The sequence below is a fragment of the Equus quagga genome, chromosome 1 (assembly GCF_021613505.1).
Source record: "Equus quagga isolate Etosha38 chromosome 1, UCLA_HA_Equagga_1.0, whole genome shotgun sequence".
Taxonomy (NCBI): domain Eukaryota; kingdom Metazoa; phylum Chordata; class Mammalia; order Perissodactyla; family Equidae; genus Equus; species Equus quagga.
The window spans coordinates 150,621,754-150,693,842 of NC_060267.1; the positions used below are offsets into that span (position 1 = coordinate 150,621,754).

General features: G+C 38.9%; 2 protein-coding genes and 1 long non-coding RNA gene across 3 annotated transcripts in view; 2 read left to right on the plus strand and 1 right to left on the minus strand.

The window, feature by feature from the left end:
* The first annotated feature begins 301 nt into the window (after window positions 1–301).
* On the plus strand, window positions 302–35,430 carry DYNC1LI1 (dynein cytoplasmic 1 light intermediate chain 1). The gene is made up of 13 exons (XM_046675612.1): window positions 302–705; window positions 909–982; window positions 16,934–17,050; window positions 17,788–18,018; window positions 20,911–21,080; window positions 23,383–23,476; window positions 26,574–26,709; window positions 27,301–27,412; window positions 30,231–30,290; window positions 30,396–30,440; window positions 31,104–31,224; window positions 32,186–32,341; window positions 34,493–35,430. The coding sequence occupies exons 1-13, from the start codon at window positions 317–319 to the stop codon at window positions 34,603–34,605; spliced, it is 1,818 nt and encodes a 605-aa protein (XP_046531568.1). The 5' UTR covers window positions 302–316; the 3' UTR covers window positions 34,606–35,430.
* Window positions 35,431–51,435: 16,005 nt separating this feature from the next.
* LOC124244693 (uncharacterized) lies at window positions 51,436–53,308 on the minus strand. Its single transcript, XR_006890095.1, has 2 exons — window positions 53,115–53,308; window positions 51,436–51,968 (listed from the first exon to the last, which is right to left on the minus strand). It is a non-coding gene; the product is annotated as an uncharacterized LOC124244693 (long non-coding RNA).
* CMTM6 (CKLF like MARVEL transmembrane domain containing 6) overlaps window positions 52,654–72,089 on the plus strand; it is a 21,549-nt gene continuing 2,113 nt past the window's right edge. The window contains exons 1-4 of the mRNA XM_046671394.1: window positions 52,654–52,866; window positions 63,461–63,637; window positions 68,468–68,566; window positions 71,163–72,089. The exon at window positions 71,163–72,089 is cut by the window's right edge and continues 2,113 nt beyond it. Of these exons, the coding sequence (XP_046527350.1) occupies window positions 52,729–52,866; window positions 63,461–63,637; window positions 68,468–68,566; window positions 71,163–71,312 (564 nt within the window). The 5' untranslated portion in view covers window positions 52,654–52,728 and the 3' untranslated portion in view covers window positions 71,313–72,089. The remainder of the gene's footprint in view (window positions 52,867–63,460; window positions 63,638–68,467; window positions 68,567–71,162) is intronic.

Sequence of the window (72,089 nt, forward strand, 5' to 3'; positions counted from 1 at the left end):
AGACCGGGGTTGCACAACACCCTCTTGCAGCGCGGCGGCCCATTTCCATCTTGGAGCCGATAAGGCGTCGGTGTAGGCGAGGGAGTGGCGCTCAGCCTGAATGCTAGTGGGACGGCAATGACAGCGCAGGAATTCCACGGTGGCTGCGGGTTTTGTGGACCCAACTGAAGAGTGGGAGGGAGCACTATTCACCGGACACACCCCAACCTGCCCTGCTGCAGCCCAGGGCTGCGGGTGGGGCGGCGGGAAGCGCTTCAACAGGTTCAGCTCAAGAAGCCTGGAGCCGCAGAAGAGCGGCCTGCGCGGCCGCCCACGCATGCGCACGCGCATCCTTCCCCCCCCCCCGACAACGCGCTCCCGCCAGCCTGTAGCGCACGCGCAGTCCGTCCTCGCTCGCTCTGTCAGTCCCTGCAGGGCCCGGGGCGTCACCCCCGCAGAGCCCGCCCCGCTCCCGTGCGCCGAACGCTCCATATCCGGGTTCCCGCCGCCCCGCTGCCGCCGCCGCCGCCGCCGCCTCTCTCATTCAGCCTTGCCGGGAGTGGTGTGGTTCCCCACCAAGATGGCGGCCGTGGGGCGAGTCGGCTCTTTCGGTTCCTCTCCGGCGGGATTAGCCTCGACTTACACGGGCGGCCCCTTGGCCAACGAGCTCACATCGGGCAACGGCGGCGCCGCAGCCGGCGACGACGAGGACGGGCAGAACCTTTGGTAACGACCCCACCCCTCCCTGGGTCCCCGCGGGCACTCCCGGCCTTGCGGACCCCTCGGGATCCCGTACCCGCAGGAGCTCGGCGCCGGGCCCAGGCCACTGCGCTCTCGGCAGCCCCCTCCCGGGCGCGTCGAGGCCGGCTCCGTCCCTCCCGCGCTGCGGCCCCGGCCCCCGGCTCAGCGTGCGCCTTGCTCCCCGTTAGGTCCTGCATCCTCAGCGAGGTCTCCACCCGCTCGCGCTCCAAGCTCCCCGCCGGGAAGAACGTACTGCTGCTGGGTAAGTGTCCCCCGCCTCGCTCCGCCCCGCCCCGGCCGGCCCACACCCCGGCCCGGGTCCTGGCCCGCCCGCCCGCTTTGTGCCGAAAGCGGGTCCTGCCCCGCCCCGCTGCCCGGCTCGTCGCTGACAGCTGGGGAAGAAGGGGAACGGGGACCCCTGCCCCGGGACCTGCAGGGACCTGCCCTCCGCAGAGCCCTTTCTCCTCCCCTGGATGTGGGGGTGGCCCCGACAGCCTTCCCAGAGAAGGACCGAGTGCAGGAGCCCATCTGAGGGATTCCTGTGGTTTGGGGTTTACGTAGAAAAGGACACTTTTTCTTTCACGACAAAAATTGATATCAGAAGGCTCTTCTCAAGAGCTCCAGTGCAAATGGCATGCTATTAATATTTAATAGCTGATTCTGTATAGTTGACAGAGAAGCTAGAAATGAGACCTGGTAGTCGTGATAAATGTTCTTGTTTGATTCAGCTTTTTCGGTTACAGTGGGCTCGTGTTGCAGCTGCCTTTTTAACTGTCACTTATAATTCTGAAATTTGTGAAGGGCAGTGGAACACCTTTCTAGTTCAATCCCTTCAGCCAAATGGATGTAATAAGGGGAAATGGTCTAACGTCTCAGTTCTCCTGATTGTTCTGTATCCCCTTCTGCTCTCTGGAAGTTATGTATTTTGTTTCTTTAGTGATTCTGAGGGCGGGCGTAAAGCGCGGGGAGGGAGAGCAATTCACAGGTTCACATTTTTGCAGGCTTAGCTCCTGAGTCATTTAGAGGAGAGATTTCTTCCATATTCTTTAAATGTGAGAGATTGAAGTTTGACTTAGAAGATGGTGGTTAAATTTTAAAACTTCAGTGTTGGTGTCTCAAGACTATTTTTGTTATGTACATCTAAAAACATAAGGAAACAAAGTCAAGTGCTACTTGACAGGGTCTACTTTTAATAGGAGTGTTTCGATAGAAACAAATTACTTTTTTTGCATTAACTGCTCCCAATCTAGAATATATGATTCTTGAGTTTCTTTAAAGTTACATGGAGCTAGTTGAAAAATTAGTTTTTGCCTTTGTTTTTAATGTGATTAAAAGCATCTGCTGCAGCTTGACCTGGGTTCAGTCATGACCCTGTAACATACTAGCCGTGTGATCATAAGTGAGTTCCTTGACATTTGTAAGCCTCAGTTTCTTCATCTTTAAAATGGATATTATAGAAATAATAATGTCTGCCTCCTAGGGTGTGGGGAGGACTGAATGAGATGATGTTTGTAAAGTGATAATAGCACAGTAACTTTTTGTGATAGATTTCTTTTAACTGGATTAGAAAATAGTTTTTTATCAGAACTTTTTAAAAATTGAATTACTGGGGCCGGCCCGGTGACCGAGTGGTTAAGTTCGCGCGCTCCGCTTCGGCCGCCCAGGGTTTCACGGGTTCGGATCCCTGGTGCGGACATGGCACTGCTCATCAGGCCATGCTGAGGCGGCATCCCACCTGCCACAACTAAAAGGACCCACACTAAAAATATAGAGCTATGTACTGGGGGGCTTTGGGGAGAAAAAGGAAAAAATAAAATCTTTAAAAAAAAATTGAATTACTGCCTACGTAAGTGATATTTATAGGGCAGAGATAAGCAAAAAATTTTTCAGAAAATGTTTTAAGTTTACTAATTTAAACAAATTACTATTACTCACTAAACTAAAATAAACTTAAGACAGTGTGACCTCCTTGAAGTGGATTATATTTTAATTAATCTAAGTTAAATAACATTCTTTTCAAATACTGTCATTGTAAAGATAAGATTCCATAACTTTGTTCTCATTTATAAGTTCCTCCCAGTTATTCATGTGCATTAGATATTGCTTAGATGATTCTGTTTGTAGTGAAACAAAAGTGACAGTTTTCTTCATTTCTTGATGTTCCTGATCTGCACTGAGGTCGCACCACACTTTTTTTGTCCCGTCCCCCCCCCCTTTTTAACCTTCTTTTGACACTGGGTCAGTGCTTGCGACTGAATATACTTAGAGGCCCCAGGCTCTTCCAACCTTTCATACTTAGAATAGATTAAATTTCTTTTTTTATGAGCTTAATGGTTCATAAATCTTCATCTGGTATCAAGCTATATGAGCTTGAAATTTAAAATTTTTCTTTGAGTACTATTAGGATTTTTATCAAAGTTCTTTTCAGCTGTGGAAGACTAATAGCAGATTTTTATACTGGTTACATAAATAGGATTAATTTTCTGAAATACTTCTAAAGATTGCTTAAAGACATTTTATCACACATTATGGCGGCATTCAATCTATGCTGGTGGAGGGAAGAAACAGAAATAGGGATTGTAGTTTTCTTTGTTATGAGTTTGAAGGTGCTAGGCAGGAAGATGCTTGGCTCTAACGTGTCTTTCATGAATTATGGTCATCTCTGGAGTCCTGTATTTAAAAAACCAAGTCTGAGAATATAACAAACTTTTGCATTTCTGGAGACAACCTAGAATAGGAATGATGATTAAGGCTTATGTACCCTGGACAGAAATTGCCGTTTAACCTTTGCTTGCTGCATGGCCTGCTCTGCCACTGTTTATGGGAGAAAAGGGTAGGGACTAGCAATGTATGCATGTGTATGAGCCATTCTCAAAGCATTGTCTTCGAAATCTTAGTGCCCCCTCCTCAAGTCTGGGAGGTAGATGTTAGCACCAATTTATAGATAGGTAATAAATTTTTGAGACATGTTAAGTGAGTTTTCCAAGGTTACACAGCTATAAGGGCCCCATGTTTTGTGATTCTGACATGACTCTCCAACTTGTTAGAAGTCCCTGCAAGGGAGAGTGCGCCATATACTCTTCTTACTGCATAACTTTTTAAGAAGGCTATCTTTGAGTCAAAGTACTAGGAATTGCTTTAAAGTAAAACCCGAATATTTGTTGGATTCTAGGATGTAACGTATTGAGGGACACCACTGTGGTCACAGCACTTATGTTTGAGCAGTCATTTAATCTACCTAGGCCTGACCCCTGGTGAAACCCAGAAACACTGTGACATTAGTGTTTAACCATTCTCTTTCTTGAAAGATCTTGAGAATGAGCTTCAGTAAAGTTTATGTTTAATATTAAAGGCAAAACTTCTTGTGCATGTATTTTAAATATTATTTAACTTACAAATTGTCCTTTTAAGAACTGTTTTTTCCTCTTTACCCTGTATGTTTAAACAATTTTTACTACAGTAATTGTAATTATAGTTTAATAGCTGCTTTTAAGAGTACTTTCTCCGTATCTTGGTTACTTTCCCATGTTTTGATAAGAAAACTCCCTAAGGAAAATGACAGTAGTGATACCTAACATTATAGAGCACCTACATGTACCAGCCATGTAAGGATTGTTTACATACTCTGGTTATCCTCTTAAAGATCAAGGAACAGAGTTGTTAAGTAAATGGCCGTAGGGTTACACAGCCAGAAAGAGACAATGTCAGGATTCTAAATTGTACAGCTTGGCTCCAGAGCCAGTATTCTTAACCTGTACACTGGACTGTCTCCCTAAAGGAAAAAGAGAGCTTTCTTTGTAGGAAAAGTAGATGTTTAGCAGTTACTAATTAATTTTATATGATTCCCCTGATGTATCTGTTTCATTGAAAAAATCTTGTTGATTTAGATTAATTGAATTCATTGTCTATTAATATATATGTGTACTCCTGACCCCCAGCACAGTGTCTGCCTTATAGATCAGACATAAGTATAATTTTAGGAGTTGAGGCCCACATGAATTAATGAAAACTAGTTGGCTCTTCGGCAAATCACGTAAGCCTCATCTTTCTCTTCTGTAAATTGAGGTGCGGATTTAGTGATCTGTGAAGCCTTGTCTGATCTGACATTGTCATTTGTTTTTATTCTAAAAGTTGTGAGTTATTAAATTTTTTTTTATTAAGATTATGATAGATTACAATCTTGTGAGATTTCAGTTGTACATTATTGTTAGTCATGTTGTGGGTATACCGCTTCACCCTTTGTGCCCTCCCCCCACCCCCCCTTTTCCCTGGTAACCACCGATCAGTTCTCCTTGTCTATATGTTAAGTTCCACTTATGAGTGGACTTATTAAATATTTTTAAAGAAATGTTTTGAAGACGCTGCGATTGGGTTTAAATTAATAAACTTTGCGCTGTAGATGTGGGCTCTTTGCTTCCACCCAGGGAAGAAATCTAGAGTCTCTAGTTTTCCCTGAAGGCGCTAGTCCAGGGTATTGTGCAGCCAAGAAAGTCCCACACAATGCTGAGCATCCTCAGGAGGTATGTTTGAACCAGTCTTCTTTCTTATTCAGGAACAAAACTAGCTTCTGTTATGCTTGAATTATTGCAAGTAGGAAACCTCAAGATACACAGTGGAGCTAGAGATCTGGTCAGAAAAGTAACTTGTCAAGGAAGTGAATAGTTTTCTCTGGGAGAATTGACTCTAAAAATAATGAGATTGTTCAGTCTGAAACTTCTTGTGAGAAGCTGGGATTAAAGATCATCAAGGTACCATGACTTGTGGGAAACAGATTTTTATCAGTTGAAGTATGTTAATATTTTTTGGCGTAATTGGTTATGGGAGTGTAATGCAAGGAATAGAGTGTTACTGCATATATAATACTGGATTGGTGATTTTCAAAGGATTAACATAAAATTATTTATTGCATGTTATGTGTTACTCCTACTAAAAATACACCAAATATAAAATGTTTTGAGAGTCCAGTGGCATATTGGTATTTTATTCATCAAGGTCAGCAATTTATTATATAAAGGGCCAGATAGTAAATAATTTAGCTTTGTGAGCTATGTGTTCTCTGTTATAACTACTCAGCCCTGCCCTTGCAGCTCCAAAACAGCCATAGCCAGTACATAAATGAATGGGTATGGCAGTGTTGAATAAAGTTTATTTACAAAAACAGATTTGGCCTGTGGGCTGAAGTTTGTGGATCCCCTACTTTAGGTTATTATGGACATCAATTTTATCAGTAAGCATGGATGCAAGTTAATAGAAGTTTCTGGTTAATCGAATGTGATGTTTGGCACATAATAGGTGCTCAGTAAATAAATGTCTGAATGATGACCAGCTTTTACTCAAAGTATCATTGTTATTCCAGGTCAAAATATAGCCTGAACGTAGGTTTAAAGTGTTAAGAGGAGCTCATGTATTTACTCCAATGTTTGCCTGTCAAAAACAGAAAAAAGAGTTGGTAGACCTGCAGATGTAGGCCAGTAGAGTGTTAATTCGGCTGGTATGAAGTCCATGTGAGAGAGAATGTCAGCAAAAGCACTTTGAAAATGCAAAACAAAGAGAAGCCTTGAATTAGGAAGAAGAAAGGACCAAAGTCCAGCATTAGACTGTTATTAATAAGTGAATGGCCACGGACTAACCTTTTTGGGCCTTATTTTCCTTACTTGTAAAGTCAAGGCAGTGGCTGTTAGAAAGACTTCACAGATTACCTCCTCTCTATTCATTCGTTCATCAGACATTTATTACAATCATGTGATGCATAAAATACTTTGCTGAGTCATCTGAAGAAAACAGGGCTGACTAAGACTCAGTCCCTCCCCTCCAGGAGCTTATAGGTTCTGGTAGGAAAAGACTCGAAGTAGTACAAATCAAATATGAAATAATTGATAAGTAAGTCACCTAAGATTTTGTGGAAAAGGTGGTACTGAGCAAAATTTTGCTGATTAGGTTGAGGAGAAGAACTCTGCAGGCTGCAGACTGAGGGAATGTGTTGCAGTGGTTAAAACCCAGTGAAAAGGGATGGGGCAGCTCAGGTATGGTGGAAGGAGTCCTGACCTGCAGGCACCAGGTCTGGGAATCAGCCTGTACTACCATTTGAAGCTGTGGGATTGTGGGCAGATTACAACCTTCTGACCTGTAAATGGAGATTCTTTCATACTCCATGGGGTTAAAAGAAGTAAAAGAAATTATGTCAAAAACACCTTCATTTCAGAGCCGGCTTGGTGCTTAGTGGTTAAGGTCACATGCTATGCCTCAGTGGCCTGGGGTTTGCAGGCCCGGATTCTGGGCACAGACCTGTACACTGTCTGTCAAGTCATGCTGTGGCAGGCGTCCCACATATAAAGTAGAGGAAAACGGGCACGGAGGTTAGCTCAGGGCCAATCTTCCTCAACAAAAAAGAGGAGGATTGGGGGCAGATGTTAGCTCAGGGCTAAACTTCCTCAAAAGAAAATACACCTTCATTTCAAAATTGGACATCACTATTTTAAGTTATAAAAGTACTACATGTTTTCTTGCCAGAGAGAGAGAGAAAATCTACAAATATAAGAAAATGAAAATAACGTATGATCTTACCATGTAGAGATAATGAGTGTTCATTTTTTCTATGTGTATATTTGTGTTTTTAGAAAAATAGACTCATCATACCTTATGGAGTATTTTGTAGTCTGATTTTTTTTTTTTTTTAGTGTATCAGGGGGTTTTTTAAATCAGAATAGATAAGGATTTCTCCCTTGTAGTGACTGAATAATATGTATGGCTATACCATGATTATAATTGGTAGACAGATCATTATTGTTATACCTCATTTTCTGGTTGCCCAGTATTATCTTTGGGATAAATCCCTACAAGTTGACTTGCTGAGTCAAAAGTATATGTTTTTTCAATCTTTCTGTCTATTGCCAAACAGTCTTCTAAGAAAGTTGTATCATTTACATTCACACCATCAGTATTAGAGTACTTATTTGTCTAGCACCATTGCTGACACTAAGGATTATTCATTATAATGTTTGCGTATCTTGGTAGGTGGGTTAAAAATTGGCACCTTAATTTAAAGGCAATTTAATTGTATAAGATATACCATATTTGTTGATTAAGATCTATTGTTTTAGTGTCACTTTGACTTTCTGGAACATAGGAACTGTTAATAACCATTGGGCTTAGCATTTATTGGCCTTGGTAAATGTTTATTGAATTACACTGAGTGGTTTTTGGTTTGTGTCTAGTCAGTCTGTGAGAGTGAGGGAGATGTTAAAGGATAAATTCTCTTTTTTACTGTAATATGGATTGCTGAATGGTGAGATCCAGAGGTAGGGCTTTGGCCAGCCCATGGAATGGGAGCGATCGTGTATTTTGCCTATTAACTTGCATGTTCTGCTAGGTGCTTTATTATGTAGCATGTTTACTGCGTTACAGAAGAGGGTTTTGAGTCCCAGGTTACACAACTGAGTTAGAATTCAAAATTGGGTTTGTCTAACTTTCTACTCTACAGGCACTGCTGACATATTGGAGGGATGTGGTCTTGAACAGGCATAAATGTTTACTTAAAAGCACCAGGGGCAGCTGATTAGCAGCTTCTCCTTGCTCTTGCCAGCTGAGGCAAGGAGGAGGTGCTCCCTGTGAAACAGGGAGCAATCCAAAGGTCCTCCCCCGACTTGGATCATCCAGATAACCTGTGGAAGAACATGCTGAAGGTCTGAGCCCAAAAGTAGTTCCTCTGAAGACCCTTCATGACTCTTGTCACAAGAGCTTTCAGATAGAATAGGATGATTTACTTTACATCATGCAAGGCCAAATCAAAAATGTCAGCTTTGCAATATTGATATCTCACTTGGGTAAAGAAGGACAATGGCAGGCTAGAATTCTCCTGACCTGATTATCTTGATGCCATGGACCTAGTGTATCCAGCAGAGGTGTGGAAATGTGAAACAAAGCTCTGCATAGAAAGCAGATGTCAGGTGCACAAACCTGTGCTTTAGCCTTCCACAGTAATAGGAGAGGAAACTCGGAGAAAAGGGAGGCAGCGTACTGCTTAATTTTACCTATTGTCATCGCTGTTTACCTCGAGCTGGATGGAGAAGACTAGGCGATGTCTATAGTGTTTAGGAGTGCTGCTGGATTCAAATCCTGACCCTTCTCTAGCAAAGTGCTTAATCTTTCAGATTACACTGTTTACCTTTTAGGATTATTTGAGGATAATGTGAGATATTGTTTGTAAAACACTTCAAACACTTCAATTGGAAATGTTCAAGATAGCTGTTATTAATGTATTAGTGTCCTTAGGTGTTTTTCTTTGCTCATTTTCATTATTCATGTTTTTATGTTATCTTTTAAAAATACAGTTGATATAAAGGAATTTTCTAGTGTATCACTGAAGAAGTAATGAATGATAATAGTCAGAGAACTTTAAATTCATCACCATAGAGATCGTCTGGTTTTACCCCCTGTATTTAGAAGATAGAGAGCAAGCGGAAATACTTGGCTTGTCCAGGCTCACACTACTAATGGTGACAGTGTTGCAGTTAGAAATCACATCTTCTGAATCTTTGCATTTTTCCTCTCAATTAAATTATCAATATAGAGTTTATGGACATTACATCCTGTTGTTGGTTTAGAGATCTGTTGGGGAGATAAACAGTATCATGGACACACCTTTGTCCCTATACAGTCATATGTAGCTTAACGATGGGGATATGTTCTGAGAAATGTGTCGTTAGGTGATTTCGTCATTGTGTGAACATCATAGGGTGTACTCACGCTAAACCTAGACAGTGTAACCTGCTTCACACCTAGGCAGTATGGTGCTAATCTTATGGGACCACCATCGTTGATGCAGTCCGTCATTGACAGAAGCATTGTTATATGGCACATGACTGTATGTTTTCATGACTGTGAGTTTAAGGAGATTTTCTTTTGCGGTCAATTTGGTTTTCAAATCTGAACTGAGAAGAAGTGAGAATTGATGGCTGTTATTGCTTTATAGTAAAACCAAATTTCTTTTAAGTGCTTGGATCTTATATTTGGCTCACAGAGAGTGACTTATTTGGACAGAGTTCAGACAGATAATTTGGAATGCAGGCTTATTTGCTGTGGATAATTTCACTGTACTCTGATCAATAAATCTTTTCTGCTTTGGTTCATTCATGAGGACAGGAATTGGTTGTTTTTATATGGCCAGCAAGCTAAGAATGGGTTTTTGTTTGTTTGTTTTCATTTTTAAAGAGTCGGGGGGAAAAACAAAGATGAATGTGTGCCAGAGACCTGGCCTGAAGAGCCTAAAATATTTACTATCTAGTCCTTTAGAGAAAAAGTTTCCCAGCACCTGCATGAGGACATGAAAATAGCTTTATTATAATAAAATTTGATCTAAATGAAATGTTTTGGTTTGTTTTAAAACACCTTTGAAATATGCCCTCTTTAAGAAAATATAATATAAAAATGCAAATTTCGATAAAATATTTAGAGACTAATTTTAACATCATCACCCTAAAGTGTTCTTTCTTTATAGAAGGGCTTTCATCTTAGTCTGTTTAAACAGGAACTCTCCTTGTGTAAGTGTATGTGTACAGATCATTAACTGTTTGGCTGGCACACTTAAAGCTAGTGTGTCTGTCTCACTGCCAGCTGAAGGCCAGGGAACTGAAGATAAAGCTTTCTTACAGTTTATAGATGATAGGGAGATAATTCTTTCAGATTGTTTGAAACTACGCGGACCACTTTGCTGTACTTGTCACTTTAAAGGTGTATTAAGTCCATGGAATGAAGTACATGTGTAGGTATTTTTATTTTGTTTTATTTTACACCTCAAATTATTAGACTCTGTGTTTTGTTTTCCAAAAATAACTTCGAATATAGTGATTTCTTTCTTGAATTGTTTGGCCATTAAAGATGATCTTAAATGTCTATCAATGCCAAAGACAAGCATCCTGAATTTTAACATCTTCTAATCCTTCTAATTGCCTAATAGAATAAAGAGAGAGGGTTCACGATGGACTTTTTAACGTCTTCGAACATAGTTCAGCTTGGCTGTGGCAAGGCAGCTAAGGACCAACAATTCAGTCCAATGACTAGAAAGCTTTCATAAGTTTAGTAAAGGACGTGTGTGTTATGAGCTTACACTATTTATTGATCTGTAATTGATGCGAGGTAGCTGCGTGAGTTTTAGAGATAAGAGTAATGAATTATTTTAATAGATTATGGTAAAAGCCCAGGACAAGCAGTTACAGATGAGATATAATTATGAAAATAGAGACTGTGGTTGGGATTAAGAGATATGAACATTGGTAAAGGATCTTCTATGTATAGGACAGGTACTATAGACTGAATGTGTACCCCCAAAATTCATATAAATCCTAACCCCCCATGTGATGGCATTAGGAGGTGAGGTCTTTGGTAGGAGACTAGGTCATGAGGGTGGATCCCTCATGAATGGAATCAGTCCCTTTATAAAAGAGACGTCATGGGCTGGCCCAGTGGTGAAGCAGTTAAGTTCCCACACTCCGCTTTGGCAGCCCAGGGTTCGTGGGTCTGGGATCCCAGGCGTGGACCTGCGCACTGCTTGTCCAGCCACACTGTGGCAGCGTCCCACATACAAAATAGAGGAAAACTGGCATAGATGTTAGTTTAGGGACAATCGTCCTCACCAAAAAAAGGAAGAAAGAAAACAAAATTTAAAAAAAGAAACTGAGGACAGCTCTCTCACCCTTTCCGCCATGTGAGGACAGGGTGAGAAGATAGCCGTCTGTGAGCCAGAAGTGAGCCCTCACTAGACATTGATTGTGCTGGCACCTTGGTCTTGGACTTCCAGCCTCCATAACTGTGAAAAATAAATGTCTGTTTTTTATAAGCCACCCAGTCTATGGAATTTTTGTTATTGCAGTCTGAAGAGACAATGACAGCCGTGGTTTCTCTTTTTGGTGAGCCAGCAAGGACAGTGGCTGTTAAGAATAGGATAATTTCTTGTCCATAAGCACGTTAAAAGCAAGAACTTTATATCCTGTTTACTGTTAAGAAAACCTGCCCAAAGAATATTTGTTGAATGAAGAGGACAGACTTGACACACTTATAGTCTGCTGGAGGAAACACGAATAAACTGACACACTGCAATGAAGTGAAGTGTTGTAAGTGTGCGGTGTGCTCTTGGGAACACAGGGCACTTAACCAGACTTGTGAAGTCAAAGAAAGCTTCTTAGAGGAAACTAAATTGTGACTGGAAGGATAAGCTAGGGTTCTGCTGGATGTGGGGAGGGGAAGGGAAGAATATTCCAGAAAGAAGTGATGTCATGTGTGAAGATCTAGGATTGGGAGAGACTGAGGCCTCTGCTGCACTGGAAGCAGTTGTGGATGGTTGGAGCCTAGCATATGGGTGTGGGACATGGTGACAGATGGGCAGGCAAGGTAAAGGGCCTTTTTAAGGAGTATTGGCCCTTATAGTTTGCCCTTTACCACAAGAGCAGCAGGAAGACCCTGAAGGGTTTTTTTTCTGACATCTTATGGAAATTCCAAACATACAGAAAAGTTGAAGGAATTTTGCAGTTAATACTCATATACCTAAACTTAGATTCTACCATTAATATTTAACTATATTTGCTTTATCACTTGTGTCCCATTTCCCTCTTTTTTGATGCATTTCAAAGTAAATTACAGTTATCAGTATGCTTCCTTCTAAATACTTCAGCATTCATATCAGTAACTAGAATCCCCTAATGGGTCCTAAGGGCGAGAGTGGCGTGATGAAATTGTTTCTAGAAGATCACTCAGCTGCAGGATGGGAAATGCATCAAAATACAGTATGAACTTAATGAATGTTCACTTTTGACTAGTACATTGGTATAGTGAGAAGAGAACTAGCAGGAGGCTATGGATTAAATGCTTGAAGACATAAAAAGAGAAAAAACAGTCTAACAAACTGTGTGATTTGAAGATATGTATAACCCTAGAAAGAGACTACATCTTTGCAAATACTGCACATAAGATTTCTGGAAATAGTAGGTAACAAATGAGATTTTGTTTACAGAATATGTCTTCATTGGCCTTTTTAGACCTTTTATGAAATAGGTCTATTCACATGTTCACATTTGCCATCAAGACAAATCATATCAGAGTTCATTTAGGTGTAGAGAAAGTGAAAGCTACAGAAAATGATCATTATAATTGAGGCTTAGGACTTGGGCTTAAAATATGTGTAAAATGTGCATGTTCAATTTCCAGCTGTAACTTCCACATCTTGTTAAAGTTGAAGAGAGGAGAAGAGTAGTTGATATAAATTTTGTTCCCAGAAAAATTTCGTTTCAGGAAGCAAAATGCTTCCTGAAACACGTTGAGAATCTTCTCTGTGCCAGGCATGGTTAAGTATTAGAATATTCTTGGGAATAGGATATTCTGTTTTTTTCCTTATTCTGTTTTCTCTTGAGAGCAGAGAGGAGTTTGATTTGGATTCTCTTGGCAGACTTGGATTGTTGCCATACTCCCACAATCTTTGTGAGACTGTGGCCTGCCATCAGTTTCCTCCTGTGTAAGTAGAGAGGGTTTCATTGGAGTTCCTTACAGCCTGTGCTAAGTTTATGAAATGTCTTTATTCTCAATGTGACCACTTCTCGTTCGTTACCAGAAGTGAAAAATTTAGAAATCACAGGGTAGGATAAAAATCTCAAACTACGTGTTTGCCATATTAAGTTTATTTTACATTATACTCTTTTTCACTTTTAAATGTTGTAAAGTGTATCTTTTTTTAAAAAATTTGTTTTAAAGATTTTTTTTTCTTTTTTCTCCCAAAGCCCCCTGGTACATAGCTGTGTATTTTTAGTTGTACTTTCCTTACTTCCTGGAATGCCTCTCCCTCCATGGTTCATTAACACTGCAAGATTTGGCTAAAGTATTATTTTCTCTACAAAGCCCTTTCTGATGTCCAAGCAAACCCAGGATCTCCGCTTAGGGCTGGCTTCCTGGTTTGTTGCATATCTCTAGTATAGTCCTAATGACGATATCTTGAAATTGTCTCCTGTTTGTTTTCCCTCTCCAATCTAATGAGCTCTTTGAGGGCAGCAGCTTTCACATACAGGTCTTTGTATTCCTGATGCTTGGCTTAGTGTAGTAAACGTCTAATGCAGTGGTTCTCATAGTGTGGTGCTTGGACTAGCAGCATCAGGAACACTGGGAACTTGTTAGAAATGCAGATTCTCGGGCCCCACCTCAGACTTACTGAATCAGAAACTCAGGAGGTGAAGCCCAGCAATGTTTGTTTTCACAGGCCCCCATAGGTGAGTCTGAGACATTTTTTGAGAACCGTTGTCCAGTGAAATGCATGATGGACAACATTCACTCAAAGGAGTAAACTCTGGTCTCATAATCATAAGTGGGGGAGAACCCTTCCACTTGTATTCAGTCCTTAGAAAAAGAAAACAGCTATGTTCTGGTGATGGATGCGAGAACTTAAAATAGTGAGCATAGATAGTTGCCACTGACAGTATTTTTGATGTCATGAATTTGGACTCAAAATCTGTTCTGAGCCTATTGACTTACACCTTTAAAATTGTAGTTGGAGCAACTAAAAGGAAGGCACAAACTTGTTATTTAAAGAATTACTCATAATATCACCATAAGAGATAACCAAATTATCAATGATTATTTCTAGCTGATATTATCGATTTTTATTTTGCTTATGCTTAAAATTATTTACAAGTATGTATTTTTATTCAGAAAGCTTTATATTTCAGTAATTTGAAATATTGAAAACAAGTTGAAATAAACTCATCTGAATTTTTTGACTCACTTTAAGGTATCTTTTCACTTTCTAACATCTAAAGTGGGAATTAAAGAGATAAGATAAATCCTTGGTCATATTAAATGAAGTTTTATCTGACGACTGCCTATTTTTATGGATCTGTATGTACTTTAGAGAATTCTTGTTGAACGTTGTATTGTTGATGTAAGCTTCTATTATAGGTCTGGGCGCTAAGTTTTTGTTTATAATACGTAACATTGTTTCTGTGGGATAATCAGTTTTCAGTTGTTGTTTTGCCTGTCATAAGAGAAATCGATTCTTTCCTTTCTAGTTCTAGAACAGACTCAGATTCCTTTTCTTTTTTCTTTTAAGTTAATGAACTTTATTTTTCAGACCAGTTTTAGGTTCACAGCAAAATTGAGCGGGAAGTACAGAGTTTCCAAATATCCCGTCCCCATATACGCACACCCTCTCCTGCTATTGACGTCTCACAAGGTGGTACATTTGTTACAGTTGATGAACATTATCACCCAAAGCACATAATCTACCTGAGGGTTCATTCTTGGTGTTGTACATTCTATGGGTTTTGACAAATGTATAATGACATGTATCTGCTGTTATAGTATCATACAAAATAGTTTCACTGCCCTAAAAATCCTCTACTCTGCCTATTCAGACTCTGTTTTTTTGATGTCAGAGTTTTCATAGATCTCCTCACACAGTGATTTAAATTATTTTTATTATGTCTAATGCTCATGCCTACTTAAGTGACTAGATAAAAATTCTTTGAATTCTTTTTGTTTACAGTTCTTGAACATCTACCAGACTTAAAAAAAATACAAACTGAATGCTGTAAAGGCCATAGAACTGATGAAATTCAAATGAGCAATCAATATAACACATGGTATTTTGCTGAAATTAAATGCCAGTGTTGGATTTAATAGTAGCCAAAGTACCTATTTTATTTTTCACTGGTTAACTTTATTATTTCCATTTTAAGCATGGTGGATCATCATGGAAATCATTGTCATCATCGTAGATATTACTATTTTCAACTCAATTTGTTATTTTTAAACCAGTTTGATAGTACACTGCAAAAATAGTACTGAAAAATAAGTACTCATTTAATGTCAAGTTCTTTATTGCCTGTTTAAGGCTACAGTTATTGCTATGAAGTGTTGGAAAATAGTTCATAAAAAGAACCAGCCTGACCAATACAGTTGAATATAATATTGACTGCTCTGGATCACTTTCTTTTGAGTTTGGCATGCCTGTGTGTCTACTCTCTTTCTTCTGTCTTCTGTCAGCATTACTTGGCCTCAACTTGGCACCAGTAGGATTATAAACATCTATATAGAGGTGGGTGCTGCAATCTTGTGGCAGATTTTAGATATAAAGATGGTAATTCAGAAGATCTAAGACATATGTAATTTTTTTTTAAAAGCTTAACATGAAAATGAAAACGATTTTTAAATTCTTAGAGAACTCGTTAATCTCCAGGAATAAGTCCTTAGATCCAAGAAATTCACCTTTACAAATACTATTAACATGGTACTGCTAATAACTAAAGAAGTCCGTGAAACGGTAACATGTAGTATTTAAATAAATTCACAATACAAAAAAATCTTCACCAAAACATTGAATAGCTAGCCTAGTTTTAAACTCTTTAATCTTGTGCTAAGTTTAAATCACATGATTTCTTGCTATTAATATCTTTTTTAAGTTTATGTTTTATTTTTGTCTGTTCTACATTCCTTCTACCCTTGTTCTTGCTCAACTTACTACCTCCAGCTCCCACCCTCTCCCTTGCTCCATATTTCTTATGGTTTCATGATTTTACTGAGGCTCTAGTCACAACTCCCTGCCCTAGTTAGTTTTGGTGTACCCTCCATCCTCCATGCTTGGCCTGTAGGTGGGCACATGACCCTAACTAAGCCAATTAAGAGTCTTTACCTGAGAGTCTTCAGACTGAAAGCCAAGAGAGAAAGTCTTTTGTTCCTTGTAGATTAAACTGGCATGATGTAAGAGTTGAGCTTCCTGAAAAATACCCACAGAGGAAGCCATTTGTAATAGGATAGAATGAGACTTAACCAGAGGAGCAGAGACACTTGGGGAGAGAATCCTGGAGGTGAAGTCTGCATCTTCAACTGTGTAGTTGCCTAGTTATCATCCATCAAATTACCCTTTTTTATTTTGCTTTTTCTCCCAAAATCTCCCCGGTACATAGAAGGACCCACAACTAAAATATACAACTAGTTGTGGCACGTGGGTCGCTGCCTCAACATGACCTGATGAGTGGTGCTGTGTTTGCGCCCAGGATCCAAACCAGCGAAACCCTGGGCTGCCGAAGCGGAGTGCACGAACTTAACTGCTCAGCCACAGAGCTGGCCCCCAAATTACCCTTTTGATTGAAGCTAGTTCTAGTTGGGTTTTTCACGTGGTACTGGAAAGCATCCGTAAGTAATCCATATTGTAATTTAAGGGATTTGTCCTTTTTTATAGGTGAAGATGGAGCTGGAAAAACAAGCCTCATAAGAAAAATTCAGGGAATAGAGGAGTACAAGAAAGGAAGAGGATTGGAATATTTGTACTTAAATGTTCATGATGAAGACAGAGATGGTGAGTGTGATTTATTTGTAATGTTAAGTTTCCTGAAGCCTTTCCAAGGTGCAGTGCTGCACATGTTAGTCTTTGACTTTTCTTACTGTGTCATTTTTCACCAGGAGTCCTACTACATCATGCCGATCAGTAAATCGTTATGTTTAGGCATACTTTTATTGATTTGGAATTGGGATTTATGTAGTGATATTTTTAAACGTCTTAAGATATCTTGGTGTGGAGACTTTCGCTTTCATGCTGTCCTTGAAGAATCTCAATTTTTCAGTTCATTTTCGCTCAGATAGTAAAATAATAGGATCCTATGATTGTTTTGCTAACTCTTTTCACCTTCTCATTTTTTGACGTAAAAATGTCATCTACGCCCCAGCTTTTCTCATCTGATCAGCCATTTTTTCCTTCTATAGATCACTTGCCTTCTCGTTTTTGTATATAATATCTTGAATTTGCATGGCTCTATCTGCTGATGGTAAGAATAGAAACATGTTATTCAGTCTGTGGTTTGGGATTGAGAAATATAAAGTAGAGGATGCTGGTGTTTTATGTTGGCAGTTAAGTCATTTTCAGGAATATTCATTAGGCCTTTACTAAAGTGGTAGATGTGACCTAAATAGTTGATCCTTGTCAAAGCCAGGAGACATCTCCTGTGGAGATGTCCTAAAATGCCAAGTAGTATTGTTAGTTGGATGATGAAATAACTTAACCCTGTTGCGTTGGTAACTTTCTTTTGTCTATTGTAGATCAAACAAGATGTAATATATGGATCTTGGATGGAGACCTATATCACAAAGGCCTCCTTAAATTTTCCCTGGATGCCGTTTCTCTGAAGGACACTCTAGTTATGCTGGTTGTTGACATGTCAAAGCCTTGGACTGCTTTGGATTCTTTACAGAAATGGGCAAGTGTTGTTAGAGAACATATTGACAAATTAAAACTTCCTCCTGAAGAAATGAAAGAAATGGAACAAAAGTGTGAGTAATCTAGAAATATTAATATAGATTTCAAATACAAAATTTCTTAGCTGACTACCATAATCGTTAGGATTTTTTGACTATGAATAAGGTTTAATGAAGAAAACATAATGTGACTACTGTTTTTGAAATTTGGTTTGAGTGATGTGCTAGGTTTTAATATAGTTTTAAATTGGAAACGTATACATGATGAAGGTGCCTTTTCTCCTTTGCCACAAGGCCGTATGTGTTCATTTTGGGAAGTAGTTTTTCAGGATAAAAAAAATTTGGATCTTTCTTCAGCTGCTCATTTTCAGCAATTTCATTTCTTGATAAGTAAAACAGTCTTAGCAACTTTGTCAAAATGAAATACGTCCAAAAAGATGGTAACAACATAAATGTAAAGATGTTTAAGGTGGTTTTATGATTTCAAAGTACATAATATATTTTGTACATACCCATATGAATTGGAAATTTTCGTGGAAATTGTGAAAGTGATATAGGTCATTTCTAACAGGTTGTAAAGCAGTTGTCGCAGTTCTTAATTTCACCAAGCTCTTCATTTGCCAGTGTTGTACTTGGCTTAAGAAAATATACAGATGGAATGCTGCTTTTCTTTGTTATTGGTGGCTGAAAATAACTTTTAGGGAAAAATTGACAGCTTACTTGAATTTATATGCAAGGAAACAGTAAAAACTTAAGAGAATGTATATCCTAAATCATGGAGAAAGATATCTGTTTTTAATCTGAACCTTTCTTTCCCTGTTGGCCATTGCCTGTAGGGTTTTTATTTTTCCTCTCCAAGTTTGTACTGCAGCTGTGGTCCTCAATGTGTGGGCCCAGGACCAGCAGCATCAATATCAGTACAGCGAGGAATTTGTCAGAAATACGCATTCTCAGGCCCCACCCCAGACTACTGAATTAGAAACTCTGGGGCATGCTAAAATTTGAGAACCACTGTTAGATTTCGGCTTTTGATCTTGAGAGTAGTAGCTACCAGAGCTGCCAAGGGTTTATGCATGCCCCTAAGTTCCTGGAGGAACTGCACTCAGATGTTCAGGATTCCCTCTTCCTTGACCCTATTTAACTTTAGGACAGTTCTCCGAGTGAGTCATATTCCAAAAAGGATCTGGCTCATAATTACTTTGCTTAAAAAATAAGTAACATTTTTTTCTAATTTGTAGGTAATACACATTCTTTATTTTTTGTTTATTTATTTTTTTGCTGAGGAAGGTTTGCCCTGAGCTAACACCTGTACCATTCTTCCTCTATTTTGTATGTGGCTTGCTGCCCCAGCATAGCGGCTGACAAGTCGTGTAGGCCCACACCTGGGAACTGAACCTGTGCTGCTGAAGTAGAGCATGCCAAACTTAACCAATAGGCCATAGGGCTGGCCCCATACATTCTTTATTTTATTTTTTTCTTTTTCTTTCTTTCTTTTTTTAATTTAATTTTTTTTTTTTGAGGAAGATTAGTTGTGAGCTAACATCTGCCACCAGTCCTCCCTCTTCTTGCTGAGGAAGACTGGCCCTGAGCTGACATCCGTGCCCATCTTCCTCTACTTTTTATATCTGGGATGCCTGCCACAGCATGGCTTGACAAGCAGTGCATAGGTCTGCACCCAGGATCTGAACTGGAGCACCCTGGGCTGCCAAAGCAGAACTTGCAAACTTAACTGCTGCACCACCGGGCCGGTGCCTGCCTTTCTTTTTTTTTTTTTTTTTTGGTGAGGAAGATTTGCTCTGAGCTAACATCTGTTGCCAATTTTCCTTTTTTTTTTTTTTTTTTTTTGCTTGAGGAAGATTAGCCCTGAGCTAACATTTCTGCCAGTCTTCTTCTATTTTGTATGTGGTTCACCACCACAGCATGGCCGATGAGTGGTACACCCAGGATCCAAACCCTTGAACCCTAGGTCACCCAAGTGGAACGCACCGAACTTAACCACTATGCCACAGGGACAGCCCAATACATTCTTTATTTTTAAAAATTGAAAATATATTTTAGCATATTTTTCCCAGTACGTTTCATTTCTAAGCTGGAATCATACTTTGGTTTTCCTCATTTTTTTTTCTCCTCTTACTGTTATTTTTCTACAGCATTAAATATTCTTTGAAAAGTTGATGTTTTATGTTTCTGTATAATATTCCCTCATATGCTGTCTTAATCCTATACTGTGGATAATTTATTTTCAGTTTTGTTGTTTTGCTTTTAAACATGAAAAGCAGTCTTATATGGAAATCGCTGTGTGCACATCACTGGTTATTTCCTTGGGAATTCCTTGAGGAGTAGTAACTGAATGAAAGTATACATTGTTAAGGCTCTTGATACATTCACGTTAACTTTTTTTTATGTGAAGCTTTTGACAGTCTTGCAAATGAGTTCTAAAAATTTATTATCATTGGTAATATCTCTTTAATTCTTACCAGGGTTACAGAATGAATATGGCCCAAGGTTGCACTTAAGTAAAAAGGAGAAGACCTGAGTAAAAAGGGTTTAAAGAAAGGACATTAATATTAGAAAGTCATCCAAGACCGTCTTTTAAATTGTGAAATCCATCCCCCCCGACACATACACTTATTTTTCTTTTAACCTTTAAGTGCCCTTTGTGAATTAGAGTTAGAGAGGCTGGATTGTGACTTGTCCAAAGTAATTTGCACAGACTGAACCAGGCCTCCATTGACTCCCCTCTTGGAGCCATTCAGTTCTATACTCTGCCTCCTAGTAATAAATGGGGGTCCAGTGCTTTTGTACTGTCTTTGAAATAGATGTCTCAAACCCTTTTTGTTTCTTCTCTTAAACAAGACTAAGTATAAACTCTAGCAAAACATATATTTAGATTATGCTAGAAAAAGGTGCCTGGTGAAATAAAGTAATTTCTAAACTATGTATTAAATTATTTACCTTGATTTTCAGTGATCAGAGACTTCCAGGAATATGTAGAGCCAGGAGAAGATTTCCCAGCTTCTCCTCAGAGAAGGAACACCGTGTCGCAGGAAGACAAAGACGACAGTGTGGTTTTACCTCTCGGTGCGGATACGCTTACACATAACTTGGGCATTCCAGTACTAGTAGTTTGCACAAAGGTTTGTTTGCTTCCTAGAGATTCTGCTACTGATATTAACCGAGGATGAACAAACTGTTTTGTTTTCCAGGCTCCTTTTGGAGTTGACACTTTAGTTTTCCTAGATAATTTTTCTTAACAAATGGAAATAATAGTTAAAAATATTGAATATATTATATTCACATGTTGGTTTTAGATCTTGTTATAGTTTTTTGGAAAGAAAATGTTATTTCAGATATTCTATTTGTGATTGAATTTCATTTTCCTAATTCTGGTTAGATTTCATTGTACAATCAGTTTAGTAGAAATAATTACAGATAAAATAACTTAATTATTAATTTTTATAAAATAGAATATTTTCCACATTAAATTTTGATATACTAATCTAACATCAGAAGAATTATGTACTTAAAATAAACTTTTAAACACCTATCAGCACTCATTATGTAAAGTTGATATGCAGTTATAAAGGCCTTTTTATTTATCTATTAGAGGTTCTGATAGGATTGCTATTATCAAAATTCTGTTAATTTAATTCTGTCACTATATACACTTGATAATAAAATCAAATTTCCTTTAAAAATATTTTATAGTTCAAATTCATCTTTTCCCCATTTGATACTAAGTATTATATCTTTGCTGCTTATAAGTCATGGAATAGTTAAGAAAATGACAGAATATATAAACCTTTTTGAGATCTAAAATTATTGCATGTAAAATTTGTGCATATAATTGAAGGATGGTACACAATTTCCTTATCTTTGGAATAAAAATGATAAATTTTAAATCTAGCTTGTTTTACTTTAAACGCTACAAAAGTTATCAATAACAAAGGAATGGGGGGGATAGCATTTAAATAATTAAGGTAAAGTGTTTATCTGCTTTTCAAGTGGTGATTTTGGCATAGTTGTTATTTATACCTTTACTGTAGAACTGTTTTTAAACTCCCACACTAGAACCCTTTTGTGTGTGATTTGTTCTGTTTTGTTTGGCAAAGAGCTGTTTATGGGCAGCTATTTCCTTGTTTTACATCATAGTTTGCCTCATAAAAAGCTATCTTATTTTTCCAAAGGAAAAATGTTAAGCTTAAAGGGACCTGAATCAGTATCAAATGAATAATATATTTATAAAATTTTCAAGCCAGAAGAGATTGTCTGCTGTATTTCATGGAAGCTAAGACACCGTCAGTTGCACTTCAGTTTAAGAGTTTTAAAATGTATAGGGGGCTGGGAGAATGTGTCTCTCAAGATGGATGAAGAATGGTGGTTCAACTCAGGTTAAACACTGGAAACTGAGAATTCAGAAAGACTAAGTTTCTTGCCCTGGGTCCACGTCCTCTTATTTCAGTTAAAAATCACGTTAAGCTACCATGCCTCACCAAAAGTGTTGCAAGTTAACAATGTAATAACTATAAGCATCTTTAATCATTTGAAATAAATACTCTCAGTGTTCTATAAAATGGACGAATGTGCTACATCATGATTATACAAGGAGACCAAGGAGACTCTGTTCTATGGGGGGGGTGTGTATGAAATATATATGTATAAAACAGAAAATCACATATCAATTTTGACCCCAAACTAATGTTAGGTGTATAATGAACATTATTAAATGTTTACTTTTGGGTTTCACACCTTCACTTAAGAAAGGTTTTGGTGAAGTTATTTGGATAGCATGATGTGTGAACATGACTTTATTTTTTTCCTAACATTTTTTTGTCACAAGCAGAATTCAGAATTGTTTCATTGGTTGTACAGGTGACATTTCAAAAATAGCCTGTAATTCCCTTTTTTTTTTTTTTTTTGCTGTTGGTAAGAGTGAATAAAAACTCCAGGAAAAAAATGAAGGTCAAATTAAGAGTTATCAGGTAAACAGAGGAACAAAGAGGAAGTAGTGAGAGGTGTAGACTCCCTGGGTGTGAAATGGCTTATAAACCTAGAATAGATGTTTGGATCTTAAAAACTTTGTTCTAGGACACAAGTAGTTGAGTTAGCAAGTGTGACCACCTATTATAAGCTTGTCCTGGTATTCTTCATTCCTTTATGTACTAAAACTTTCTCTTTGGTGTTCTCACCAGATTCAGTATAACGTAGAAGTCAATGCTTTTTAAAGAAATAAAATTATTCATTAGTCTTAAGACTCCAAGTAACAGTCTCTACACAGATAGGAGCAGTTGATATTCTAGGTCCCACTGTTCAGTCACCGTATCAGAGTGGTAGTTTTGTGATATTCTTCCCCAAAATTGAACTGTTTAAATCATTATGTTTAATTTTGATTAAAGTTAATGTTGTATTGATCTTTTTAAAATTATTTTAACTCAACAGTGTGATGCCATTAGTGTATTGGAGAAAGAACATGACTACAGAGATGAACATTTTGATTTTATTCAGTCACATATTCGGAAGTTTTGTTTACAGTGTATCCTTTTAATACATTAATTGGTGCAATGTACCTTACATGTTTGTATTTGTTTTTTAAAGTAAAGGAATTGATGGACTTTAGAAATTCCATAAACTTTTTTTCCTGTTAGCTCTGTTTGGAAATGTCATTTTAGTTCCCAAATCATTTATATCTGGGTATTTTGAGATATAAAAGAAAGTATTGAAATATATAACTGATTTGCTATTTTTTTTTTTTAAAGATTTTATTTTTTCCTTTTTCTCCCCAAAGCCCCCCAGTACATAGTTGTATATTCTTCGTTGTGGGTCCTTCTAGTTGTAGCATGTGGGACACCGCCCCAGCGTGGCCTGACGAGCAGTGCCATGTCTGCGCCCAGGATTCGAACCAACGAAACACCGGGCCGCCTGCAGCGGAGCGCATAGACTTAACCACTCGGCCACGGGGCCAGCCCCTGATTTGCTCTTTTTAAAGTACTATGCTTAAGAAAAATAGCAGTCTTATGTGGAAAATTCTAATAAGTTGGCATTGTGAACATTCTGATTAAAAACCCGTATTCAGGGGCTGCCCAGTGGTGTAGTGGTTAAGTTCTCGTGCTCTTCAGCGGCCTGGGGTTCACGGGTTCGGATCCTGGGCATGGACCTACACACTGCTCATCAAGCCACACCATGGCATCCCATATACAAAATAGAGGAAGATTGGCACAGATATTAGCTCAGAGCCAATCTTAGGCAAAAAGAGGAAGACTGGCAACAGATGTTACCTCAGGGCCGATCTTCCTCACCAAGAAAAAAAAGAAAGAAAGAGGTGGTATTTATTGGGGTAGGTTGTGGGGCAAGATCAATATTTAGGTTTGTGTGTTCTCATTTTTAATGTATTTAGTATGTTATCATTGCCATGTGCAGTCTAATGCAGGGTTTCAAAATCTGGCTGTGACCATAAGACTTACTGAGTTGGAACATTCCAAGGTGAGGCTGGAGATTCTGTACTTTTAAAAAGCTTCCTGGATGATTTTGATGAGCACAAGGTTAGAAAACCTGTCCTAAGGAATCTTGTCTAGTGTAGGTTGCAAAGACTAGATGAGCTAATGAATAACATTTACAAGTAAAAGAGGATAAAATGAGGGTTGTAAGTGAATGCTTTTAAGAGAATTTACATTTGAAAACTTAGTCACAGTTTGAGTCAGAACACTAAATAGAGCTGGGCTCACCCGCCCCTCTTGGATCAAATATTTTGCATTTGCATTCCCCAGCCAAAGCTTTTGGGTCTGAAAAGTAAAGAATTAATATTAGAAGTAGATCGTAGTAATAAGTGACAAACACATGTTTATAGTGTCTGCATTTTTTCATTTTCATTATGGGCATTTAAAGACCAGTTATAGAAAGCGTAGTAGAATCCAGTCACTTTTGACACTGGTAGTTCCATTTCCCCTTTTTCCTTCAGTGCTTTGTCCTCTCCATGGCCCTTTCTCTTCTCATGTCACATAATGGTTGAGTTGGGTTGAATTAAAGGGTGTTTGTCTACATAAGAGTCTTTAAAAAGAAAACAGCGTGAGTAATTGAAGTAGGTGTCTGTAGCCTTTTTTGTTATCTCTGAAGATTTAGAAAATTTGGCAACAGTCTCTTTAAACATTTATTTAATGCTGTACTGAAAACGTAAATACTATAGAAATGTAATCAGGAAGGAGACTGTCCAGTAAAATAATCACAGATATAATTACATAGAATTAGAGTGGTTGATTTTAAAAGAATACAAATGTGAGAAGTCACTTCAAGATAGTGAGATGTGTGTGTGTCAGGCACCAGTTCAAAATCATCTTTATTTTTAAATTTAAAAAATTGTGATTGCAATTCAGATTTTTCAGCTGTAGAAATCTAGATCATCATAAATTGGTTCTCATTATAAGGAAGATCATTAATGAAAAGTTCACACAATTAAGCTTTTTTTAAAAATTTTTTATTTTTATTTTTATTTTTTTTCCTTTACCAAAGCCCCCCCCACCCCATACATAGTTGTGCATTTTTAGTTGTGGGTCCTTCTAGTTGTGGCATGTGGGATGCTGCCTCAGTAGGGCCTGATGAGCGCTGCCATGTCCAAGCCCAGGATTTGAACTGGCGAAACCCTGGGCCGCCAAAGCAGAGCACGCGAACTTAACCACTCTGCCACAGGGCTGGCCCTCACACAATTAAGCTTTTACTTAAGATTATGATGTTTATTTCTACCAGGTTAAGTTTTATACTAAGTTAAGTAGTAGTTAGCAATCAGTACCACTTTTAGGTTCATAAGCCTCAGTTCGTGTCCTAGAAAATACCTCAGTTCAAAGTTAGACCATTCCCAGCGTTTCCTCATGGCCTATGTCACCGTCTCTCTCAGGACACAATGGCCAGCTAGAGCATGCTCCTCAGCAGTGGTCAGGATTTCTGATAGCCACTCTGACCACATCATTTGTCAGTGGTCACATTGACCCTTTTTCCACAGGCCTCTCTTAATCTTTTGATCCACTATATCTCTTGGACAAAAGGTCAAAGTTAGGATCTGCTTTAATTAATACATCTTCATGTGAGGTAGTCTTATCTCAGGTTTTGGTCATGAAATCTGTTTTGCCTTGGATCATTCCCGAAAGCTTCCTCACTGTACCTGTTGGTTCATCTTCTCTCAAGGGTGGATCTCCTGAGCTTTGTTCCCAAAGTCCTAATTTCTGGGATTAGTAAAAATGACTAGTGACACTAGTGCAATCTGTTTCTGTTGAAAAGGCAAACAAAACAGTTGTTGATAAATAATAGTCCTACTTCATGAGGTTTAAGGAGATTAAAAACAAAAACAAATTTTGTCTTCATGTGCTTTAAACATGGAGGTAGTAATGGTGTCAGTATTAATCAGTTTACCTCTAGTGTCTTGGCTTAATGAGACTTTTGCTAAGTCAGTTATGTACAGATTGTTTTATTTGCATTTTAGCCTGTATGTATCTTATACTTCTGAAATTCTTGATTACTATATAATATACCTTTGGAAATTATTTTTGAAACTAATATGCATGTAAATGTTAAGCTGAGAACACAAAATTTTATGGTACCTATTCAAGGAATTTGTCCAAAAATTCTTTAATAATACTATTCAGATGGTGCAGCACTTATTTACACTTCAGTAAAAGAAAACAAAAATATAGATTTAGTATATAAATACATTGTTCAGAAACTATATGGATTTCCCTACAAGATTCCTGCTGTTGTTGTGGAAAAAGATGCAGTATTTATGTAAGTATACTCTTAAATACATTATTTTATTATGTATTGTGGCTATGATTTGATGGTGAGTTATCATTTTTGGTTTTGAGGTGACACCAGTAGATCTTTCCATGATGACAAGGTGAGAATCTGTTTCTAGATTGTTTTGTGTATAACCTGCCTTATCTGTTTATCATTGCCTTGTAGATTTACTGCTGGCCTGAGTCCTTTTCAAAAGGCCTTGCTGTCGTAGCTAAATTATCTTTTGGGTGCATATACCAGTGTATCTACTTACTCTTTAATTGGTTGTAATAAATAAAGGACCTAATGTATAATCTAGACATGCTTTTAAAAAGTTACCAGAATAAAATTGGGAGGTAATAATTAATTACCATCCTCCCCCCAAAAAAACTAATGGCATTTTTAAAATCAGGAAGATTGGTAATCATTTTAAGTAGGCATTAGTAAACCATAACTTGAGCATTATAATAAAAAAGCTGATTAGTTTTTCATAAGTTGGTGAAATTTAACTTCATAGAAATGTTCCCTTTGATATGATCATGAAATGCTTGGGAATTAATCGTGTGCGTTTGAGAATTTATCATGTGCGTTTCTTTTCAGTCCAGCAGGGTGGGATAATGATAAGAAAATAGGAATACTGCATGAAAATTTTCAAACATTAAAAGCAGAAGATAATTTTGAAGACATTATAACTAAACCACCTGTCCGAAAGGTAACAGTTTTCAATATATAGTCTCAATATTTAGGCTTTTAAACTGAGGGGGAAGTCCATAACTTAAAATTGTAGTTAGAAAGGTAAGGGAGTCCTTTTCTATAATGGGATTTCTAAGTGTGATTTGCGTGTTTTTAAGGCACAATTCCAAATAAAGGTGTTTTATCAAAATATAAATCAGCTGTTACTGATCGTTAGTTAGCTTTTAGCATATTTAGAGTAGCAAATTTTAGTGCAGGTTCCATTTTCTAATGGAAATCATGGATTGGCATGAGGGAATATGTAGCATCTTGATAGTTTGAATAGGTAAAAGTTGTGAACTTTCCAACCCAGAGCTCAGCCAAAAGCCAAGAAAACATTGCTAGATTAATTTTATTAGCTTCTATCTATTGAGGCAGATCTTGGATCTTCTCCACAGTCAGTAGTTACCTACGCTAGCCCACAGCCATCCAGAAGCTTCCAGTTTCCTGTGTTTGATTTTAGTTTTGACTGTTACATGTCATTCTTATGACTCTGAAATCGGCTTCCAGAAGGTGCTCTTTTTTCATGTGTCTTGATTTCATGTTAAGCAGTATTTGATGTTCTACAGTTAAATATTATAGATGTTTCTGGAAAGTTTTGTAAAAATGAGTGCATATAATACTTCTCACTGACTTTTAATTTGGATGTGTTGTAGGAAAAAATTTTGATTTAACATATAGTAAGATTCTTACTTAAGAATCCAAATATTTGCATTGAGCATCTGTCTTCTGTTTGTGGGTAATTAGAAATAAGAAAAGTAACATCAAATGAAGAATCAGTTGCTGTAGCGTTTAGTTTGGATATCTGTTAAAAGAAATGTGCATATCAAAAAAAGGGCAATTTTCCCATTATCTTTTTTTAATATGTTTTTTATATGTATATATGTATTTTTGTTTTTTAAAGATTGACACATGAACTAACAACTGTTGCCAATCTTTTTTTTCCCTTCTTCTCCCCAAAGCCCCCCAGTACATAGTTGTGCATTCTAGTTGTGAATGCCTCTTGTTGTGCTATGTAGGACACCACCTCAGCATGGCCTGATGAGTTGTGCCCAGGATCCAAACCTGCAAAACCCTGGGCCACCGGAGCAGAGTGCGTGAGCTTAACCACTCAGCTGCGGGGCTGGCTCCCCATTATCTCTTTTACCAACAAAATTGTGCTTTGTTTAAGTTGTCTTTTATTCGTTCCACAAATATTACTGAGCACCAAATCGGGCACTGATTAGGTACTAGGTGCTGAATAGGAGGGTGATGCCATAGTAAATCAAGGGGCCGGCCCCGTGGCCAAGTGGTTAAGTTCCCACGCTCTGCTGCGGCGGCCCAGGGTTTCACCGGTTTGGATCCTGGGCGCGGACATGGCACCGCTCATCAGGCCATGCTGCGGCGGCGTCCACATACTACAACTAGAAGGACCTGCAACTAAAATATGTACAACTATATGCTGGGGGGATTTGGGGAGAAAAAGCAGAAAGAAAAAGAAAGGATTGGCAACAGTTGTTAGCTCAGCTGTCAATCTTTGAAAAAAATAGTAAATCAATACAGAAGCCATCTCTCAAGTGGTGATAAGTGCCGTGGAAGTTAAGCAGGGTGAGGGGAGAGGACTGGGGTGGGGAGAGATGCTGTTTTAGGAGTGGTTGGGGAATGTCTCTGGTAAGAGGGGAGAATGTTGAAGGCAGAGGGAACAGAAGGTACCCAGCCCTGAGACAGGAGTGTGCAGAGGGGACCAGAGAGGCTGGAAGAGAGCCAGGAGGAGGGCCAGAGTAGTAGAAGATGAAAGGCAGAGTTAAGATCTTGTAGGGCCCTATCATTAGGCTGCAGTCAGGACTTGGGTTACATTCTGAGTGGGATGGAGAGAGAGAGAGAGACTGGAGGGAGAGTTCGAGCCGAGGAGTGATGTAATCTGACTTCACCTTTTAAAAGGAGCGCTCTGGGGGCCGGCCCAGTGGCACAGCGGTTAAGTTCACACATTCCACTTCGGCGGCCCAGGATTCGCTGGTTCGGATCCCAGGTGCAGACATGGCACTGCTTGGCACGCCATGCTGTGGCAGGCGTCCCACGTATAAAGTAGAGGAAGATGGGCAGGGATGTTAGCTCAGAGCCAGACTTCTTCAGCAAAAAGAGGGGGATTGGCAGCAGATGTTAGCTCAAGGCTAATCTTCCTCAAAAATAAAATAAAATAAAAATAAAAGGAGTGCTCTGGCTACTGGGTGGAAAATAGACTGGGGCAGGTCTTGTACTGACAGTAGAAGCAGGAGACATTTGCTACTCTTTTTTCCTAATTATTCAGCAGATAGAAAGAAGAGCCATTATATTTTTATTTCAGGGAAACCAGGGGCAAGCTGCTTTTCCATTCAACTGGGATATTATTGGTGCTTTTAAAACACCTAACTATTGTTTAGTAGATTTTATAAGCATGGTTAATATGCCTATGACTCTAGGATTGTGCTGTCCGATACAGTAGCTACTAGTCACATATGGCTTTTAAATGTAAATTAAGTAAAACTAAATAAAATTTAAAAATTAGTTCCTCACTCACACTAGCCACACTTCAAGTACGTAATAGCCGTAGGTGGCTGGTGGCTGGCACGTTGAGCAGCACAGAGACAGAACATTTCTCTCCTTGTGGGCACTTAGTGGACAGCTCTGCAATAGGGGCTTGGGTAGGGCAGCTCACCCATGTAAATATGGGTAACGTTCATATTCTTGAATTTTTAAAAACTTTAGTCTAATCTTAAAAAGTAAGTTATAATGGGTTTTAGCATAGTATATCAGACTTATTTATACATTGCTCATTTCAGTTTGTTCATGAGAAGGAAATTGTGGCAGAAGATGACCAAGTGTTTCTGATGAAGCTACAGGTAAGAAATTGCATCAGAAGCAGACTTAGTATAGTTATATTTTCTTTAAAAATATTGCAATACATGCTGTGAATGTCTAACCTAGAATTCTTTTGTGTTTTTCAGTCTCTTTTAGCAAAGCAGCCACCAACTGCAGCTGGAAGGCCTGTGGTCAGTATTACAAATTTTGGCAAAATTATTAAAATGCAGTTCATGTTGTTTTAGTTCTTTTTTTCTTAATCATGTACGTGTCTCATATGAGTGGGCTTTGATATAAACTTAAATTCAGAATTCTTCTGGAATTTGTGAGATTTTAAAAGGTAGACTTCACTCCCTTTTCGAATATTTAAATTGCAAAGATCTATTTTGCAACATTTCTTGTGCATCAGTTGCTACGCTGAGCCATTTGTGTGTGTTACTTTATAAATCCTCACAATAGCCTATGAGGCAAGTACTATTATTTGACCCGTTTTGCAGATGGGAAAATGTAGGCTTTGGAGAACATTGTCACTTGTCTGAGGTTATACAGCCAGTGGGATGCCAGTCCAGATTGGAACCCAGATCTGACTCCCACACTTACTCATAACCACAGCTCCTTGTTCAGTATGTTCTTCTTTTTTCCATTGAGGGGAAAGTTAGTATTCTAAAATATGATGGGTATTTTCTAATAATGAGGACACAGTTGCTAAACGTTTTTGTCAATGGCCTGCGATGTAAAAGTATCAGTAGAACAGATGGGGGATGATTGCAAAGTAATTTCTTTTTATAATAATAACTTTTGTGAAGTTGGAAGTTTCAAGTTTTTATAATTATAGCTTTCCTGTTTTTATATAGGATGCCTCACCAAGAGTCCCGGGAGGCTCCCCTCGAACACCAAATAGATCTGTGTCATCCAATGTTGCCAGTGTGTCACCCATCCCTGCTGGGTCCAAAAAAATTGATCCAAACATGAAAGGTACATTTCTCTCTTTCTTGGAAAAACAGCACAGTACATTTTTTACAGTAGGAAGAAATCTACCTGGAATCCCACCTTTTGCCATAGCTATTTTCATTTTTGTGCAGTAGCTTCTAGTCTTTCTCTCTGTAGATAGAATCTCATGGTTAAACTGTGAACCATTCTGCAATATAGTCTTAATATATCATTTGTGTGATGTGAGCTTTATGAAAGCTTTGTGTCGTGTTTAATTATTCTCCTATGGTAGGTAGTTCAAGAAATTTGTATTTTTACTATAATAGGTTATCTGCAATTACTATAAAGAAGAAAACTATGCAAAATAGTTATTTCTGTAGGAATAATTGCCATAAGTGGGATTAGTAGGTCAGAGTGTGTACATTTTTATGCTTTGTAATAATGTTTTTCGAATAGATTGTTCAGTTCCATCATCAACATTGGGTGATGCAATTTTGCCACAACCTCCTCGGCATTCTTTCAATACGAACTAATAAGAACTTTTCCCCTGCTATTTCCTTTCTCTTTGTATTTCTCTTCTCTGAGTTGTTTATTGCTATCCTTTACGCATTTCTCTCTTGGAACTTCGACTGGTTTTCATATAGGATTAGGTAACTTTCTGTAATACTTGAGGCAAATATTTCTCAACAGTTATATTTTTGAAGAACCCCTTTCAAAAGGGAGATATATTAGCACCTAACATCTGTTTGTTTAAAATGCTTTTGGCCTTTTAAAAACAACATTCTAATTTTCTAATAATCTTACACTCTTAAAGGTTGCTCATATTTTGTTTTATATATGGGTAAATTAGAGAAAAAGTGACCCAGCCTCAAAAGATCAAACTGGACTTGACTTGTAATATACAGCTCTTAAATTTTGTCTGTTAATGTTTTCTATATGTGATTGCTATGGTAATAATTTATTGAAAAATCTAATGTTTTGAATGAATTTTTTTTTTCTTTAATAGCTGGAGCTACAAGTGAAGGTGTCCTGGCAAATTTCTTCAATAGTTTGCTGAGTAAAAAGACTGGTTCCCCAGGAGGCCCTGGTGTTGGTGGTGGCAGCCCTGGAAGTGGGGCTGCAGGTGGAAGCAGTGGTTTATCACCGTCTGCCAAAAAGTCAGGTATAGTTGCCTGGAGCTTTAAAACAAAAAACAAAGACAAAAACAAACCAGCTTTATTGTGATACTATTTACGTTCCATGAGGCTCACTCATTTAAAGTGTACAATTCAAAACTTTTAGTATATTCACAGAGTTGTACAAACCATCACCGTAATCTAATTTTAGAACATTTTTGTCTGCCCAGAAAGAAACCTATAGCCTATTAGCAGTTACTTCTCTTCCCGCCCAGTCCCTCAGTCCTAGGCAACCACTAATCTACTTTCTGTCTCTCTGGATTTCCGTATCTGGAGATTTTATATAAATGGACTTATACAATATATCCCTTCTTTAGCATAAGGTTTTCTGGGTTCATCCATGTTTTAGCATGTATCAGTACTTCATTCTTTTATATTGCTGAATAAAATTCCACTGTGTAGATGTGCTACATTTTATTCATCCATTCATCAGTTGATGGACATTGAGATTGTTTCCATTTTGGCTGTTAGGAATAACACTACTATGAACGTTTGTTTTTGTGTGGACAGATATTTTCATTTCTCTTGCGTATATACCTAGGAGTGGAATTGCTGCATCATGTGGTAACTCTACTTTTAAAACTGCCAAAGTGTTTTGCAAAACACTGCTCCATTTTACATTCCTAACAGACGAGGATGAGGGTCCCAGTTTCTCCACATCCTTGCTGGCATTGGTTATTGAGAATCTTTTCATGTGTTTGTTGATCATTCGTGTATCTTCTTTGGAGAAATGTCTATTCAAATCCTTTGCCCATTTTCAAATTGGGTTGTCTTTTATTGTTGAGTTTTAAGTGTTCTTTACATATTCTGTTTACTAGACCCTTATCAGATGTAGAATTTGCAAATGTTTTCTCCCATTGTGCTGGTTGTCTTTTCACTTCTTTGGTAGTGTCCTTTGAAGCACAGAAGTTTTGAATTTTGATGAAGTCCAGTTTTATTTTTCTCTTGTTGCTTGTGTAAATGCTGTTTAAGATTTTATTTTTCCTTCTTCTCCCCAAAGTCCCCCAGTACATAGTTGTGTATTTTTAGTTGTGGGTCCTTCCATTTGTGGCATGCGGGATGCTGCCTCAGCATGGCTTGATGAGTGGTGCCATGTCCATGCCCAGGATCCAAACCAGCGAAACCCTGGGCTGCTGAAGCAGAACACGCAAACTTAACCACTCAACCATGGGGCCGGCCTGTAAATGCTCTTTAAACAGACTTTTAACCCATTCTCCTTTTTTTTTTTTTTTTTTTTTGAGGAAGACTGGCCCTGAGCTAACATCCATGCCCATCTTCCTCTATTGTATATATGGGATGCCTACCACAGCATGGCGTGTCAAGAGGTGCCATGTCTGCACCCAGGATCCGAACCAGCAAAACCCAGGCCACCAAAGCGGAATGCGTAAACTTAACCACTGTGCCACTGGGCCAGCCCCCATTCTTTTTTGATCCTACCTTCTTGCCACCCTTTTCACAAATAAAGCCAGCTCCCATTTTTCGAACCTTTTATGGGTTTCTGGGTATAAATTGAAGTACTTCTTGGCTTTTCCCACTGCCAGTTCAGAAGATTAAGCTTTCTTAGAACTGCTAATTTAGTTACCATTCATTCATTTTTCCAGATACCAAAATTTTATTTTCTCTTTTACTGTCCTTGCTGTCCTGTGCCTTTTTAAAAAATACCTTATGAGATTAAATGATACATGCTAGTTTTACTTCCATTTGGTAACAGACCCCACAATTTAAAATGAGGGCATTTATTCATTTTATTTATTTATTTTTTTGAGGAAGATTAGCCCTGAGCTAACATCTGCTGCCAGTCCTACTCTTTTTTTGCTGAGGAAGGCTGGCCCTGAGAGCTAACATCCATGCCCATCTTCCTCTACTTTATATGTGGGACGCCTAGCACAGCGTGGCTTGCCAAGCAGTGCCGTGTCTGCACCTGGGATCCCAACCGGTGAACCCCCTCTCCCTGAAGTGGTGTATGCACACTTAACTGCTGTGCCGCTGGGCCGGCCTCAAAGGACATTTATTTTTAAATTAAGGATGTTTATATGATTTGGTATGCTAGATGAAACCATTGGCAATTTTTAAATAAAGAGAGATTGGTGAATAAGGTAATTTGACATCTAAATCTTGTTTCTGTTACTTTAATGTAGGCCAGAAGCCTGTCCTATCAGATGTTCACGCAGAACTGGACAGAATTGCACGAAAACCAGTTACAGTTTCTTCTACAACATCTACATCTCCTACAGAAGGAGAAGCTTCTTGAAGATACCAAATAAAGCCATTTATTCAGTTTTCTGGGATAATGTAAACTTGCCTCTGCCTTTTCCTTCAAAAGTGGAATTGGGAACTGGAGTGCTTTTTCAGATGGACTAAATTTATGTCTTTTTGTGTGTGTGTGGTTTCCCATTTTTGTAAAAGGGAGCTATACAGAGGAAAAATTAATCTACACTATGTAAGATTGCTGTTTGCATTGCCACTTTGCATAAGGAAGTAATTTTGGGTTTTGAAAAACTACAAATTTATAGATCTGAAATACAGCCATGTGATCATATTCTAAAGGCTATTTAAAACAAATAGGAGAGTTTAGGGAAGAGCATAAAATAATGTGCTTTGGGCGTTTGACTGACTTGGAAATCCAAGCTTATTTTAATTAAGACTATTAAAATCATTTTTTAAATTATGAGTTAGTTTTGTTGGAAAAGAGAAAATGATCAATGTCAAATTTTCCACACCAACGTAAATATACCACCACACATGGAATATGCGAGAGAACTATCACATAGCATTTGATACACTAGTCATTATCTCAATCCATGATCCTGTACGTTGTCATCAAAATATGATTTAGAAATATTGGCCAAGATTTGTTTCTTTAACTGAAAAGAAAGCACACTGTCTAAATGTGTAAAAGAAAAATGCAGAGGTTATTAAAATGTAAAGAGGTAACAGTCTTTGGATTTGTCTATATGTAGAGACAGAGAGATACCTCTCTCTCTGTCTCTATATATATATGGCTCTGCCTTAATATACCCCTTTTTTGTTTGTGACTTTCAATTGTAATCAGTTAATAAAGTATTTATTCTCTGCATTCAGGTTCAAATAACTTGTTGCATTCTGTTTAAATTTGTATTTATTACATAATGAATAAGATTTGTTAGTATTTTGAAGTGTTTGATTTAGTAAGATTGTTAAGCATTCTGGTCTTCTTTCCAAGAAACAAGTGAGTACATGAGATTCACTATCCCGTAAGTTTCCTTAAATTGGGAGTTTACCCTGATCAACCCATCTCCCCTACAAGCATGTCTCGAACTGCAGGATTGTATGTCACATTCCTAGTAGACAAAAATATATAACCTTTTATCATTATTTAATGGGCAGAAGCTGTTTTAAAAGCTTGGCAAATGCACTGACACACAGCTACTCTCTTACAGGTGAGAACACCTGTTAGTAGTTCCACCTTGTCAATCCTCAGTTTTCAATGCTTGTTTTAGAACCTTCATAAGAACAGTCTGATCTTGTTGAAATTCAACTAAAAACACATGTGCATTGACCTATTGAGTCATTTTAAATAATTGGAAAAAAGAACTACCCTTTAAATTGGTCTTTGTTATTACTTTAAAATATAGTATACATTTCAAAGATTTTTTTCAACAAAATGACATTTGTTGTCTACTATGTAACGTAATCCTTTTGTTATGACTTTTAAAATCTGTTTTAGTTTTATATATTTGGTTCCTAATAGTTGAATAGAAATGTAAAAATATATGAGATGGTAATAATTTGTTTCAGGGTGGGAAAAACTTAGGGTGTTCATGGGCATTGAAAAATTAATTTGTAAATTCATTTTGTTTGATAACAAAGGAGATGAAAAATGCCACTGATACAATCCTTAGTCTAGAAAGGGTTTTGCAGTCATGGTGATGTAAAGACCAACTTTTCTAAACTAGTAGTTAATGAAGTAAGTGAAACTAATGAAAGAGAAAATTGCAGACTGTACATCATGGTGTGCTTGATGTGTCTGCTGTGCTTGCATGTCTAAGCCAACTCATCATTTTTTTCTGTGTGACATTGGAGATGTACTAGAAAATCCTTGGAATTAACTGAGTTGTTACCTGAAATGACTGTAATGGTTCACTTTGTATGGGATTCAGTTTTAACTAATCTAAAAACCTTGTGTTTACCATATTTAGACCTTAAACTTACTTTTGTACCAATTTTTTCAAGGAAATTTGATTTTAAACTACTTAAATTGTTTTTGTTTTTAAGCACTTTTTATTGACGTATTCAATACAGAAAAGTGTACAAGTTACAGGTGTACAGTTTGAAATATCACAACGGGACCATGTGTAACCAGGACCAAGATCAAGAAAGAGCATTACCAGCACCCCAGAGGCTGTGTGAGCCCTCAGTCAGTACTCCTACCCATCAAGTAACCACTGTCTTCATTTCCAAAGTCATAGATAGATTTTGCTTATTTTTTTTTGAAAACTTTTTGCTTTTATTTTTTTTTCCTTTTTTTTTCTCCCCAAAGCCCCCAAGTACATAGTTGTATATTCTTCGTTGTGGGTCCTTCTAGTTGTGGCATGTGGGATGCTGCCTCAGCGTGGGTTGATGAGCAGTGCCATGTCCGCACCCAGGATTCGAACCAACGAAACACTGGGCCGCCTGCAGCAGAGCGTGCGAACTTAACCACTCGGCCACGGGGCCAGCCCCTAATTATTTTTAGGCTTTATATAAATAGTATCTTAGAGTTTATATTCTTTTTATGCCAGACTTCTTTCAGTATTAGGTCTGTAGTTCATCCGTTATGTTGCATGTAGCAATAGTTATTCATTCTCATTGCACCATAATATTCCATTGTGCAAATATGCTGTAATTTATCCATTATGGTATTGATGACTATATGTTAGTTTCCTGTTGCTGCTGTAACCAAATACCAAAGTTTAACGGTTTAAAACAATACAAATTTATTATCATTCTGGAAGTCAGAGTCCCAAATCAGTCTTACTGGACTAAAGTTAAGGTGTCAGCAGTGGTGGTTTCTTTTGGAGGCTCCAGGAGCGTCTCTTTCCTTCCTTTCTGGCTTCTAGAGCTGCCTACGTTCCTTGGTTTGTGGTCTTCTCTCCATCTTCAAAGCCAACAGCATCTTCACCTCTCTGCTTCCATCACATTGCTTCTCACTGATGCTGCATCTTTTGTAGTTGTTCCAGTTTTTGGATATGCTGTTCCTTCTTTTCAGTCTTTTTTTTCCTCAATTGCTTTTTAGTTTTGGAAATTTCTATTAGTATCCTCTAGCTCAGAGATTCTTTGCCCCACCATGTCTGGTTAACTAGTGAGCCCTGGAAAACATGCTTCACTTCTATTGGTTTTTTGTTTGTTTGTTTGTTTTTTGTATATAATCTCTAGCATTTCTTTTTGATTGTTAGAATTTTCATCTCTCTGCTTACAGTACCCATCTGTTATCACATGCCTATCTACTTTTTCTGTTAGAGCCCTTAACGTAGTCATCATAGTTGTTTTAAATTCACGGTCTTATAATTCCAATATCTCTGCCATATCTGAATCTGATTCTGATGCTTGCTCTGTCTCTTCAAAGTGTGTTTTTTGCCTTTCACTGTGCCTTGTAGTTTTCTGTTGATAGCCGAACGTGATGTACTGGACAAAAGGAAATCCAGTGAATAGTCCTTTAGTAATACGGTGGTAAGGCAGGGGGAGAGGAAGCCTTCTGTAGTCCTGGGATTAGGTCTCAGTGAGCCTGTGCCCTTGGGCTGTGAACTGCACAAGTGCTTCTCAGTTGCTCCCTCCACCCCCCTCCTGCCTGGTGGGCCCGGATGACTAGAGTGGGCTGGAGTTGGGTATTTCCCTCCTACCAGGTTGCTTAGGCTCTTGATAAAACCCCAATAGGTTAGGCTCTGGTAAAATAGTTTCTCTTGAGAGTAGACCTTAAGAAAAGAATACTCTGACATATTTCAGAATGGTTACTTTCCTTCGCCCCCTGCCAGAAGCACCAGGGGATTTTTCTGTGATCTTCCCTTTAAGAACCTGGTGGAGCTGAAGGTAAAACTCGCCGAAGTGTGGAGATCCCCCTATGACTGGGGCTTTTTAACTGACAGACTTGTCAACTCTGAGCCTTCAGCAGTTTGTCGCTTATACTTCAGGCTTTCCTTCCCCGGTACTGTGTCCTTCAGAGGTCTTTGCTTCAGTAAGTTATGATTCTGTGTCTGCCTGCCTGTCTCTTCAGTTTTGGTGACAGCATTTGGCCCTGTGACCTCACTTTTCTGATGGGTCTAAGAAGAGTTGTCGACTTTTCAGTTTGCTCAGCTTTTGTCAGGATGGAGAGAGAACTTCCAAAATCCTTGCTGACTGGACTGGACACTGGAAGTCGGGTTCCCCCCCCTCAAAATCCCAGTCACGTCTGCAAATTCCCTTTGCCAAGTAAGGCGGCATTCACAAGTTCCGGGGATCAGGACACAGACGTCTTTGGGGGCATGCTATTCAGCCTACCACAGGATGTTTGGGTCGTTTTCAGTTTTTCAATTATTTTTATGAATTGTGCTATTATAGATACTCTCGAATGTGCCTTGTGGAAAATGTATTCTCACTTCTGTTGGGTATGTATGTAGTCATGGGATGCTAAGTCCATAGGTTATGTGTACATGCAGCTTTGGTAGATAACGCCAAATAGTCTCTCCATAGTGCTTATGAGTTCCCATTCTTAGGAAAAAATGTTTGCAAATTATATATCTGATAAGGGTCTAGTATCCAGAATATATAAAGAACTCTTACAACTCAATAGTAAGACAAATGACCCAAACTTAAAATTGGCAAAGGATTTGAATAGACATTTCTCTGAAGAAGATACACATAGAAATGACAAGCCATGAAAAGATGCCTGATATCATTAGTAATAAGGGAAATTCAAGTGGATACCACAATGAGATAACATTTCACAGCCAAAAAAAATGTTCTGGTGAAAATGTGGGGAAATTAGAACCCCTGTACATTGCTGGTGGGAATGTAGAATGGTGTAACCACTTTGGAAAACAGCGTGGTGGTTCCTCATAAAGTTAAACATACAGTTACCATATGACCCAGTAATTCCACTCCTAGATATATACCCAACTGAAATGAGAACATATGTTCTCACAGAAACTTGGATACAAATGTTTATAGCAGCATTATTCATGATAACCAAAAGGTGGAAACAACCCGAACATCCATCAACAGATAAACAAAATGTAGCATATACATACAATGGAATATTTTTCAGCTATGAAAAGGAATAAAGTGTTGATACAGGGATAAACCTTGAAAATATGTTACATGAAAGAAGCCAGTCACAAAAAGTCACATTGTATTATTCCATTTATTTGACATGTCTAGAATAGGTAAATCCATTGAGACAGAAAGTAGATTAGTGGTTGCCAGGGGAGAGGGAAATGAGGAATGACTGCTGATAGGTATGAAGTTTCTTTTTTTTTAACTTTGAGAGCAGGCGTTTTTTCTTTTCTTTTTTTTAATTAAAGTATACTTTTTTTGGTGAGGAAGATTGGCCATGAGCTAACATCTGTTACCAATCTTCCTGGGGTTTTTTTTTTCCTCCCCAAAGCCCCAGTACATAGTTGTATATCCTAGTTGTAAGTCGTTCTAGTTCTTCTATGTGGGATGCTGCCACGGCATGGCTTGATGTGCAGTGTGTAGATGCATGCCCAGGATCCGAACCGGCAAACCTCAGGCCGCTGAAGTGGAGCACATGAACTTAACCACTTGGCCATGGGGCTGGCCCCCTGGAGTTTCTTTTGAGGGTGATGAAAATGTTCTGGAATTATATAGTGATGGTGGTTGCACAGTCTTGTGAATATACTAAAAACTGACTTGTACACTTCAAAAGAGTGAATTATGGTATGTGAATTATATATCAATTTTTTAAAAGGAATTCCCATTACTACCAGCAATATATGAGAGTTCCAATTACTCCAACTCTTTGTCTACACTTGCTATTGTCTGTCTTTAATTTTAGACATTCTGCTAGGTATACAGTGGGATGTCATTGTGGCTTTAATTGTATTTCCTTGATAACTGGTGAAGTTAAACATGTTTCATGTTTATTGGCCACTTAGATATCATCTTTTGTAAAGTATCTGTGTAAGAGTCTTGTCTCTTTTTTCTTTTTTTCGTGGGGGGGGGGGTCTGTGGGGGTGCGACTGTTTGTTACTGACTCATTCTTTACATATTCAAGATACTAGTCCTTGCCAGATGTGTATTGCAAATATCTTCTCCCTTTCTGTGTTTTGCCTTCCCTGTCTTATTGGTATCTTTAGATGAATAGAAGTTTTAATGTTCCATTTGTTAGCTTTTCTTTATGGTTATTGCTTTTATGACTTGTTTCAAAGAAGTCTTTGTCTGCCCTCAAGGTCGTGAAGATATTCTGTGGCTTCTTTTTTCTTGAAGCTTTATTGTTTTGTTTTTCAACAATCCTTCTGGGATTGATTTCTATGCATGGTGTAAAGTAAGGGACAAGCTTCACTTTTTTTATGTGAGTGTTCAATTAATCCAGTACCATTATTTGGGGGGGAAATTGTTCACTGCAGTGCGACCTTAGTTATAATTCATCTGTCCATTTTTTCATGTCTCTATTTCTGGACCTTCTATTCTCTTCCATTTGTCATTTTGTCTATTCTGTACCAATACTACAGTCTCAATTTCTACAGTTAAAAAAAGCCTCTTCTGATAGCGTAAGCCCTCCAGTCTTGTTTTTCCTTAAGATTGTTTTTGCTGTTCTTGACCCTTAGCATTTCCATATAAGCTTTAGAATCAACTGGTCAATTGCCATAAAAAAAAACCTGGCATTTTGATTGGGATCGCATTAAATTTATAGACCAACTTGGAGATAATTGTCATCTTTGCAACATGTTCCAAACTATGCACAGGAATGTCCTACCATTTATATAGGTCTTCTTCAATTTCTCCTAGCAATATTTGTAGTTTTCAGTGTAACACCTTGCACCTCCTTTTGGTAGATTTTTTCCAGTGAATTTTTTTTTGGGTGCTATTGTAAATGACATCGTTTTAAATTTTCATTTTATTTGTTGCTGGTATACAGAAATAGATGTTTTTTCATGTTGATCTTATCCAGCAACCTTACTCAAATCCATTTATTAATGTAATAGTTCTTCTGTAGTTTATTTTGGATTCTTCTACATACAATTATATCATCTGCAAGTAATGAGTTTTATTTCTTTCTTTCTAATGTTGTCTTGCTTTATGACACCTGTACCCCAGTATAGAATACTATAGAACTGATGAAGGAAGCATCTTTATCTTGTTCCCTATCTCAGAGTAAAAGCTGTCAATATTTCACTATTAAGTATATTTGCTGCATGCTTTTTAGATATTCTATCAAAGAAAGAAAGTTCTCTTCTTTCCTAGTTACTTTATATCATGAGTTTTATCATGATTGGGTGTTCAATTTTATAAAATGTTTTTTCTTCATCTATTGGGATAATCACATTTTTTCCTTTTTTTTCCTGTTAAAGGTATCAGTTATGTTACCTTTTTAAAATATTAAGCCAACTTTGTATCCCTGAAATAAATCTAACTTGATCTTGATATATTGGTTTTTTTATATTGTTGGATTTGGTTTACTAACATTTTGTTAAGATTTTGCATTATGCTTCAGAGAAAGATTGGCCTGTAATTTTCATCTCATTATGTTTTTGTCGGTGTTTAATAACAAGATTATGTTGACCCCATAAGACAAGTTGGGAAGTATTCCCTCTTTATATTCTTTGTAAAGTGTTTGTGTAAGATTGGTGTAATACTTGTTGATTTTGTATCTTTAAAACTATGAGATATCAATTTATAAGGCCCTTTGTGGAACTGAACAATGGTCCAAATGGTAATATCCATTACAGTTTTCTTATTTGGGGGCTTTCATTTTCAGAGAAATTACTTGCTTTTTGAATTGGGAAAATGCTGGAATATGGGAGTTCCTCCTTCATGTAGCACCTTATTAGTGTCCTTAGAAATAGTTGTTCCCTATATTGAAATAGGATAGTAGAGAGCGACGTCAGGGAATTCTTGCTGAATGTGTAAGACTTATCCTGTAATCATGATCATTTTAGGAAATTAAAGGAAAAATTAGTGAATCACTCATTACAATGGGTTAAACTTTAATAAAACCTAGGGAGAAACTTAAGCTGTATATAGGATAATTTACTAGAATTCTTCTCTCTCCTTTCTTGAGCTACTTGGCCTAGAAAATGGCTAAGGCATATGAACACCTTGTTTGGAAAGATCCTATAGTAAAATTCTTGATTGATTATAGGGGTTTTGTTAAGAATTACAGATATTACGTTTAGATAGACCCCTGAAGCCTCTTTTATTGTAGTTGAAACCAACAGGTAGCAAGATTGGCTTAAATGAGGAATTAGTGAAACAATTTGGACAACTCTTATATAAAATAGGAACAATGTTTAAAAAAAAAATGTACTTGTCTGTTTCCTAGTAAGTTCTTGGCCATCCTGTACTAGGAACTTCCAGAAATAGCTGGCAATTTATTCTCTTAAATAGATAACAGGGAGGAAAACCACCAGCCCCTCTTGGTTTTGCTATTTTATCTTGTTGTAATCCATACATAAAATAAAAAATACATGAAATAATAAATGTGAAGAGGTACATGGAATTCAAGGGTACTTTTAAAGATATTTCTCAATCAGATAATTAGAGAATAGACGGAGGTAGTCATATTTGGCGAGATAATAATGTATCCAACTTCTCCAGGTATGAATATATATACATAGGGAAAGAGAGAGAGAGGAATACAGAGAGAGAGAGGAATACACACATACACACACACATGGCGGGGAGAGAGAGGGGAATACACACACACACATGGGGGAGAGAGGAATACACATACACACATAGGGAGAGAGAGAGAGAGGACTATACACACACACATACATTAGGGGCAGAGTAGTACCTTGATCCCATCGTATCATCAAAATCTTTTTAGAATTAGTTGGTGGCAATTCTTTTCTGTTTTATCTTGGGTTAAGATTTTTTCTAAAATAGAACACACTGATTCTCAAATTTCTTGGCCACAGGACTCCTTTACACTTGTATTTATTAAGGACCCCAAAGAATGAGTGTGGGTGATATTTCTCTATATTTGCTATATGATAAATAAAAACTGAAATTTTTTAAATATTAATTTATAAGTAACAGTAGTAAATCCATTACATGTTAACATAAATAACATTTTTTATAGAAAATAACATCTACAGAACAAAAAAGATGAAAGAGCGTCATTGTTTTACATTTTTACAAATTTCTTTGCTGCGTGGCTTAGTAGAAGACAGCTGGGTTCTCAGATCTGCTGCAGTTAGTCTGATATGATATGTTGTTTAGTTGAATTCTGTGAGAAAATCCAGCCTCACAAACACATAGGTGGAAAACATTGGAGTATTTTAATAGCTTTTCCAGATTACTGTGGATTTTCTTTTTTGACAAGTTAGTTTTTTTATAGATTAATTGCAGTGTGGAATTCATTGATTTGTCTTGCACTTTGAATGGATTTTTACCTCAATATGATTCTGTGACATTATTCATTGGTCTTTTAAAAAATATCAGTTCACTGAGTTACAGGTTTCTTCCAAATATTGACATGTCTTGTAAAACATTTTTTAAAAATCACGTTTTTTAGTATTATTACTGATCTCATTAGAAAAGTTTAAGTGGCGGGAAACTGTCAGGCTCAGTGGCAGATACAAGTTTTTCAAAATTCTAATTTTTTCTGGGAAGGTCCAATTTTATCAATGCAACAAATACTATCAGTTGTATTCCATGCACTGACAGGCTCACTTCATTCATTTTTGAGAAAAAGTCTGCCTAATACTGAAGTCTGAAAAACCAGTTGGTCTATTAAGTAGTTCTTTCAAGTAAGCATGTTGAAAAAAAGTGGCTAGTTCTGGGGCCAGCCTGGTGGCATAGTGGTTAAGTTCGTGAGCTCTGCTGCAGTGTCCTGGGGTTTGCAGGTTTGGATCCTGGGTGTGGACTTAGATACTGCTCATCAAGCCATGCTGTGGCGGCATCCCACATACAAAATAGAGGAGGATTGGCACAGATGTTAGCTCAGGGACAATCTTCCTCAAGCAAAAAGAGGGAAGATTGGCAACAGATGTTAGCTCAGGGCCAATCTTCCTCACCAAAAAAATAAAATAAATAAAATGAAGCTTTGATTTAGAAATTTGGATTGATGTAATATAGAATGTGACTCTTCCAGGTATTTTTTTTTAAGATTTTGTTTTTTATTTTTCTTTCTTCTCCCCAAATCTCCCCAGTACCTAGTTGTATATTCTAGTTGTGGGTCCTTCTAGTTGTGGCATGTGGGATGCCACCTCAACATGGCCTAACGAGTGGCACCAGGTCTGCGTCCAGGATCTGAACCGGCGAAACCTCCCCTGCTCCACTGCCGCCTCCTCCTCCTCCTCCTCCTTCCCCTCCTCCCCAAAGCCCCCCAGTACATAGTTATATATTCTAGTTGTAGGTCCCTCTGGTTGTGCTATGTGGGATGCCGCCTCAGCGTGGCCTGATGAGCAGTGCCATGTCCACACCCAGGATCCCAACCAGAAGGCGGAGCTCGTGAACTTAACCACTCGGCCATAGGGCCGGCCAGGAAATACTATTTAGATGGTAGGTGATGACCACATCTTCTGCTGCTCTCCCAAATCTTTTGCTGCTCTCCCACTGCATAAGATGCCCATTGTTAACATTCAAGTAAAATAGTCTTACTCCAGCCCTGCCTTGCAAGATGTCTGAGCATCTTAGCCACCACCTCCTCTCTTAAATGGCCTTTGTAAAGCCATGAGAATTTTAATATGCAAGATCTGCAGGGGCCGGCCCCATGGCCAAGTGGTTAAGTTCGCATGCTCTGCTTCAGCGGCCCGGGGTTTTGCAGGTTTGGATCCTGGGCGCAGACATGGCACCACTCATCAAGCCATACTGAGGCGGTGTCCCACATGCCACAACCAGCACAACATAGACCACAACTACAGTATACAACTATATACTGGGGGCTTTAGGGGAAAAAGAAGAAGGAAAAAAAAAAAAGATTGGCAACAGATGTTAGCTCAGGTGCCAGTCTATAAAAAGAAAAAGATTTGCAGTGCCAAGACGCTGTAGAAGACAGTGGAAAGAGCCAGAAGAGCTGGGCTACTATGACTGTGGAAGAGTTGTTTATTGTTCTGTAGCCTTAGTTTCATCATCTGTATAGTGTCGAGGACAACCTGCTCAGGTGTAGAGTTAGGTGTAAAAATAAATGAGATCAAGGATGTGGGGCGCTTTCTAAACTGTAAAATGTAACACAAACGTAAGCTGTTATAGCCACCAGGGAAGAAATTTTAATTTACATAAATTCTTAAATACTAGTCCCATGAGTAAATTATTCAAGCAAGCGTTTTTAGCGTCTACTCTAAACGTATTAGTCTAATTCGACTGCTTCTGAAAAGCCTACTGCCTTGTGCGCTTGTTTCTACCAAAAAGTTAACATATATATAGTAGTATTAGACCAACTGCTAGCTATTTAGAAGGATAAAATTAGATCCATACCTGACATCAGTCCCAAAAATAAACTCCAAATGTATCAGACCTAAATGTAAAATATGAAACCGCACAAGTACTAAAAGCAAACAGAAAATTTTTTGTATATGAGTAGGGAAAGACTTTCTAACTTTAATTCAATCCATATGCAATTAAAGAAAAGATTTAAATTCAACCACCTAAAAACAATTTTTAAAAAAACATGAGGGATGGCCAAAAACAGCATAAACAAAGCCAAAAGGTAAACAAAAAGTTGAGAGAAAATATTTATAGCATATCACAGATGAAGTGTTAATATTCCTAACATATGAAGAACTCTTAACATAGAGGTAGGGAGGGTTTGCCAGTTTGGATCCCGGGTGCGGACATGGCACTGCTTGGCAGGCCATGCTGTGGCAGGTGCCCCATACAAAAAGTAGAAGAAGATGGGCATGGATGTTAGCTCAGGGCCAGTCTTCCTCAGCAAAAAGGATTGGCAGCAGTTTGGTCAGGGCTAATCTTCCTCAAAACAAAAAAAAAAAGAGGTAGGGGAACCAAAATCCCTATAGAATATAAATAAATAGGCAAAAGACATAAATAGACAAGTAAAAAAAATATAAAATAGCCCTTAAGAATACAAAAATAATATTCACACAGGTATTCGTTGTAGCATTATTTGTAATTGCAAAATATTAGAAACAACCTAAATGTCTGTATATAGGAAATTGGCTGAATAAATTGTGGGATAGCCATACAATGGAGTACCATGCAATTATCTTTTAAAAAATGAAGCTGATTTCCATGAACTAATATGGAGCAACTTCCAGGATAGTATCTCTCTTTCTCTCTGTCTCTTTCTTTAAAGAAACACAGAAAAGATACAAAGAACACATACAAAATGTGTTACCTGCAGAGGGTGATTGGGTGGGAGTGAGACGGAAGGGATAAAAACTGAGCAACACTTCTCTAAGTACCTATTTGTATGTATTCATTTCTGGAACCTTTGTTAATGTTTCACATTTCCAAGAAATAATATTTACTCAACAGTGAGGAAAAAACTCTCAGGTTGTTTTCTATAATCTTTGAAGTTACTCAGGATAAGGTAAGTCTTTGTGTTAAGGGTTGCCCGGTGATGACAGGGACTCCCTGTAACCCAAATCCTGAACTGGACCCCACTGTCTTTCTTCCCCAAGCAGTCAGAAGCTTCCACCTTTCTGATGACATCTCTCACCCAAGTAATCAAACTATCTTGTACTAAGGTACCCGACTGATTATGGGAGCAAGGAGGCTGAGAGATCCACAGTCTTTTTCCCCTGCAAATAGCATTTAGGGATTAACTCCCCACACTCAGTGCAGAAACCCCAGAACAAAAGGCATATTTAGCATTCCTTTGCCCTTGCAGCCCTCTGCTGGTATACATGAAACGTGGAGATTGATGATGTTGCTTGCTTCCCCTCTAGTCTAGCTTTGTTGAGAGAGGAGCTTTCATAAACTATCATCTCTAGAAGATCTCCAATCCAAACTTTTCTGTGCTTATCTGGCACCCTCATCCACTCTGAGGTCTTTGGAAATGTTGACAAGGAAAACTTAAGACTTTCTCTTTGCCTTCCATGATACTATTTCCTGTGGTCTCCTCCTGCTCTCTAAACACTCCTCTATTTCTCTGGCTCCTTTTCACCTTCTCTCCCACTCCCTCCAAAGTTGTAGCCTAAATCGTCTTCTTTCTGTAGGTTCTTCCCTTTAACACTTGTATGGTTCTGTCAGTTCCAGGAGTATCTCCAAATGCTTTATCTCCTCCAGGTGCTCCAGATCCATATTTGAAATGGTTTACCAAGAACTCCACTCCATGCCTTCTGGCACCACAACCTCAGTGTGTCCTAATCTGAGTTCTTCTTCTCCTCTTTGTTAAAACAAATGATTAAAAACCTGGAAATAAGCCAAAAGATTACTGAGTGCCGTTTCAATGCCTCATATCATACCAGAGGAGTGGTTATCAAAGCGTGGTCCTGGACCAGCAGCATCAGCATCACCTGGGAAATTGTTAGAAATGCAGATTCTTAGTTCTACGAGAGATCTACTGAGTCAGAAATTGTGGGGGTGGAGTCCAGAAATCTGTGGTTTAACAAATCTTCCTGTTGATTCTGATGATCACTCACGTTTGCGATCTGTTGAACTAGAGCAGGGATCAGCAAACTATGGCCTTTGGGCCAAATCCAGCCAGGTGCCTGTTTTTATAAGATTTCATTGGAATATGAATGCATTATGGCATTTACTTATGTATCACGTATGTGTGCTTTCACTCTATAACAACAGAAGTGAGTTGAGTGGTTGCGAAAGAGACTGTATGACCTTCATAGCCTAAAAGATTTACGATCTGGCCCTTTACAGAAAAAGTTTGCCAGCCACCGGACCAGAGTGGCATCTACCAAAACCTCCTAAGGGTCGTCGATGGTCTAGGGAAAGACGATTTTATGTAACTCAATATTTATTATTGAGTTGGGCCCAGAGTCTACAAAGTTAGGTGTTAATTATAGAAGATCGATAAGTTACAAATGATTTTTGTCTGGCAGAGGTGAAAATGACTTTGCTAGAGTTAATCACAAAGACAATAATTTTACTGTACTGTAGAATGTTAGCCAATTTTGGATCTAAGCTAGCGATTGTATTCTAGCATTTTTTTCCTTTCATTGTATATACATACATTTCATTGTATATACATATACACACGTACCATGGTCTCTCATATCCTCCTCTGAACCACTTTTACATTCTTCTGATTGCCAAGTTAAATAAGTCTTTGAAGCATGCTCGCTATATACTTGTATCAGTCATCTTGTTAATTTTTTTTTTTTTTAATTTACACTTTGACACTGACAGGAGTTAATTCCTCCTATATTCCCTGTCTCTGTCATTACCCTCCTTCAATGTCCTACTTACATGGGCTCGAAAGCACCTGGTTTAATTCCTCACTTACTCTTCAAACAAGTCAGTTTCCAAATCTCCCTGGTTTTACCTCCCACAGGTTCTCTTCAAGCCATCCCCTCCATTCTAATTCCATGACTACAATCTGAGTTTAAGCCCCTATTCCCTCTTTCCTGAACTCTTACGACAGCCCCTACCTGGCTCTTTGTAACCAATCCAGTCTACACAAGGCTGCTAGGAGAATACCCCCAAGGAAGAGCTCTGATCACTTCACTTCCCTGCCCAAAACCCTTTGGTGTTTCCTCTTTGTTCAACAGTAAAGGAAAGCCCCAGTTCTTTAGCCTGATTTAAAAAAAAAAATTTTTTTTTAATTTTTAAATTTTTTTTAAAGATTGGCACCTGAGCTAACAACTGTTGCCAATCTTCTTTTTTTTTCTGCTTTTTCTCCTCAAATGCCCCCAGTACATAGTTGTGTATTTTCATTGTGGGTCCTTCTAGTCGTTATTTAGCCTGATTTTTAAGGCCCTCCAAAATTCGACCCCAAGCTTATCTTCCTTGACTACTCTATCCTTCCTCCCCCCGTTCTCTGTGCCCGTGTGCACTCTCTTTGCCTTACTTCATATTGCCCCTCTGCCTATAATACCCTCTGTCCTGTTTCTGCGTATCCAAACCTAAGTGTTCTTTAACCCCAGCTGGAAGCTCCACCATGCTGATCCTTTTAGCCAAAAGTCATTTCTCTCTGTTCTGAATTCCCAGCACATTTAATTTGTATCTTTTTTATGACACATATCACTTTCTATTTTGTGACATGGTCCTTTATGGATGTTTCTGTGGTCTCATTGTAGGACAGTATCTATGATCCAGTTTTGTATCCACATTATTGCCTAGCTGTTCTAATAGAGATAAGAGAGCCAGTGAAATTTTTTGAGTAGGAGCTGCTGAGAAATTAAAATCTCAACTGAAAAAGTAGCACCAAATTAATTTTCGAATGTATAAAATCTCATCAAAGTATATTTTCCCAAACTCTCCCTTTTTGTGAATATTTTCTTTCCCTCCCTTAAAAGATATTAACTATTTAATATTAGAGAAGAAAAACGCGGGCCAGCCCAGTGGCGCAGTGGTTAAGTTTGCATGTTCTGCTTTGGCATCCTGGGGTTTGCCGGTTCAGATCCCGGGTGCAGACATGGCACCACTCGGCCATGCTGTGGTAGGCGTCCCACATATAAAGTAGAGGAAGGTGGACACGGATGTTAGCTCAGGGCCAGTCTTCCTCAGCAAAAAGAAGAGGATTGGCAGCAGATGTTAGCTTAGGGCTAATCTTCCTCAAAATAAATAAATAAATAAGATAAAATAAAGAAAGAAAGAAGAAAAATGAATATTCTTTGAAACTTAAATGGCTCTTCTTCTGTTTGATGTATCTTTTCTCCATAAATAAGATTTCTCATCTCATTGTGGCAAATCTCAGCATTTAACCATTCAGTGTTGTTAATTCTTTAATGGAAATGACACTTTTCTGTGTGGACACCTTCACCAAAGTGGCTCCCTGATACAAATGTTTGCTTGTGAAGCCCTAAAATCTTTTTTTTTTTTTTTAAAGATTTTATTTTTTCCTTTTTCTCCCCAGAGCCCCCCGGTACATAGTTGTATATTCTTCGTTGTGGGTCCTTCTAGTTGTGGCATGTGGGACGCTGCCTCAGCGTGGTCTGATGAGCAGTGCCGTGTCTGTGCCCAGGAGTCGAACCAATGAAACACTGGGCCGCCTGCAGTGGAGCATGCGAACTTAACCACTCGGCCACGGGGCCAGCCCCCCTAAAATCTTTATTTGATCTTTTAATTTATTAAGAAAACCTAAGCAACACACACTTTTTTAAACTGAGATTTACTGTCTGTTTAACTGGGTATTAGTGTCTAAATCCTGGGCACCTCCAAATCACTCAGGGCAAAGGAAGTTATGGCACAGCTGCTGTTTCCTACCTAGTGGGTTTCATTACCATCACACTCTACAACAGTGTTCCTCCATGTGGATGGAGTCTCATCAGTATCATCAGAAGAGCTGGTTTCAAAAGTGTGTTCCTGGGACCCACTCAAATTCAGAACCTTTGGGGTTGGATCTCCAAGAAACTTTATTTTTGGTTAAACTCCCAGATGATTATTATGCACCCTTAAGTTTGTGAATCACAGGCTAAATTCTTATCCTCTTCTAAATTCAAAGAATTGCCCAAGTGTACCTTAAACAAACCAAGAGGGTTGATAGTTTGTCCATATTCTCTCCTGTCTCCAAGTGTCTTTTTTCTCTACAACTTTCCCTCAATATTTTATTTTGAAAACGTTCAAGAGAAAAGTTGAAATAATTGTACAGTGGACACCCATATACTACACCATGGACATGTTATTGCAGTCACTTTATCACGTCTATTCTTTTATGCATCTTAGTTTTTTAGATGAGTTTCAAAGCAAATTTCAGACATGAATAGTGTCTAATTTGGGATGGTGGTGACTTGAAGAATAACAGGGCAGTGAATCCTTGCAGCCCTCGTGAAAACGCAGTGGCCTCATTTTATTGGACAGGACTGGTGGCTGCTTGGCCTTGGCAGGACATTTAGAATGCGTTTAATCAAAGACAGAAGGAGAGCTCTGCCTGGCTGTCGACAGCCCCCGCAGAGTAGTATCTACTTGTCTCTATTCATGTGAATGGGAGCTTTTGTTTTGTTGCTCGAAGAAGAAAGGGAGGTTTGGGGCCCCGGAGAAGGGAAGATAAATGTGGAAGCAGATGGCAGCCGTAACCCCTCCCCTCTTCCACGGGTTTCGCGTCCCTAATGGAGAGATGCGTTAGAGGTTGAGGTTTGCTGGTTTAGCACTCAGCAGCAACGTTTCAAATCAGTCTGCCGAGGCTTGCATTCCAGCTGCCCCCGGCTGTTCCACCTTGGATGTGACACTCAGCCTCTTCGCCTCACTTTTCTCATGGGTAAAATGAAAGTAACGACAGTATATCCCACATTACATTGTTGTGGAGAAAATATATGTGACTGACATGTAACTCAATCAACTTCAGTTGCTGAAATATAATTACATTCCTTGATGAGTTTCCTTAAGTCCACACAAAATTCACGTATGTGACTGGAGCAGCTGGTGAACAAGAAAGAGACAAATAAACTAAATGATGTTGACAAGTAAACCTAAAGGAATTCAGAGAAATGCAGAAGGGAGAAATCCTCAAAGTCCTTCCAGACAACCCACTGCACTTAAAATGAAACCGAATTTCTTCCCTTGCTCTGCAAGGCCCTTCCAATATCTGGCCTCTGCTTACATCTCCAACTTCCTCGCCTCGCCTTCTCCCTTACTTAGCCCTAGCCCCCACCAGCCTTCGGTTTCAGAATGAGCCGAGCTCATTTAGTCCTCAGGAAATTTGCACTTGCTCTTCCCTTTGCACCAAAGTCTCTCCCCAGATCTTTTTTCTTTTTAAGTTTTTCTTTTTCTTTTTTCTCCCCAAAGCCCCCTGCTACATAGTTGTGTGTCCTTCTAGTTGTGGCATGTGGGATGCCGCCTCAGCATGGCCTGATGAGCGGTGCCATGTCCGCATCCAGGATTTGAACCAGCGAAACCCTGGGACGCCGGAGTGGAGCGCGCGAACTTAACCACTGCGCCACCCGGCCGACCCAGGGCCGCTCCGCCCCCGCCCCTCCCCCAATCTTTACCAGGCTTTTGATGAGGCGGAACGGCCTGGGGCGGCAGGGGGCGGGGCGGGGCGGCAGGGGGCGGGGCGGGGCGGAGTCGGCCGGAAGCGGGGGCGGAGGCCCAGGAAGTGACGGCCCTTCCTGGGGACTTCTGGAGTCGGTGAAGTCCGCGACCCCACCCCTGCGGCCGCTGTGTTCCCGGGGCCTGGGTGATGGAGAACGGAGCGGTGTACGGCCCCACCACGGAGGAGGACCCGGGCCCTGCCAGGGGCGCCCGGAGCGGCCTCGCCGCCTACTTCTCGCTGGGCCGGCTCAAGCGGCATCGGCGCGCGCTCAAAATCTTGCAGCTGGTGAGTCCGCGGTCGGCGCGGGCGAGCTCGGGCCGGGGAGGGAGGTCTGGCCCCGGGGCCGCCGTGCTGTGCGCTCGGGAGGCTGCTGAGCCGCTTCTCCTCAGCCTGGTTGTTCGGGAAGCCGCCGTTTCCGTCCCCCCGCTTCCTTCCCTCTCCGCCCGGGGAGGGGGGCGTTACCCTCCGGGCCCCGCTCCCGCCGGGCGGCCCCTCATCCTCAGGACTTCCCACCCCGGGTCCCCGGTGGCTACCGAGCATGTTAGGCGGGTCCAGGAAATACGCTGGAGGAGTCCCAAGTCCTCCGACTCCTTTCACTCATCCCCTGTAGCGACCTTGGTCTCTTCTCCCAGCCATATCTCTGCTTTACCTCCCGGATAAAGACCACGAAGCGCGCTTTATCTTTGTTTTTTGCGGTTTTCCCGGTGCGACCCCATGGGGGCAGCTTCATTTGTTGGACAGTCTTCCGATACCATGCATGGCATTGAGATGTGTGTGTGCAATAAATTGTCTCAAAAGTTTGATACCGGGTGGAAAATATTTCTGAATGAGCAATATTTGTGTACGAAGTACGAAGTCGAAAGGACAGCGTTTTGTTTTTGTGTCGGGGTACCAGAACTAGGGCATGGTCGACTTCTCTTTCAATTTCATTGCGTTTCAGTTTACTTAAGGCAGTTAAGGGACCTTAAAATATTGAAACATCTTTGGGATTTAAATTTCAATTCAATTTACACACATTGACCTGCTGTATTCTGTTTTAAGGAACGACGAGCAACATGTTCTGCAAGAGGAAATATCAGACTGCTTAGAATGTTTATGGGTTAGTTTGTTTTTTTAAACCATCCCAATTAAAAATAGCCAATTGGTTTCCTTGGGAAGAATTTACATTCTTAGAACTCAGTTAACTAGAACTTATATTCTTAGAACTCAAATGACCTACTTTTGTTGAATAGAAAAATAGAAAACTGGCAGTACTTTTTAGCAATCAAAATGACGACATCTGGGGATAGTTGGGAAATCACTTGGAGGCAAGTGACAGTGTGGCCTGTGGCACCCAGGAAGGTCTGACTCTGTCTCTCTCTCCAGCCTCCTTTTAGGTCCTTGCACACTGGCAACCTTGCGGTTCTTCCCAGACGTCAGGGGCTCGCTCCTGCCGTTCTTCCTTTGCTTGGGCTGTCCCTTCTACCCACAAGCGCTTCCTTCTGCTCTTCCTCTTGTCAGCTCACACATGCCTTTTAGATATTAGCTGTGTTTCTCTGCAGTGGAGCTAAAAGGTCTACACGAATAGAACTCTTTAGAGCAGAAAAGAGTAGAAAAAGACAGATAAAAGAAAATACTCATCTGAAGCATTCTTGCTGCCCCAAAGACGTCATCGTTATTGGTCTGCTGCCCATTAAATCTCCTCTTTTCAGTTGCCTTTGTTTTTCCTTCCTAATCAGAAATGGCAAAGCTAAAGTAAAATTTCTTGTTAGCTTATTTATGCTTTAATAAACTGTAGTTTTATATCTTCAGAATAATAGAACCAGGAATTTTAGTGGTAGAGTTTTACTTGGACATGGAGAAGAGTGGAAGATGAATGTGCCTTGTAAGAGTTGTTAGACTATTCCTGCTTGTTCTCCATCACCCATAAGGAGAAAGAGGAATGAAAACTAATGTCTCTTCTTGAAATCCATTTGTTTGTTTATGGGAAACTTGCGATGTTACGAGAATGCTTTAATATAGATTTTAAAAAATATTTCTTCGTTATTGTCTTTCATTTTGGTGGTTGTCTTTTTGTTCATGCTTTGTTTTAGTCATGTTTTCTCTCTTCATGGCACTGTATTACAGGAGTTACCCAGCAAGTCCCAAGGAAGTTATGTATGAAGTAAATTAAAACTGTCGTCCAGCCTGGGGCAACAAGCAAAGTCTTCTTTGCCTTAATTCAAATTCTGCCTTTAGGTTATTTTACTTTAGATCACTTATTTTTAAGAATTAAATAGAATTACAGAGCTCCAATAAGAAAACAGCCGTAATGGAGAAACCCATAAACAGAAGAGGAGGTTCTTTAAAAAGGGACCTACAAGCCCTATGACATTTTATTCAAAATGTGCATTTCTGTGTTTGGATACATTATTCTGGACCCATAAATTTTTATCAGATTCTCAGAGGATGCCCAAAGAGAAAGGAACCTTACTCTAAAACTTATAAACCAGATACTGTGTACTTAGGAAATTCTTAGAGTCTTAAGAGGTTGAATTGGATTTCCTCTGAGGTTTTTTTTTAATTTTTTTTTTTTAAAGATTTTATTTTTTCCTTTTTCTCCCCAAAGCCCCCCGTACATAGTTGTATATTCTCCATTGTGGGTCCTTCTAGTTGTGGCATGTGGGACGCTGCCTCAGCGTGGTCTGATGAGCAGTGCCATGTCCGCGCCCAGGATTCGAACCAACGAAACACTGGGCCGCCTGCAGCGGAGCGCGCAAACTTAACCACTCGGCCACGGGGCCAGCCCCTTAAATTTTTTTTTTGAGGAAGATTAGCCCTGACCTAACTGCCGCCAATCCTCCTCTTTTTGCTGAGGAAGGCTGGCCCTGAGCTAACATCTATGCCCATGTTCCTCTACTTTATATGTGAGATGCCTGCCACAGCCTGGCTTGTCAAGCGGTGCCGTGTCTGCACCCGGGATCCAAACCCGCAAACCCCGGGCCACTGAAGTGGAACGTGCGCACTTAACCGCTGTGCCACCAGGCTGGCCCCTCCTCTGAGATTTTTTTCATTTAAGATTTTTACGAATCTCTGATGCTCTGTGGGGCATGCTGTTACAGAGCTGAACACCAAAGGGGTGGAGAATGGAGCCTGCAGATACAGAAGAGGAGGTTAGAGATAACAGATCATAACTAATCTTGAGTTAGACAGCTGTGTCTGCCATTCAGCTATCGCCTGAATTTTGTTAGTCTTGTCCGAAACACAAGCATCCCCTAACTACCGTCTCCCCTTGCAGAGCTGAAGAAGAGATAGAAACACAGCTGAGAATTCAGTGTAATCCTAAATTTATTTATCAGTTTATTTATCAGTTTGTTCTATCCTTAGATTGGTCCTTATGCTCATATTTTATTTTGTGAGTTTTTTGTTATTGTTATATTTGAGAGAGTTTGTTTTCATTTTAAGGGTGAGAATTGACATTTGGCAACCTAATTCCTTGCTAGTAAGCTGGTGCAATGATCTAAATGTGTGTAATATTCTCTCTGCAACAAGCTGACATTGTGTTTATGGCCCCAGTTGAATGTCCTGATGGCCGACAGTACTGTGATTACAAGGACTCTTCAGGCAAACAGTTTGATTTAGAATTCACCAGTGATTTAAATTTATTAAATTATAAATAGTATGACTCTGTGAGTGCCAAGAAACAAATCACTTCGAAGCAATTTACCTTATATTGGTGCTCTTTTCATTATTTAAATGTGAAAATTGATATGAACTAAATTGAAATGCTCTATTTTTACCTTGAAGAAGATCCTAAGTTGTAAGGTCAGCAAATTACATCTTTGAACCTTTGTGAGAGTAAATGTTTGCCTAAGGCAAGGGAGGCCTAGCCAAACAAACTTCAGGGTGACTCATTTGTTTACTTGAACCTTACATACAACTACAGGGTTTTTAATAGCAAGTTCACTAATTCACAAATTAATACAATTTTGTAGATGGGGGCTTATAATTAATGGCAAACATTAAAAAGTTCTTTTTATAAGAAATTTTTTGGTAGTAGACCGTTAAAGACAAATGATGAAGAGTTAGTATTTAATATAATGACTGCTAATTATGAGGAAGATTGAAGCTTCAGAAAAGGTAGTGAAACTGAAATGGAGAGGCACGCAGGCTAGTCATTATCTGAATGTTAAATTGCCAGAACTGTGAGTAGTCATCTTTTAGTCACAAAGACTTCCGAAATGTGTTGACTCTAGCAAGTTGGTTTTAATGTATGATTTAACAGCAAGAGGGAAATGCACAAAACTAAGATTGTAACTTCAAAAGCCCGAACTTAAGGGAAAACCTACATGAACATACATAGTTGTAAAATGAACTTAATAAACGAGGTTTATGGGAGGAACAAATTCAGAGTGGGAGTCAGAGACCTGGGTTCTTGTCTCTGCCTGGCTAACTTGGGACTTAGCCTGTCAGAAGTGAATTCCATCATCTGTAAACCTGAGGGTGGGAGACTGTGCTCCTCCAAGGGCCCTCGCAACTCTAAAAGCTTGATAATTCCCTTAATTATATTTGGGTAAAATTTTATGTCAGTAGAAGGCGCTGTGTGGGTTCCAGTTGTTAGGTAGTTAGCTTAATATTCAGTAAGCAGTGTTTGGTATGATGTCTTCATGCTATTGAGAGCAGAACTATTTACCAGAAAATAGTAACTGAGTCTTTTAACTTATGGGTTACATTCACCATTTTTTCCTTACCCAGTTAATGCAATGACCTTATCTTTTTTCCTATCCTTAACCTCTTAGATATTTAATGCTGGCCACCACCTGTTTCTTGAAATTCTTTCCCTTAACTTTCATATTTTTTTCTTTTTTAATACAAAAATGTGTGTCTGCTTACCAAACAAAATAAACTAAAAAATATGGTTAAAATAAAATAAGCCACACTTGACTCCTCACATTCTCACACTCCCCAGCATCTCTGTTTGATTAACAGTTTGGAGTATGTTTACTTGCTTTTTAAGGAGCTTTCCTAACAAGTGTTGAACTTCCTGTGGCTTGCTTGTCTGGTGCTACTTGCTCTTCTCCCTCCTACTCCTAAACTGTGCTATTCCTTCAGGCCCCACCCAGTCTTCCCCTCCTCCTGTCTTCTAGCGACCAAACCAGGCGGGCTGTCCCGGTCGCCTTCATCCAGAAATCCATACTCCTTGGCCTGATCATCACGTATCCACACCCTGCTCCTTAACCATTTTTCTCATCACTCCCCATCCAGTTAGAGCAGTTGCCTTATTATCCCTTTTGGGCTTAGCATGCAAATTCTTGCCTCCATGAATCTGTTTTTTCATCCCCCGCCTGGAATGTCCACTGCCTGTCCAGATCCTCCGTGTCTGTGTCTCTTGGCCCTGGTTTGAGTCTTGCTTTTCTATTCGTCCTTCTCCAGTTACTCTTTGTCCAGGTGGATCTGAACATTTTCCTGAGATTTGCTGAATTTGCATGTAATGAATGTTCCATTATGAGGTATAAAATATATTGTTTTCTTATTGTTTCTTATACATTGATCTTGTTGCTTTGCCATTACTTGTTTCTATACATATTATGGTGTTGGCTACATAATACTCAAATGGACTTTGAAAAAAAAATTGAGGTATAATTGACATATTAGTTTCAGGTATACAACATAATGGTTTGATATTTGTATATATTGTGAAATGATCACTTGATTTTGTTCTAGAGACTGTAAAGTACTGTGGGAAATTATAAAGGAAGGTTAGTAGCATCAGAGATGGGGGGTCAGGAGAAAATTTCATACTGAATATAGCTTGTCTAGCTAATTTCTTGGTCTTTAACTGGAATTAAGAACTAGTAAATGTCCAAACTTGATATTGCATCCCTTCAGTCTCTTAGGATGTCTGTGCAGAACCCGCCTCTTAATATTGCTCAAAGGCTCAAGGTCAGTAAGAATGACTCCTCTTAATAAGTTTGAAACAGGACTTGTAATGACTTGACGCTGATTGCTTCTGACGGAGCTGGATCCTGCCCCTTTCTTACTGACAATAGACAAGCAGTCTGTACCTATACTACAGATGAGATTTTATTGTCATATAGCCTACACAGATGAGTGTTCCTGCTAATCTAATTACAGTAGTCACCCCTTATCTGCAGGGGATATGTTCCAAGACCCCCAGTGGATGCCTGAAACCACAGATAGTGCCGAACCCTATATATACTATGTTTTTTCCTGTACGTACATACCTATGATAAAGTTTAATTTATAAATTAAGCACAGTAAGAGATGAACAATAATAATAAAATAGAACAATTATAACAGTATACTGTAATAAAAGTTATGATAGATCTTAGCAACCTCAGCATATGATTTTTTTTCTTAAGTTCAGAACTTTCACCTTTTTCCTTAAAGGAAGCTCTTTACGGCTTCTCTTTGGTGTATCTGAATTGCCAGCATCACTACTTTCGCACTTTGGGGCCATCATTACGTAAAATAAAGGTTACTTGAACACAAGCACTGTGGTACCGTGACAGTCGATCTGACAACCCAGATGGCTACTAAGTGACTAATGGGCAGGTAGCATGTACAGTGTGGATATGCTGGACAAAGGGACAATTCATGTCCCAGGAGGGACAGAGTAGGACTGCGTGAGATTTCATCCTGTTACTCAGAACGGCATGCAATTTAAAACTTATGAATTGTTTATGTTTGGAATTTTCTTTTTAATATTTTCAGACAGCAGTTGACCATGGGTAACTGAAACCATGGGAAGTGAAACTGTGGACACGGGGTCTACTATATTGCAATAAGAATGGCTCAAAATCAAACCCCACTTAGACTTTTAGGCTGATATTTTCTCACAGTTAATTGACTTTTATACACCTGACATATATTTTGCACATTTCTTGTAGAGAAACTCCTAAAACTTGGACAAGATTTAACATAGAGGCAAGAATAAAGCAAATGGAATATTAAACATTCAGTATTTTATTATACTATAATCATGTAGAAACTCAAAATTACAGGAGATTAAGGTAGTACCCTCACATGGCGATCTTCTGGGATTTGTCTTGGTGTGTCACCTTATATCCTGTGGTGTGATGATTGGGAGGGACTCACCTAACATCTGTGTGAAGGAAGTTGTTTGGGATATGCCTCGCTAACTTACAGGAAATCATAGTGGTAGGATCTATTTTCATCCTTACTTAGATTCTTTTCACTTGTGGGCATATATGAATTTTGTATTGCCAGTAGGAGTGGGGAAAATCCCTTAGAGGCTTAGATACCAATTTAGATTTGACCTTTTTTTTTAACTTTTTATTTTGAAATAATTACAGATTCACAGGAACTTGCCCCCCAAAAAATGTACAGGGAGGTCCTGTGCACTTGTGTGTGTGTGTGTGTGTGTGTGTGTATGTACCTCTGTGCAGTTTTATCACGTATGTATCTTCCTATCATCACCACCACAATCAAGATACAGAACTGTTCCATCAGCACAGGGTTCCCTCACACTACCCCCTTCCCGCTTGTTCCCCCTCTACCGTGGCCACCACTGGTTTGTTTCTCCATCTCTGTAATTTTTGTTGTTTGAAGAATGCAATGTAAGTGGAATCATGCAGTATGTAACCTTTTGAGATTGAGTTTTTTTCACTTTGTATAATTCTCTGGAGATTTGTCTAGATTGTTGCATATATCAAGTTTGTTCCTATTTATTGCTAAGTAGTATTGCATGCTCTGGATGTCCCACAGTTTGCTTAACCATTGAAGGACATCTGGATTGTTTCTAGTTTGGGGCTATTATGAATAAAATTATGAACATTTGTGTACTGGTTTTTGCACGAACATAGGTTTTCATTTCTTTGAGTCGTATGCAGAAAGCAGGAATGCGATTGCTGGGTCATATGGCAGTTGCATGCGTAGTATTTTAGGAAACCGCTAAACTGTTTTCCAGAGTGTTTGTACCATTAACCTGTTTTTGATGAAATGGTTTTGTAGGATAAAATTTTTATTGTATGCTATGAAATGTATCTGTTGATTTTGGTAGCAGTCTTGTTGCCATTAATATATCTGATTGCTTCTACTGGCCTGACTTGAGTGAGATGGCGTTTCCCGATAGCTTTGACTTGGGTCATCAGTCATTTTGATGGTTTTAACAGTCAGAAGGAAACTCCCTGAGCTTCCACAAAACCCATACAGGGGCTGGCCCCGTGGCTGAGTGGTTGGGTTCCCGCGCTCCGCTGCAGGCGGCCCAGTGTTTCGTTGGTTCGAATCCTGGGCGCGGACATGGCACTGCTCGGCAAACCACGCTGAAGCAGCGTCCCACATGCCACAACTAGAAGGACCCACAATGAAGAATATTCAACTATGTACTGGGGGGCTTTGGGGAGAAAAAGGAAAAAAATAAAATCTTTAAAAAAAACCCAAAAAACCATACAAAATGCCCAAGTGAACCTCTCTTCTCTCTTCCCTTCTATTGCTAGAAAAGAGTTAGTCCTCTTTTTTTCTTTCTCTTTAGACCCATCCGTTTTACTGGTTTCCGAGTAAGCGTTTAAACACGCTCAGTTCTCTCCCATCTTGAAATTCCCTTCCCTTTGACCTCAGCCACTACTACCCTATGTGGCCACTCTTTCAAAACCTTACTTCTTGCCTGTGCTGTCTCTGTCCCGCTGCCTTGTCTTCCGCTCACTTCCCAGTGTAAAGTTCTGTAATCTGAGCTTCCCTCCCTGACTGTGCTGAAGGTGTCTTGCTGATGTCGCCAGCCACCTTGCTCTAGCTCAGTCTCCTGTGTTGTGGTGTTCTTACCTGACCGCTCAGTAGCATTCAGCACTCTTGATTGCTACTCTTGGTAGAAATACTTTTTTCTTGATCTGCTGCCCCATGGACTGCTGCTCCTAATTGTCCTTTGCTGCTCTCTCCTCCTCTGCATCTCCCTTAAACCTTAGAGTTCTGACAAGGCCAACTTCCCTCGTTCTGGGCCTTCTCACTGGCTGACTCCCACATCTTTATCTCCACCTCTGACCTCTCTCTTGAGCTCCAGACCCATATATTCGTCTGCCTCCTAGACATCTCCACCTAACTTCCACAGAGCCCTCAAACACAGCATATTTAAAACTGAATTTATTCTCTCATTGGCACACTTGCCACTTAAAAAGGAAAAAAAAAAGGACTCTTCTTTCTGTGGTGAGGAACCAGTATTAACACCACATAGACAGCAGTGGGAGCGCTGTTAAAATCCACTTGCATTTAATTGAGTTGCCGAATTACCCAGAGTTAACCATTCTCCATTCAGTGGAAAGTGTTCTGCCTCACGCCTGTCTGTCATAGACACCATGGCCAGTCGGCCCCTCTTGAGCACTCTTAACTCTGCCATCAGTTGACTTGTGTTATTCCCATGTCGGTTTATAGCAATTGTACTTACGATCAGACATTTACTTAAATGTTACACAGACTAAAACTGAGTGTGAAAAGAAATTGTTTCTGTGAAAACTAAATTGAATGCTTTGGAACGACTGAAAATAAGTTACTAAAATCTTTGCTGTGGAATTAAATAAGAGCAAGGCAACAGGAACAGGCTGGTAAAACTAGTCCAGCTCGAGGAGGATTCTTCACTCTGCTTCTCAAGTGTCCAGGATCTCGCTCCACTTCAGATAACATCACTCTGTAAGTGGTGGTCCTAAAAGATGAAAGTGATTAATGCAGAAACATGATGTGGAATTCCAATCCGTAGGCTCATACTCAAAGAAAAGAGAAGATTGGTGAATAAATGTGCCTTTTTGTTTTAAGTTAAAATAAAGTGTTGAAGTACGTAGGTATTATCTTATTCTCTAATCTATTTGTGTTCACCCTGTCTGCAAAGGGCTTCTGCTGTGTCTTTCAGTGATTAGCTACTCCTCCTCTCCATTACTGCTCTCCTGGTCACCGTCTTTCCCTGATCTATTTCAGTGGAAGCTGATTGTCTGCCCCAAGGTTTGCCCTCCCTCCAGTCCCGTCTCCGTATTGTAGCTAGTGAGAACTACTGAAAGCATAAACCTGATCATGTCACCCCTTTGCTTTAAAATTTAAAATCCAGATTCCTTAAACTAGTTAAAGAGGACATTTAGACCTGGCTTCTGCTGACTTCTCTAGTCTCATTTGATCTTTTTTTTTTTTTTTAAGATTGGCACCTGAGCTAACAACTGTGTTGCCAATCTTTATTTTTTCTGCTTTATCTCCCCAAACCCCCCCATACATGGTTGTATATCTTAGTTGTGGGTCCTTCTAGTTGTGGCATGTGGGACGCCTCCTCAACGTGACCTGAAGAGCAGTGCCATGTCTGCGCCCAGGATCCGAACCCTGGGCCGCCGCAGCAGAGTGCGCGAACTTAACCACTTGGCCACGGGGCCGGCCCCTCATTTGATCATTTTTATGCTGCCATCCCCCTTCCCTCAAACTCGACACTTTAGCCATGTTGACTCAGCTCACTTTCAGAGTTCAGTTGGGAGTGGTGGGATATATGTGTACGCATTGGCGTGGGAGGGTACTGTGCTCTCTCACTTCTAGGTCTTTCTATGTACTGCTCCTCTGCCTGGAACTTCTTTCCCTATCTTTCACCCCCCAAAAAAACCCCCCTGTCCTTCAGGTCTCAGCTTTCTGTCAGGAAGCCTTTCCTGACCCTCGAGTTGAGTGCCTCTTCTGTGTGCTTTTATAACAACACCCTGTATTTCCCCTATTCTGGCATTTAGCACGTGGTAGTTAATTATTTGTGTGCCTCTTTTCCCTTCAGGGCAGCCAGACTGTAAGTTCTGTGTAGCTGGGGTGCATTCAGTAATCTTGTTTGCCATAGTCTCCACTTTCATAAATATTTGGGCGAACAGATGGCATTTTCTGAATGCTGTAGGTTTCTCTGAGAAACACTTCAGTAAAATGTTTGTTTCTTTTGTAGGTGCTGTCTCTGCTGGCCTTCATCTGTGAGGAAGTCGTAGCACAGTGCACTCTGTGTGGAGGACTTTACTTTTTTGAATTTGTGAGCTGCAGTGCCTCTCTGCTGAGTCTGCTCATGCTGATTGTGTACTGCACTCCGGTTTACGACAGAGTTGATCCTGAGAAAGTCAAGTGTTCGGTAAGCAGGAAAAAATAGAACCCCTACATCAAGATCATAGCTATTTTGTAGTCGTGTAGTTTTGTTGTTCAAAGTAGTAATGCTTTCAAAACTAAGTAACATGAGAAGACGTCATCCATTGTGCCAACTCTGCCTCTGAACGACTGTTTTCCCTGCCAAATGGGATGATAGAAGGGGAGTGAAATTAGAATGGGTGGCAACACTGCCATAAGTTTATAGTGGTGGTTTAATCTAATTCACATTAGATATTTTTTAAAAACTAGGATTTTGTCACTTGTGATTTCTTGCATTTCAGCGTGTCACTCATTGGTTCTGCAGTTATTCATCGTGCACCTATTAAATACCAGGAATTATCTTAGACACTAGAGACTAATGAATTAATGTGATGTGTTTCTGGAGGTTTTAAATAGAACAGCATGTAATTGACCTATTTTGTTTTGATTTTATTATAAGAAATTATAGGTGAATTAAGAAGGCATTTGCTGAGTTCATTGTTTAGAAGTTTCCCATATAATAAAAGTGTTCATAGGAATTTTATTTTTACAAAATTAGAGAGGCTTAACTTTCTAAAGACTTAGTCTGCTGACCCTGAGGGTTTTTTTGTTTTTAAAGATTTTATTTTTCCTTTTTCTCCCCAAAGCCCCCTGGTACATAGTTGTGTACTTTTAGTTGTGGGTCCTTCTAGTTGTGGCATGTGGGACGCCGCCTCAGCATGGCTTGATGAGTGGTGCCATGTCTGTGCCCAGGATTCGAACTGGCGAAACCCTGGGCCGCCGAAGTGGAGCACACAAACTTAACCACTCGGCAACAGGGCCGGCCCCTGACTCTGTGTTTTTATTTGAGTATAGTATGGATTTGTGAGATGACGGCTGAGATAATTCACATAGGTGCTGCACTTAAGGAAGAAAGAATTGAGCCTTTACTACTTCAATAGCATTTGAGTTATCAGTAGTGGTTTATGAAGAATTGTACCTGTCAGGGTTGATGTGTAAACGAATTCACGTCTCTGAGGGAAAAGACAAAAATTAGGGTCAATTTGTAACTATTAAGAACAAGAGGGGCCGGCCGCGTGGCTGAGTGGTTAAGTTCGCGCGCTCTGCTTCGGTGGTGCGGGGTCTCGCTGATTGGGATCCTGGACATGGACCTGGCACTGCTCATCAGGCCACGGTGAGGCAGCGTCCCACATGCCACAACCAGAGGGACCTACAGCTAGAATGCACAATTATGTACTGGGGGGCTTTGGGGAGAAGAAGAAGAAGAGGAAAAAAAAAAGAAGATCGGCAACAGATGTTAGGTCAGGTGCCAATCTTTAAAAAAAAAGAATAAGAAATAACAGGATAAATACCAAACAGTAAGATTCTATTATTGTTTTAAATTAATAAGAAGCAAGCATTGGGTCATATATTGATTATACACCTAAGATACCTGCTTTTTTCTGTATACTCTTTTGTACCTCTTGAATTTTGTGCCATAGGAATCTGTTACCTTCTTTTAAAAGAATTATTTTAAGTTTAAAAATTAAAAAATAAAAAGTTGATACCAAACAGTTAACAAAATATCTTTGAAAAGCAAGTAGCATCTGAATCCAATCTGTCAAGTCTTTGATGAGCACGTGCACCCAGTGCTGGGGATGGCCACTGTAGACCGTTCTCTTCTCTTGGCAGATAACAGCTGCTGTCAGTGCCAGGCACTTTATGTGCTGTGATTTAGAATCCCCACCCCTTATGCTCTGTTTTTCTGTTGAGGAAACTTAGGTTCAGGGTGGGTAAGTAACCTTTCCAACGTTACACAGCTTAGGGTGAAAATAAACTGAGACTTAAACGTAGGAAAGCCCTCACACTCTGCCTTCTGTCATGCGGCCTACACAGAATCCTGCCAGAAGCAATGCCCTAGCAACTTTAGATGCTTACGGCAAATACTGTCACCACAAGAGTGTCTGTAGAACCATGGCAACAACAGAGCCCATATATTTTATGAAATACGTGTTAAGAAGAGGATGCAGAGAATACCTTAGAATTTTTGTTAATTATATTTGTGATCTTTGAAAGTTCTTCCTGGGGCTGGCCCTGTGGCCGAGTGGTTAAGTTCACGTGCCCTGCTGCAGGCGGCCCAGTGTTTCGTTGGTTCGATTCCTGGGCGCGGACGTGGCACTGCTCGTCAAACCACACTGAGGCAGCGTCCCACATGCCACAACTAGAAGGACCCACAACGAAGAATGTACAGCTGTGTACCAGGGGGCTTTGGGGAGAAAAAGGAAAAAATAAAATCTTTAAAAAAAAAAAGAAAAAAAAAAGAAAGAAAGTTCTCCCTTTTTACAGATAAGTATGTGATAAGATTTAGACAAGGTAAAATTTCACTAGTTAATGTCTAAGCTGGTTGATTTGTAGCTTGAATGTATAAATGTATATTTTAAACATTAAAGATTAAAACCATTTTTTCATTTCTTACCTCTCAACAGCAAAACAGTATCACTGTCCATGAAAATCTTTTTTAGAGATGTTTAGTTTTTACTTTAGTGCTGCATCTATGGTATTTAAGAACAGTGATCTTTTTGACAAGAAACAATATTATAACATGGTCCAGTTTAGTGTAATGGCCTAAACAAAATGCAAAACATTTATTACATCAAACTTGAGCATTTAATAAGTTATTTTAGAGTAAATACTGATTTTAAACCTAAAAAAGAAGAAAAATGAACCAGTCATTTTATCCTAAAACAGCTTTTGTAAATATTTTACTGTGTTTCTTTTGAGTCTTTTGTTTCTATTCATGGGTGATTTTTAAAATTTAAAATAATTGTAATCATAGTGTGTATGTATTTTTTTTTTCTTTTTATTAATGTTATGATAGATTACAACCTTGTGAGATTTCAGTTGTACATTTTTTAGTGTGTATGTATTTTACTTTTCACCTAACATCATACAGATTTCATATTTGTTCGAATGGTTTAAAAATCACTTTTACTGTCTGCATAGTAATATACTTAAATTTTTAATATTTTTTCATGAAAGAGATTTTCTGTTTTAGAGAAAATGTATGTGTGTGGTGGTGGTGGTATTGTTTAGGGAGGAATGCTAATCTTTTTGAAGAGAGAATCTTTCATATCCCGTGACTTGGGGTGAGATTCTGTCAAGAATAACAATAACCAGGGCCAGCCCAGTAGCGTAGTGGTTAAGTTCATGCACTCCATTTCGGCAGCCTGGGGTTCACGAGTTGGTATCCTGAGTATGGAGCTACACACCGCTCATCAAGACTTGCTGTGGGGGCATCCCACATACAAAATGGAAGAAGACTGGCACAGATGTTAGCTCAGGGACAGTCTCCCTCACCAAAAAACAAAAACAACCCACAGTAACCAACGTTTATGGGACAGTTACTCTGTGCCTGGCACTGATCTAAGCACTTTCTGTGGATTAACTCTAATCTTTAGAATCATCTGTGAAGAAGACGTTGTTGTTACCCCCATTTTGCAGAGGGAGAAACAAAGGCACGTAGACGTTAAGTTACTAATTCAAAGTCCTTTAGCTGGGAAAAGTAGTGTAAGTGGGATTTTAGCTTAGGTAGTCTGTCTCTAGAATTTAGGTTTATTGAACACTACATTATTCTGTCTGAAAATGGTTTTCTTATTTAAATACCTCCTTGAATGTACTTCAAATATTAGTAAATAGAGTTTTATATTTATATGTAACAGATTTGAAATAAAATTCAAAGGAATAGAAAAACAGAGAAAGTACTGCAGGAAAAAAACGCCTCTTTTAGAAGCAAAGTGAAAGCCTCTTAAATTTTTTATAAATGTTAAGTGAATGATTGACAGTATAGGAATTCTTTGTTGGATAGTTTTATTGTTATTAGGTTTAGTGGAGATTGCATTTCAGAAAACTCAAAAAGTATCAGACTTAAAACCTTTAGAAAGGGCTGTCATTTTACCAGTTTCTCTTCTGATTCAAGTATGTATGCCAAGGACTGTCTTTTCTTTTCTTCTTTTTTTTTAAGGATTTTATTTTTTCCTTTTTCTCTCCAAAGCCTCCTGGTACATAGTTGTATATTTTTAGTTGTGGGTCCTTCTAGTTGTGGCATGTGGGATGCCACCTCAGCATGGCCTGACGAGAGGTGCCATGTCCGTGCCCAGGATTTGAACTGGCGAAACCTTGGGCTGCCGAAGCGGAGCTCAAGCACTGTTTTCACTTGGCACGTGAGAAAGAGCCTTATGAGGTAATGCCTGAGAGAGCACTTGGCAACCCGGGAAGAACTTCATCGTTGTCAGCTGCGTGACGATGAGATGTGGAAGCATTTATGTGGTAGATAAACTCATCATACAAGCTCATTCCGGATTACCCACTTGGAACAATTGGAAGCAATACGTTATTCCAGAAAGCTTAACTGTCTAAAAAACATACTATTGCCATAATTTTATTTAGTTAATGATGGGTGATCCTTTTGGTTCTCTCTTTTTCAAAGTGGTTTGAAAGCACTGAGGTACTCTCAGAGAGGCCATCCTAGCATAGAATACTTAGAAAAGGAAGAAAAATGCTTTTTTTGCAGGAAGTAAGATAGGATTTAATAAATCCTTTGGCTTCGATAATTTTAATATGTCCTAGAGAAAAAGAGGATACACACACATGCGTGAAACTTTGGGGGAACCGTTTTTGTTAAAAGACGATGTCGTGATGTAGTCTCTGAATGTGCCCTGTCCAAAGCGTGGCTAGTGTTCCTCAGAAGAAAAGTCAGTCATTAGAATTTTTTAAAAAGTAAACTGAAACATTTGTTTCCGTCAAGTTTCCGTCAACCTAACCACACTGTATTCTTTATATGTTTTATTTGTATGTCTAGGACTTCTATATTATGTTGGGAACAGGATGTGTGTTTTTATTGGCATCCATCATTTTTGTTTCCACACATGACAAGACCTCAGCTGAATATGCGGCAACTGTAAGTACCTTGTATTTTTATCTTTGCTTATTTTTGTTTCCTTTGATATAGGGAATTTGAAAAGGACTTGACATGCTATACAATATGGGAGAGTAGTTTGTCTTTTAATTTATTTTTTAGTGTAATTTTGAATAGAACACCTAAAAGCAAATAAATACAATAGCCTTAGAAACTTAGCACCTGTCTTTAGAATTTGACTGAGTTTTGTTAGCAGAAATCCATTTACTCTATATATGAACATGTTATTGCTAATGGGAGTAGTAGAATTGACTTCATCATCTTATATTTCTCCACTTTTCAATTCAACAAAAATGTACCTACATGCCAGGTCCCCTTCTAGGTGTAGAGAATACACAGGAGAAATGATCCAAAGGTTCAGCCTAATGAAAGAGATTGATAAGTAAATGTTTTTATCTGAAATTCTTGGGGGCCAGATTTTTTTTTAGAATTCATAATAGTCTGCATTTTAGAAAGGTAATACTGTGCATATACTATTACACAGCACCCTCACAGGGCCTGGGGCAGCACCCTGTAATCCAGCATATTAGTATTTCTGAAGCATGTGAATGTTCACAGTAAAAGGGATAGGTAAAGACTGTAAATAGTTTCACCTGCTATCAATTTTGAGCCAAGTAAATCATGAAAACTTTTAAAGTTTTTGTAGCTTTTTGCATTTCAGACTTGCCAGTCAAGGATCATGGACCTGATTGGTCCCATGTTGTGAACATGAATGACTAACAAGTGGATAACAAATCCTCTTGCAAGTCAGCTCGTTTCCAGTTAATACTTTGTTCATAACAAAATTGAAATTATAATTAATTGATTTGTCAGCTAACAGATCATTAAAACTACTTTTTATGCTAGAACAACTCAAAAGGAGTTCAGAGAATTGAATGACTATAATATATCTACCTATTCATGTGAGTACGGTTTCTTAGCACTTACATGTGTAAAAACAAGGAAATAGAATTAATGCAGAACCTTGATTCATTCTAGCAATAAATAGTGTTTAGCCACGGATAAATGAACCAATTTAAGAGAAATTCAAAGTTTAAATAGAGCTTTATGTTTAATTTCAGTTTATATACATATTTTTGTTGCAGAGGAATATGATAGGGTGATGAGTAAAATAGTTTTGCGTATAAAAATGTATTACTGTAAAATTCTGTGGAAGAAGTGAAATGAAGTGGAGGAAAAAGTGATGAGTTCAAGGGGAGAAAAGCATCGCATAAATTTCCCAGCTTTAAAAAGGAGCTTTTCTATGTATTGTAATTACATAATGTGTTAGATTGTTACAGCATTTAGATTTCATTGGGTGTATTTGAGTGACTAGTAGTTTAAAAACTCAATATTTATAATATGCTGGAAATTACCTGTTGCAGCTATTTAAATTATGAAAAATTTTACAGACTTAAATGAGGGATTCCATTTTTCAAAAAAAATTGTGAAGTATGTCAGCAAAAGAACAGAAGATCATTTGTCTGGACTATGTGGCGTAGAGGGCCCTGCATGGACTGGAGCTGTCTGTGGTGGTCAGAGAGACTTCACAGACAAGTTGACATCTGGTCTCTGTTAATGTATTCAGTAAGTTTACCAGTCAGATAAGGGGATAGATGCCCTCAAGCCAAAATAAAGACTCCAGAGGGGAGAAGAGACTTGGGTTTTAGGGGGTGGCATTGATAATTAAATTTAGGTTGGAAGTGTTGGGACCACCCAGGTGAGTTAATGAATTTGGAGCTCAGTTTGCTTTACAGTGAACTGAGGCAGAAGGCGTGTTCTTTAGTGCGGAGGGGTTAGGTGTGAAGGGTCAAGACTGCAGCGGACTACAACAAAATGTTAAAAGTCGTAGAGATAGAGCGTTAGAATTGGAAGGGATTTTAGCCATTGCCTACATCAAGTTTCTCTTTTTTCTGAGCGCTTCTTTGGCTCCCATTTCCTTCAGGGTTTTGCTGGTGAAAAAGCTAAATCTGAACCACGGTCGTCTGTCTCTTGACAGAATTCTAAGACTGTTTGATCATATGTTAGAAGAGTACAATGAGGAAGTGATATGAGGAAGAGGAAGTAGATAGTGGTGTCGTGTTGTTGTGTCATTACAATGTGACAATTAACGGGAAAATATTTTTTAGATATTTAACCTTAAAAGTATCTTCAAAATAGTATTTCTGTTTTGCTATTAATAACTTTTTCCACTTTCACCTAAGCTTATCTGCTTACTCACATATTTCCCTTATCTGTGGGTCAGTCTGACATTGCTGATAATCCTGTGTTTTGTATCATTTTATAGTATTTTATTTTTCATCTATTAATCGTAGTTTTATAGATTGGCACCCCACACAGACACATGCACATATAGACAAGGCATTTCTATTTTGTGAGACTTTGACTAATAGCCATTATTGTATAAATGTTTTTGTAACTTTTTTCCATTTTTTGATGACCTTAAAAATTTTTTTGCCATTAAAGTTAAGAATACTGTGTATAAGATAAAATTGATAAATCGTCTTGCTTGTATGAAACACTCTCGGAGCCAACAAGGAAAGGTGAGATTATATCCCCAAATTCCTCATATAACCTTTGCCCCTTTTTTCTTCCTCAGGTGTTTGGATTTCTTGCAAGTTTTATGTTCCTGTTTGACTTTTTCACTATGCTCTATGAAAAACGACAGGAGTCCGCACTGAGAAAACCTGAGACTACTGCTCGGCCGGCAGAGGCCCTCACTGAACCGCTGAATACTGGAAGGCGCTAGGGAGCAGTTGTTACATGGGGTAGCTGCTGCACGGCGCCTGAGCCCTGGCAGAGACTCTTGTAAAATTTGTGTAATTGTTAAACCACTTCTTTTGAAGAACAAGGGGAGGGTCAGGAAGGCAGTCTTATTGGTGTTGGACTGTGTGCCAGCCACCAAAAATTAGGCCGGGGGGTTTTGTTTTTTTAATTTTTTTAACAGTTGAAACTTTTTTGTTTCGGAGTTGAGCACAATTGTTTCTTTAAATCACATAGCTCAACTGATGATAAATTATTCTATCATTGCTACGAAGCTTAACTTTTAAATTATGCTTTATAGCTGTATAAACAGCATGATTAAGTTCATCCATTTCGAAATTGTTTCATTTTTAAATTAATTTGCTTAGCTATGAGTTTGCTTTTTGATGATTAGATAAAATTTAATGTATATTTAAGAGATCAATATTTAAAATGTTGGTCTAGGTTTTTTCCTTAAAATATAATACCTAGGCTTTCCTGTATCTCACTCAGCCTTAAAATTATATTGTAACATTTTAGGATAATTATTATTAACTCTTGCTGAGATCTTTTACAACCAAATAGAAAATGCGTGGGAAATGTTGGTACTTTATATGTATAAAAGTAACAACATCAGCAACCCATGTTTATACTACACTTTGATTGCTGTTGATATCAAATTAAAAAAATAAGATTTTTGTATAATCTAACACACAGAAAAATGGAAGAAACTGATATCATGCCTAAGGACCAAAGATAAGAAAGATAAACTTTTTGCTCAGTA

Excerpts from the sequence above, each read along its gene's own strand:
- DYNC1LI1 (XM_046675612.1), top strand. The coding sequence starts at position 317 with ATGCGCACGCGCATCCTTCCCCCCCCCCCGACAACGCGCTCCCGCCAG. Across the intron at positions 706-908 it reads GAGGACGGGCAGAACCTTTG|GTCCTGCATCCTCAGCGAGG; the intron begins GTAACGACCCCA and ends GCTCCCCGTTAG. Across the intron at positions 23,477-26,573 it reads TCGGAAGTTTTGTTTACAGT|ATGGTGCAGCACTTATTTAC; the intron begins GTATCCTTTTAA and ends AATACTATTCAG.